The 70,307-nt window shown below is 37.5% G+C and overlaps 9 protein-coding genes across 9 annotated transcripts; 4 read left to right on the plus strand and 5 right to left on the minus strand.

Annotated features, from left to right (window-relative positions):
* Window positions 1–3,817: 3,817 nt before the first annotated feature.
* Window positions 3,818–9,237, minus strand: LOC131010134 (uncharacterized). The gene is made up of 8 exons (XM_057937545.1): window positions 8,755–9,237; window positions 7,600–7,770; window positions 7,281–7,515; window positions 6,819–7,041; window positions 6,608–6,744; window positions 4,871–5,160; window positions 4,519–4,665; window positions 3,818–4,298 (listed from the first exon to the last, which is right to left on the minus strand). The coding sequence occupies exons 1-8, from the start codon at window positions 9,139–9,141 to the stop codon at window positions 4,008–4,010; spliced, it is 1,881 nt and encodes a 626-aa protein (XP_057793528.1). The 5' UTR covers window positions 9,142–9,237; the 3' UTR covers window positions 3,818–4,007.
* Window positions 9,238–9,687: 450 nt separating this feature from the next.
* On the plus strand, window positions 9,688–12,816 carry LOC131010136 (dihydrolipoyllysine-residue acetyltransferase component 5 of pyruvate dehydrogenase complex, chloroplastic-like). Its single transcript, XM_057937547.1, has 6 exons — window positions 9,688–10,823; window positions 11,531–11,722; window positions 11,831–11,918; window positions 12,028–12,098; window positions 12,204–12,287; window positions 12,400–12,816. Exons 1-6 carry the CDS (start codon window positions 9,951–9,953, stop codon window positions 12,502–12,504), a joined length of 1,413 nt encoding a protein of 470 aa, XP_057793530.1. The 5' UTR covers window positions 9,688–9,950; the 3' UTR covers window positions 12,505–12,816.
* Window positions 12,817–13,634: 818 nt separating this feature from the next.
* Window positions 13,635–16,031, minus strand: LOC131010135 (F-box protein CPR1-like). Its single transcript, XM_057937546.1, has 2 exons — window positions 15,623–16,031; window positions 13,635–15,142 (listed from the first exon to the last, which is right to left on the minus strand). The coding sequence occupies exons 1-2, from the start codon at window positions 15,641–15,643 to the stop codon at window positions 13,883–13,885; spliced, it is 1,281 nt and encodes a 426-aa protein (XP_057793529.1). The 5' UTR covers window positions 15,644–16,031; the 3' UTR covers window positions 13,635–13,882.
* An 8,650-nt stretch (window positions 16,032–24,681) lies between these two features.
* On the minus strand, window positions 24,682–25,252 carry LOC131009712 (uncharacterized). Its single transcript, XM_057937123.1, has 2 exons — window positions 25,178–25,252; window positions 24,682–25,119 (listed from the first exon to the last, which is right to left on the minus strand). The coding sequence occupies exons 1-2, from the start codon at window positions 25,250–25,252 to the stop codon at window positions 24,682–24,684; spliced, it is 513 nt and encodes a 170-aa protein (XP_057793106.1).
* Window positions 25,253–31,254: 6,002 nt separating this feature from the next.
* Window positions 31,255–33,435, minus strand: LOC131010137 (F-box protein At3g07870-like). The gene is made up of 2 exons (XM_057937548.1): window positions 33,206–33,435; window positions 31,255–32,751 (listed from the first exon to the last, which is right to left on the minus strand). The coding sequence occupies exon 2, from the start codon at window positions 32,691–32,693 to the stop codon at window positions 31,554–31,556; it is 1,140 nt and encodes a 379-aa protein (XP_057793531.1). The 5' UTR covers window positions 32,694–32,751; window positions 33,206–33,435; the 3' UTR covers window positions 31,255–31,553.
* Window positions 33,436–39,734: 6,299 nt separating this feature from the next.
* Window positions 39,735–40,610, plus strand: LOC131009713 (pectinesterase/pectinesterase inhibitor PPE8B-like). Its single transcript, XM_057937124.1, has one exon. The coding sequence runs from the start codon at window positions 39,735–39,737 to the stop codon at window positions 40,608–40,610; it is 876 nt and encodes a 291-aa protein (XP_057793107.1).
* Window positions 40,611–41,218: 608 nt separating this feature from the next.
* On the plus strand, window positions 41,219–41,981 carry LOC131010138 (probable pectinesterase/pectinesterase inhibitor 46). Its single transcript, XM_057937549.1, has one exon. It carries the CDS (start codon window positions 41,275–41,277, stop codon window positions 41,932–41,934), a length of 660 nt encoding a protein of 219 aa, XP_057793532.1. The 5' UTR covers window positions 41,219–41,274; the 3' UTR covers window positions 41,935–41,981.
* Window positions 41,982–47,953: 5,972 nt separating this feature from the next.
* LOC131009714 (uncharacterized) lies at window positions 47,954–48,400 on the plus strand. Its single transcript, XM_057937125.1, has one exon. The coding sequence runs from the start codon at window positions 47,954–47,956 to the stop codon at window positions 48,398–48,400; it is 447 nt and encodes a 148-aa protein (XP_057793108.1).
* Window positions 48,401–51,414: 3,014 nt separating this feature from the next.
* On the minus strand, window positions 51,415–57,072 carry LOC131010139 (uncharacterized). Its single transcript, XM_057937550.1, has 7 exons — window positions 56,641–57,072; window positions 54,996–55,799; window positions 54,040–54,392; window positions 53,203–53,414; window positions 52,295–52,551; window positions 52,027–52,205; window positions 51,415–51,932 (listed from the first exon to the last, which is right to left on the minus strand). Exons 1-7 carry the CDS (start codon window positions 56,852–56,854, stop codon window positions 51,849–51,851), a joined length of 2,103 nt encoding a protein of 700 aa, XP_057793533.1. The 5' UTR covers window positions 56,855–57,072; the 3' UTR covers window positions 51,415–51,848.
* Window positions 57,073–70,307: the final 13,235 nt, after the last annotated feature.

The following is a 70,307-nucleotide window of genomic DNA, read 5'->3' on the forward strand; positions in this document are numbered from 1 at the left end:
GCAGTGGTCCTGTCTGGGCCTATGCTTGAACCTAAAACGTGCTTTTAGTGGGTTGGGTTGGGTTGGTGGGCTTTTAAATTTGCTTTGAATTAGTCATTTTCTTGTGCTGTGACCATTTTTTAAGGTAAAAACTAAAATTGTGTCTTTTTTTTTTCAACTTCATTTTTTGAGTATATCATTAATTTACAATTTGACAATTAATTTATCAAAATCGATTTTCAACTCGTGAAGCTAGTAATTCAAGCACACAGCACAATCGATATGGGATGAAGTCCAATTACTTTTTTTCTAAGGGTTTGTTATTTTGTTTGTGGAAGTTTATCATTAGAAAAAAAGGAAAAAGAAAAGTTATAATTTTTTTATCACTTTTGAGTGGTGCTCACTCTTTTTATCTCATTTTCTCTTTGAATGAAAAAATTTGTAAAAATATTACGAAGAGAGAGAGAAAAGGAAGAGAGATGAGTTATATTTTGAGGGTAAAATTTAAATATGATAAAAATATAAAATATGAGAAAATATTATCACATGGAGTATATAATTTGAAATAATATTATCATGAATTAGACTGAAAAGGTAGGAAATGTGGCCGCCAGGGAAAATTTTACTTCCTGCCGGAGGAAAAAATTTCAACTAAGAGAACGTGTGAAAAGAATAAAAAAATGGGAAAAATATATGTATTCCACCTTTTTCCATTAAAAAGAACGCGCGCGCTTTAAGTATACACACACACACTACATAATCACCATGAGCCTCATTGGTGACGAATTGCATTGGAGGAGCCCTTTCCCCAAGAACATCGTTAAACAACGTCGATTGGTTGAGAACATTAATATCTTTGTTTGAGTCGGGGACTCCAAAATAAGCGTGTAAAATTCACAGATCTTGGGATGCAACTGCCTTTAGGATAGTCATCGGCTCATCGTGATAACCTCAAGTGTAAGCTCCTTGCCACGCCGTCAGACAATTTTTCCAAGATCAAAATGCACACAATCAAGGCTTTCTAGCATTTCGGGAAAAACGTGCTTCGTCTCGTCCATAGCTAACAACCTTCGTCGGTTGGCGCTACTCGGCTTCCTCAGATATTCGGTGCTGAATATGCAAACGATGCATCAATAAAAATTCTTCAAATACTGCAGCGCCGTAGATTCGGCAACACGTAGGTACTCGTTGTATTGGTCGGCGGCGCCGTCATTTGGAATTGCTAAATTGCAACCGTACATTTCTATATAAGGGTGTGAAGATAGCTCTCCCAGTTGCTTCTTCGCGCTGTTGGAAGTTAGCATTCGACTCCAGCACATTGATGATGCGCAAGAACAAGGATCTCCTTATCCGAAAATATCTTCGCCTCATACCGGCTCCGGGGCAAAGCAATCTTTATAAAGTTGTTCAGTAGTAGCCGCACGATCACGATGAATGTATATTTTCTTATTCGTTAATTTTTATTCTTTTTTTATGCGTCACCAAATATCTCACCACCGTCTCAATGTGCTCTAAATTTGAAGAAAATAAATTTTCGGTATCAATCTCTGAAGCATCGTGAGAAGAAGAGTTGGAAAAATAACACATATTTTTAAGAAATATGGAGTAGAAGAAGAGAATATAATGTTCCTAAAAAATATACTCCCTCCGTCCACGAAAAATAGTTCATTTTTGCCATTTTGGGACGTCTACAAAAATTAGTCTCTTTCCACTTTTGGCAACTTTCTATCACATGGTGGGCCCTTATCTTCACTCACAATACATTTAATTATCATTATTAATACTACCTTTTTAGTGGGATCCTTTCTCCACTCGCAATAAACTCAATCATTTTCATTAAAACTCGTGCCGTCCTCTTCTAGGACTATTTTTTGTGGACGGAGGAAGTATATATATAATGAATTTGATATTAAAAATGAATGAAATGAGTTGAAATTTATAGAGAGATTTTTGGATATATATACATATTTTTTAAAAGGCTGTTCAACGCCTATTTTGAATTTAAATATAAAATCGAAAAATGCAATGGTTGGATTTAAAAAAAAATATTTTTTTATAAAGGTGCGTGCGTTTGCACGCGCCATACATTTCTTCTTCAAGTTGGGTTCGAAATCACGAGCCGCCCTTCGAGTCGAGAGGACACGGCAGCGGACGGGGCTCGAGCACGCCTAATGAGCCCTGCTGCAGATGCTCTTAGGTACCACTCTCTCTGATTCATAACAAGTGTCGTACTTTTATTTTTGAGTTGTCCTAAAACAAGTGTCCTCTTTCTAAAATAAGAAAGTGGGCTACACCATTTTTTACCTTTTTACCTTTTAATCATCTCCACTTATTTCCTCTAGAGTTAATGTGCTCAATTAGTCCTTCTTGTATAAGAAAAGGAAAAAGTATCCACCCAAATAAAATATGAAAAAATTAGCCTTTTTTTTTAATGTAAATGTACAATTATATCCTTAATACTGTTACACACTTTTTCGTAAAAGTGTGTAACAACGTAAAAGTGTATAATTGCAAAAAAGTGTGTAACAGTGTAAAATACACTATTACACACTTTTTTGAAGCGAAAAAAATGTGTAATAGTGTATTTTACACTGTTACACACTAAAAATGTATTTTTGTCATAAATGCTATTATCTCTATATTTTTATTTGTATGGCTGGAATTTCCTATGACTAAAAGATTTTGGCTACATTAAGGTGTTGCCTCTTAATTCTATTTTTCTCATAAAATAAAAGTAGGTTTCATCATTTTTTATTTCTTTTACTCTTTAATCATATCCACCTAAATTCTCGAAATAAATTAGGACACTTGTTATGGGACGGAGGGAATAATATTTAATTTTTTTTAATAAAAACAAATACAATACTTTATCTATGGTGGCACTTTTTCTAAAAAGAAACACATACACTATTTTATCTATAATGTTATGGTCTTTAATTGCAATTGAAAAAATAAAAGATACACATACCAAACTCAAAATACTGACTACCTTTGAATTTTGCGGAACTAAAGGTTCGAGTACACATACAAACGATAAAAACTTTGTGTGAGCTCTTCCTTAAAATAAGGATAATTAAAACTTTTTAAATTTTACTTTTATGAAACAATTAAATTTTATTTCGCGCAGAGGAGATCTGCTCAATACAAATACACAATCGAAGGGGCGAATCTCATAAATATATATTTTTTCATGAAACAATGAATTTTCTTAAAAAAGTGTTGTGTGATGTATACTCCCTCCGTTTTTTTATAAGTGTCCCATTTAACTCAGTTTTTTGTTTCTCAATAAGTGTCCCATTTCAAAATTTGAGAATATATTTATGACATTTTCCCAATTTTATCCTTATTTAATACTTGTATGAATATAATAATTAGTTGTATATATGTATTTATTATGATAATTACTAAGGTTACAAATATAAAATATCTTATTTTATTGGTATGTGTATTTTGACGGCTGGGGACACTTAATAAAAAAATGGAGGGAGTATTTCCTATACAGTATTCCCTTATTTTGTTTTGTGTTAATCATGTCTACCGCATAAATATAATGGTGCATGTATCTATTCCCTTGTTTTTTTTTTCAAATATTTCCTTACTTTTCAGTTTTCACAATAGTTTATAGGGTCACGTTTTCAGTTGTTTGGTTCGGTTTTAATCTAAAATATAGTAACCGATTTTTTTTTTTTAAATATAACTGAATCAAAATGAAATGTTTTCAGGCTTTCGGTTCGGTTTGGTTCTATTTAATTTTTTATTTTCAGAAAAGAGAATTCCTCACCCCTAGTAGTTACACAGTATACTAGTGCAATGGGATCTATTAATCATAATACTGCACTGCACGAAACAATGATCTCATTACGCTCTTAAAAAAATAATAGTAATAAATATAAAGTCACAGCCAATATTGATCCCTGCACACTTGCATAGCCAAAATCCCAGTATGTAAAAAACAGGCAGAAAAACAAGCAAATTAACCAACATTGACCAAAAGAAGATGCTGAATCTAAAACAAGCTTACAATATGATCATTGTTTCTTCTTGGTCTTCACATTCACCGGAACGCCTCTGTACATGTCAACTTTCGCCTTGAGGTCGTCCCTCCGGGGACGGGCAACCGTGTTGTTGGGGTCGAAGAGCAGGACTTCCTCAAATGCCTTGAGTGCGGATTTCAGGTCGTTGGTCTTCTCGTAGGCATCGCCAAGGTTATTCCAGGCCGTGACATATCCCGGTTGGAGCTTGACAGCGTTCTGAAACTGAGCGATGCCCTTGTCCGTTTTCCCGTCACGGATGTAGGTCACACCAAGGGCATTGTAGACCTGGAAAAACACGAGACGGATTGAAAAAGGTCAGCACGGTGTCGAGCTACTGACAAAAGATGATAGTGCAAAAGGAGATTGAGGGTGTGTGTCTAAAGTGGTTGATGTTTGAGGCCAAAGGTTTCAGGTTCGAGTACACCGCCACACGATCTTTAAAGTTATTTGTTCAACAATGAAAGAAAGAAAAGAAAAGAAAGGGATATTGAGGTAAGCCGTGTACTTGAGCAAGATCTTGGTCATCCCCGTCCCATTTCTCGATTGCTTGAAGGAGGTATTTGGTGGCGGCTGGATAAAACTTTCTTCTCAACATCACAGCTCCGAGCTCGAATAACTCCGTTGCACTAGCATCACCACTTCTAACTTGCTCCTGCGTACTGTAAAAGGTGAGAGAGTAGCAAGAATTCGGGTGAAGGAAACAAAAACCAAGCTTCTCAAATCTTTGCCTAATACCTCATAACCTCACTTATCAAGCATACTACAGTTTAAAACGAAGTCTAAATCGCAGATTTTCATGTGTATGGGATACGTAGACTATTCGAAGAATGACAACATGACTATACAAAAAAGCTTACTTGTAGTTCTTTTGCAGAAAGATCAAGCTCTCTTCGTACTAGGACTTGACGAATCACAAAGAAGGTCCCAGCCCCGAGTAAAGCTAGAAGTAAAAGCAAGTAGGAAAGCTGGATTCCCAATTCAAACAGCTCCCCGACCTCATATACTGCATTTGCTCTTACTTCCTCACTTGCTCGTGCCACTTGAGCAAGTGCCAACCATGAAACTGACGAACAGAAAACAGTGGGAACGAGAAAGGAAGGTCCTACTTCTCTACCCTCTTCTCCAATCCGTATTTTCTGTGAAACTTCTGAAAACAGAATAGTGAAATCAGATACAAATCGTTAGGTGCATAACAGTATATACTCAATGATGGCATATGTACACATCTCAATATCAGAAATCCAAAGGTCTGCATAACAGGTGGAAGAACTCTGAAAACTAAAAGAAATGAGCTTATTATCGCACTGCAATTAAAGATACCAAAGAAGGTTCTTCGTCATATATATACAACTACGACTGCAATGGAGTAACGACTTTGATAGGTTCCTCTACAATTTCAATTACCTAGTACTTGTTATATCATGTCTTAACCAAATAGGCTGCAATCTGCTTGTGATTTACTAGGTATCACTCTTCTAAAACATCTCAATGTTTTTAGCAAAACACAAAGTATCTACGATATCAAAATTAAGGAATGATTCTGGTTGCATAAAAAACATATACAATATACACATATCATGCCAAGAGGCATATTTAGTAGTATGATATATACAAAACAAACCCAGTAACAAAAACACAGTAAAACAGAAGGTGATTGCAACGAGAAATAAGGTCACTAGTAACATGAAATAGTCACCACCTTCAACTTTTCTTAAGCTCAATGGTGAAGAACTTCCGGATTCCTTTCCAAGAACCTATGTTCACAAATAACTAATTATTAGTTCATGAGCCATGAGCACATTGACAAGTGCAATCACATAATTGGTTATTTGTGAACATAGGTTCTTGGAAAGGAAGCCAGGAGTTATTCACCATTGAGCTTAAGAAAAGTCGAAGGTGGTGACTATTTCGTGTTACTAGTAACCTCTCTCATTGCAATCACCTTCTGTTTTACTCTGCCTAGAAATTAGCAACTTTATGATGTTTTTACGATGTTCGTTTTGTATAAATCATACTAAATGCCTCTTGGCATGATATGTAAATATTGTATATGTTTTCTATGCACCCGAAATCGTTACTTAATTTTGACATCGTAGATATTTTGTGTTTTGTTTTTTGCTAAAACCTTGATATGCTTTAGAACAGTGATACCTAGTAAATCACAAGCAGATTGCAATCTATTTGGTTACGACACGATATAACACTGTTTGCAAGCCTATGAAGCAATAGAAAGAAAACTTAGCTAAGAGGAAGTTCAATTAATCGATTAGAAGATTATATTAGAATTCAGATATCAGGTCTCACCATCCATATATATCAAACAATATCAGAAGTAGTGTCGGATTATTAGGAGTCAGTTTTGCTCGCAAAAGTACGAGGTCACTTGTAGGGCAGTAGGTTGTTGCAAGTCGTATTCTCAAGGAAGGCTAATCAGCGCACAGTAGTTCATGTGTCGCACACGTGAAAGCAATAAAACCTAAACATTCTAAACCACAGAGCAGAAAGGATATTATATAAAGTGCATGAAAATAGAAATAAGTTCCATTTAATGTATGAAATGGTAAGGCAGAATTTCAGCTAAGCTAGCTTCTTACCGTGGGACTGAGATTTATACTGCCATTTGCTATTGCGAGTTTTACTCAGGAACTCCATAAAGCTGGATAAGACTATCGAGTCATTTTGGGCATCTCTAGTGACCAGCCACTGCTCCTCAATCTGGATATTCACATCCCTGTATATTTTTTTAATAATGAGCATGAAAATCTGCAAACAAAATGATTATCGAAAAAGAGTATGAATTACTACCTCTTTAAAGAAAGAACTTCATAATTCTTTCGCAGAAAATCAGCATATTTTGTTAGTGCTTCCTGTGCATATTGTCTTCCTACTGATCTCACACTGGCAGCACTAAGTAAATTCTCCAAAGACCTGTGTTTTTTCAAGAGCTTTAAAGCAGTTTTACGGCCAAAACCAGGAACGTGATGCTGGATGCCGGGAACACCATCTATTTCATCGCCCAAAATGCACCCTGCCCACAAATAATTAATAACAAAAATTACAGTTTGCTTCTTCTGTTTTCTAATTATCGCAGTGCTACTGATTCTTCTCAAAAGTTTGCATAGTCGTCTTCAAAAGGTCTGTAAGTAGTTAACACAACAAGTTCGTGAGCAGGCAGTTAAGACTGATACAACTCTGAGACGCGATAACATACAACCAGAGACGAAAAACTTGTTTTATAGGTTAGTGCCTTGTGCAATGAAGACTTACTTAAGCTCAAATCGGATTGTGGGTCGCAGTTGTATTGAGCAACATAGTGTTTCAAGGTGTAAAAGGACCATCTATCCAATTCTTGGATGGGCATAACCATCTGAACGTCTTCTGAAATGAGCTGCTTGAAATCCTTGTCAGGAGAAGCTATCACAGCTTGATATCCCTTGTGCAGCACTTGATGCACAAGTGTTGTGACAACATCATCTGCCTCGTGCCCTTTAATCTTCACAACCTACAAGTTTCATATAAGAGAGAGTATTCAATATGATACCAAATTCTTTGTTCCTACTACGTTATAAAAAGCATGATTGCTCACCGGGACATTGCACTTCTGAAGAACATCCATAACTAGTTTTTTCGATCTTCCAACAGAAGCCCAAGTTGACATTTCAGCAGCTGGGAATTGCTGCAACATCTTCTTCCTGTTTGCTTTGTACGACGGTAGTAGCTGCCTACGGTGCTCATTGCCACCTTCACCATCGAGGACCTATACACGAAGTAAATAATCTCTTTTCGGTTATGAATATGATAGTAGCAACAACCACTTCACCGTGCTCGTACATATGTGGAGTAACACACCAAATATTGTATAGTTTTATACAGCAATGGGTACTACATTCGGCATAACCACACGAATCCAACTCATATGCTCAACGAGAAACAGAAGCCTATTGAACTTCACAAGAGCAAATAGATGATAACCAAAGAGAAAGCTAAATCAATTCAACATCCTTCAAACTCCATCGAACTAAAAGAACTAAACTGCCACCACCATTAATGATATGTTATTGCTAATCATAAAAGCAGCATTTCCACCTCATATATCCTTCCATCCATCACATATAAACAAGCGAACGACAGAATATAAAAGAATACACACATCAACAAATGCATAATGCATACATATACCAAAGCAGATAATCAAGTTGCAGCCTTTTTACCAGTTCACATACAAAGAAGCATTTGCTCTCTCTCTCTCTACGCATCAACAAATGCATGACGCATACATATACCAAAGCAGATAATCAAGTTGCAGCTTTTTTACCATTTTGTATACAAGGAAGCATTTACTCTCTCTCTCTCTCTACACATCAACAAATGCATAATGCATACATACACTAAAGCAGATAATCAAGTTGCAGCCCTTTTACCAGTTCACATACACAAGAAGCATTTGCTTTCTCTCTCTCCACATCAACAAATGCATAATGCATACATATACCAAAGCAGATAAACAACATACAGCCTTTTTATCAGTTCACACACAAAGAAGCAGTTACTCTCTCTCTCTCTCTCTACACATCAACAAATGCATGATGCATACATATACCAAAGCAGTTAATCAAGTTGCAGCCTGTTTACCAGATTACATACAGGTGATGATTCTCTCTCTCTTCTCTCTTTCTCTCTCTCTCTCTCTCTCTCTCTCTCTCTCCACACACACACACACACACAAAGAAAAGATACTTACAGCTACGACAGGGTCATTGAGGCTGACTTGGGAGAAGAAAAGGGAAATCCAATGAGCAAAAGAGTCCAAACTAGGAGTGCTCCCTCTATAACACAACGGATTCACATCCAAGAAAAACACCCTCCTCTTTCTTTCCATCTTATGGTAGCCACTACTACCACCATCTAAACTCAAAGCACCATTCTTGCGCAGTTGGGGCAAATGGGCTTCATCGTGAACAGCCGATTGCTCGCCATTCGTGGATGATAACTTCCAAGATTCGGCCTTTTTCGTTCTAGAATTCGGAACAGGAATTAAGAACGGCAGATGATAAATTCTGGAGGGGTTTAGAATGTCGCAAGAAGAAATTAATTGGGAAGTTTTACGGATTTGCAGATGACAATCCATAGAACATGAGATGGGCTGCTCCGAGAAATTCCGGTGTTGTTCAAGATTTTTGCTGCGCGCGTTATCTCTTCGGTTTTCATCTGGGCCCCGCTACATTAATAGCGCTTTTATCAACCGTAACACGTTTCTATACAAGATTAATTGTGATAATTGCAATGAGGCCCTCAATTTTCTGGTTGTTCTCTTTTACGTCCCTTGGATGAGTGATCATGCAGTCTCCCCAACTTCTGAAAAAGATTGTATAATTACCCACTTATTATGACTATAATTCTTAAGGGGTACTATTCATGAGTTCTTGATACAAATAATACTATTATTAAATTTCAACTTTACTATTTTTGTTTATACTTATTTAAATTCGATAGTGAAATACCAAAGGAAATATGGTGAAAACAGGTTAACAACAAAATTAACAAACCTCCATTTGTGTAGATTAAAAGAAAAAAATTTAACATTCTTATTGAACTAGTAATTAATTTGTGATCCAAAAGCTATAGTTGGGTAACCTATAATCTAAATAACACTCAATATTGTACAATTTGTATTAGTTCGATATTAATATAAATGAACGAAAATAAAAAAAATATATAAAAAAAAATTGAATACAGTTCACACTCCAGTTCTCATCAGTATTTCTTGACAATGCCGGTAAAGTTGGTTGAGCCTAGGAAGCTCCGCCTCCTTCCTTCGATGCGTTCAAGGAAACCACTCTCTTTTTTTTAACAACAAATACTCTAACACCCATTTCATCAAACATTTTCTCTGCCTCCTCCCCCTCTCTCTCTCCCCAATTCTCTCGCGCTAAAACCATGTCTCATTCCCACCTCCTCCACACTTCTTTCGTCCCCACCGCTCCTCCCTCCCTCCGCCGCCGTCTCGGCGGCGCAGCCTATCTCCCCCGAAAGCCCCATCTGATTCAATCCAAGATCCGGGAAATCTTCATGCCGGCACTCAGTTCCACGATGACGGAGGGGAAAATCGTTTCCTGGGTCAAATCGGAGGGGGATAAGCTGGCCAAGGGCGAATCAGTCGTGGTGGTCGAGTCCGACAAGGCAGATATGGATGTGGAGTCGTTTTACGATGGGTACTTGGCCGCCATTATCGTCGACGAGGGTCTTTCAGCTGCGGTTGGATCCACCATCGCTTTACTCGCCGAGACTGAGGAAGAAATCGCCCTCGCCCAATCGAAGAAATCATCTTCTCCCACTTCCGCTCCCGTATCCGCCGCAAGCAATGACGCCCCGAAGGTGGTCGACGAAATGCCGAGCCCAGTTCCTTCTGCTGCGCCTGCTGTGGCTAGTGCCAGCAGCAATGCGGGCGCAGTGGGGTCGGCTGTGCACCCGGCGTCTGAAGGGGGGAAGAGAGTGGTGGCTTCGCCTTACGCGAAGAAGCTGGCGAAGGATTTGGGGGTGGATTTGAAGGGAATTGTTGGGAGCGGGCCAAATGGGAGGGTGGTGGCTAAGGATGTGGAGGCTGCTTTGGCTGCTGTGAATCTGGGCGCTGCCACCACCACGGCTGCAGCGGCGGCTGCTAAGCCGAGTAGCGTGGAGTTGGGCTCCGTGGTGCCATTCACGACGATGCAGAGTGCTGTGAGTAGGAACATGGTTGAGAGCTTGGCCGTGCCAACATTCAGAGTGGGGTATACTTTCACAACAGATGCTCTTGATGCTTTATACAAGAAGGTAATTTTGCTTCATTTGATTGCTTCGTTTTGTCGTTTTCTTGGCGAAATACTCGTGGGGGCGTTTGTTTTCATGATTGATAAGATACATGATTGAGTATTTTTATGCTCGTTACTATGATCTTTCCAATTTCACGCTTTCAATAGGATATTAATCAAGCAAAATTAGCTCAAATGATAGAAATTATCAAGGGCCTTGGATATTCTAGAGTTCCAATCCATCTTAGTATACAACGGATTAGCCTATACTATTTGTATATATCTAGGCTTATCCTAAAAAACAAACACCCCCTTAAAGTTCCATTTTGGTGGAGGTTTGTCTAGTTTTGTTCTTTGAAATTTCTATGTCAAAGCATAACTCAATATATAACTTGGATAAGAGGAAGAGGTTTTTAGAAGATTGGTACTTGAGAAAATGTTTGGCAAAATGCTTTGAAGTTTGTAGAAGTTAGTATATAGACTGCCTTATTAGTTATATAGATTATCTAAGACATGATCTTGTCTGCAGTTTTATTGAAGAAACAAGTTTTAGGGAAAACGATACATGAGGGGATAGTTTTTAGTTCTTTGCAACCTAGACAAGATTGGTTTGGGAATTGATCGAATTGGTGGTGTCTCAATAGGTTTTGCTTCTAAGGAATGCTTGTTTTTTTGGTTTTATGGATCAGATTGTTTAGCTCATTGAAATCTTTGCTGATACCTTTTCAGATCAAGTCTAAAGGAGTGACTATGACAGCATTGCTGGCCAAGGCTACGGCGCTTGCTCTGGTCCAACATCCCGTTGTGAATTCCAGCTGCAGAGACGGCAAGAGTTTTACATATAACAGTCATATCAATGTTGCAGTAGCAGTAGCCATAGATGGTGGTTTGATCACACCAGTACTTCAAGATGCTGACAAGGTTGAATAATGCCCTTGTCTATCAAGTTTTTGGGAGAGTGGGTTTGCGTTGGTTGCCCTTCTTTCACTTTGCTCATCCTATTTGTCGTCCCCTTTATTTTTGTCTTAGATTGATATCTATTCATTGTCGAGAAAGTGGAAGGAGTTGGTTGATAAGGCACGAGCGAAGCAGCTCCAGCCTCAAGAATATAATTCGGGTAACTTGTTAACCTCATTGCTCGTGCCTGCTTAGATGACACGGCTTGCTCCAAAATCCGCTCGTTGCAGTTGATTCATGCTTACCATGGTTGTTTCATTGCTTCACAGGCACTTTCACACTGTCTAACCTTGGAATGTTTGGCGTGGATCGCTTTGATGCCATATTGCCACCGGGAACTGTAAGCATTTCACGTATATAAATTAAGAAGGAATTCTTGTGTTGCGTGTAGTGTGTTATATCTTATGAAATATCAAACCATATATGGGATTTCCATTTTCTACAGGGTGCGATCATGGCTGTGGGAGCTTCTGAACCGACTCTTGTTGGTACAAAGGATGGCCGGATTGGACTGAAAACTCAGATGCAGGTGAGATCATACACTCGTGATAGATGATTATACAGAAACTTTATATCCATTTCCATTAACTTATAAGAACTTCTCAACACTCCTTTAATATGCTGGCTTGCTATATTTCTAGGTAAATGTAACAGCAGACCATCGTGTGATATATGGTGCTGACCTGGCGGCCTTCTTGCAAACCCTGGCCAAGATAATCGAGGATCCTAAAGATCTAACGCTTTAGATTTGCCGTACCATGGGAGATTGAAGATTTTGTTCTCGTATCACCTTGTCTAGTTAAGCTCCGAGGATGTAAGACGAATCAAGATGCTCAACGCACGGGTTTGAGGGCCTGTTAATACAGAACGAAGGTGCCGTATGCACGAGGTAGGGGCATATGCTTTTATTTGTTATGTCAAGTTGTAAACTGTTGCATAGACTTAGTTTATTCAGAGGTCTTTTACTCTTTTTATTGCTTCTACTGTGACCGTCGATTGTTCTGCTCTCGAGGCTATGAGTTCTAAGTTGAGTTGACTGATAGCCAATTCTGTTGTTAGTTTTCGTCTCCATTTATTGCATTCTTCGAGAGAGAGGGAGAGAGGTGTGTTGCCTTATGTCTGAAGACCTTTTACTAAGGAGGGATTTTGGTGCTCAACTTTATCACTTGACCAATAATCGACCACTAAGCTGAAACCAGCTTTAGCCTTAATGAACTAGCAGGCAGCACCATTGTGGTCAAATTATAGTTATAACTTTAATAAATTATGGTTAAATCCATACAACTGAAAGAATTAGAAATTATAAAATATTGTGGTGTCTCTTTCTTTCGGATAATGCTAAGAGTTTGAGACCATCCATAGTTGCAAACGACTTGTAAAACCCTTCCCTTTCTTGATGTATAGATTTGATGCAAAAGGTGAATTTTTCCTATTTGATTTTGTGATTTATTTGTGATATTAATTGTATCAGACTTGATTTTTTCCGAATTTGTGTAGAAATTTCAAAATTTCCATTCAAGACCTGTTTCAAGAAAATTTTGTATCTCATCCTCTGTTACTTAGTAATTTATTGTGTCCCACTATTTGTTTTATTATTTTATAACAAAAATAAAAAATAACATTATATTATATAATGAACCCTAATTAATATTTATCACTTAAAATTGAAATTTTAAAAAATTATTATACCCCAACTTTATATAATTGTTGAATTCATTTATATAATAATATTTTTTTGTTTTAGAAACAAAGATTATAAAGTAGTGAAATTAATAATGAGACATAATATTCCTCAAAAAAAATAATGAGACATAATAGACTGAGAAAAAGACATCTCTTGCCCTCCTTTTTCTGGTTTCCTGCAAGTAGAAATCTTGGACAAAACAAAAAATTCCTAATAATGTAGGATCTTGCTAATATGGGAAAATGCCAACAAGGTTTTTGGATCATAATCAAAGTCTTGTTAGTGATAAACTGAAGAATTCTAGTAAATATATAAATCAACAGCCTTGACCTCAGAGGGGAGAATCATAAAGGAAAGCAAGTTAAATATCGATCTAAGATGTCTTAAGGAGCTAATAAAGTCGGCCAAACAGCCCCCATACTTGGATTTGCAGTCTGGAATCAAAAGGAGCTGACGTTGTCGACGGCGAGAGTTTTGAGGGGAAGAAAGCTCGGGGCGTAACTGACTGTGCGGATGCAGAAACAGCTCTGCAATCCAAACAGATCAACGTGGCGAAACGTTTTAGTCTTGCTGGAGAAGTATAATGTCAAGGGCTTGCTGTATTCCAGCGCCATCAAGATGTCACCATTTTGGAAAGCTTTGATGGGGCACATAAGTCCCTCATTATAATCAAGATCCTTTTTGCGGATGACGAATTCCTTTGTCCAAGACTTGTCATCTCCATAATCCCTCATCAACCATATAACAATCTCATCGTAAGCCGTATTATCGCACATACATAGGCAATCCCTCAAAGTGGACACGTTCAAGCATTCCTCACGATCATCACGACGACAAGGCGGAGGAGAAAAGGTGCTGAAAATTTCAGTTTCGAGATCAAAGCATGAAATCCACACAGAGGAGCCGTACATATCCCTTACCAACCAGTGGATATTCCCACTGAGAAACGCCCCCTTGGCATTTCCTTCATACTTGAACGGGCCAACACAAGCGATCCCACTCCACAATCCACTTCCAACATTGTATACTTGGAACTTCGGCTCAACAAGCTCTGCCAACACCAATCTTTTATTCAGAATCCATTCATGGAAAACCCGAACCAGCTTATACTGACAGGTCGTTCTGCTCACCCCGAATCCAAAAGTGTCCATATGAACTTTAGACTTCGAGGAGGAGAACTCCAGGGGACATGGAAGCTTGATGTACTCGCGAGTGATTGGATTGCATATAAAGAGATCACGAGGCCACCTAATAAATTCCTGCCTGAAGATACCAGATTTGAAAATCTCACGAGACATCATGCCTCGAGTGCACAAGAAGAGCAAGCCATCAACAGAGCTATACGGGGGCTTATCAATGGGGAGGTTGAAGTTCAATGTCATATTCCAACGAGGCACACGGCGCTTAGGGTTATTAAGCTCATCGACATATTCAAAGACTTTGTATGGCTTTGGGTACTCTCCCTCTAAAAAGACAGCGAGGCCTGGGACTGATTTAGAAATATGGGATTTCACAAACTCGGGAGTCCTGAGCAAATCAAGCCATGGCTTACAAACAGCCGTGCAGCTCATCGTGGTGCGAATGGGGAGTCTTGATGAGAGGATATTGATTATGATTTCTGATGGTAGAAATGTCAAGAAATCTTCGCCCATTTTGGGATTTTGGGCAGCATCTTTCTGTTTTTTTGATTTTTTACATCTCTGATCAAAGAATACAGATAGGTAGTGTTATTACAAAGAGATACCCAATTTCACAAAATTAGCTATTTTTATCAGATTTGAAAGCGTAATAACTCGACAACATCAAACTGATTTTAGGCCTAATGAATAAATCTTGGCCCATTTTGGGATTTTGAGCAGTTTCTCTCTGTTTTCTTAATTTTTGACCTCTCTTATCAAAGAATATATACAGCTACAGTTAATCCAAAGAGATTCCCCAATCTCAGCGTAAAAACTCAACTTCATCAAAAATGATTTTAGACCTAAACCCTAATACATCCGGAAAATCATCGACATAAAATAATTAGGCGAATTTGGTGTGGCTAATAACAAATTGAGCAAGAACTTAAATGCAGAATATCTACTTTTGATACAAACATATCTTTTTACAACAACGGAGATCTAATGAATCAAGAGAAGAGATACGATAAACACACAAAAAATTGGAGTAACAATACAAACCTCATGTTTCATCTTCTTCATCTTGTAGAGAATGCGGTGAAGCAGAATGCGGATATGGTGGTTGTTGTTGAGAAATGTATATGCAGCTGGAGTTGGAAGACGAGGGAAAATAACTAGGCTCAAAAATTGAAATTGGGTTCATAAAAAGGTGGAGAAATGTATATCCATATTTAGAAAGAGAGACATGATGAGCTGCCCAACTACTGTAAGCAAGAACACCCATACACATCAGCCTTTTTTTTTTTTTTTTTTTTAATTTTTTGTTTTTCTAGGCGACCTTGCCCTGAAAACCTATTTGAAGTATGAAGATTATGCTCTTTATAGCTAAATAAGCTCGAGGAAAGTTTCCTTGATTTGGTTATTTTTCTGGTTTTGGCTTTCATGTGTTTCATATTTGAAGGGTTTTTGCTTCCTTCATTCACTGTTTATTTTCTAGGTGAACTATATATATATATAGTGAAAGTTTAGTTGTGCTAATTATTTTCTAAGTTTATGTTATCAACTAATATGAAAGTTAACTCAACTTATGTTAATAAAAAACTACAATAACATGGAATGCTAAAATAGAAAACCAAAATAATAATAAAATTGCCAAAATCCAACAGAATTACATAAATTAAGTAAAATCAAGAAAATAGCATAAAATAACTAGACAAAAAATATTGAAAATAATTAATAAAAAATCATATTCTCAAATTTTCATTTTTATAGAGCAGATTGACAGAGAACAAGCAATGTAGCCTCCTGGCCTTCTTCTTCCTCTTCTTCTTCGCTTCTTTTTTTTCTTTTTCTTTCTCTTTTTTTTTTTTTTTTGAGGAGGGTCTCCTGGCCTATTTTAGTGATGAAGTTATAGTATATAGGCTGAAATTCACACGTAGCACATTTGATAAAAGAAATAAATTTTTTTTATCAAAGTTCATAAAAGTATAAGTTTAATAGCACATTTCTTGTAAATTGTCAAATATATCCCTAATGATCCCCACATAACTTTTAACTTATATTTAAAAATTTATTATTAATTAATTCCCAAAGAAAACCGTCTCTTTCAACCCAAATAATCCCAATACAAAAAATCCTACACGATATTTAGTTCCCAAAAAATCGGTAGCTTTAAATGCCAAAAGTGGTCAACCGAGAATCTTCCATCAATTTCAAACTATTCCTTTTTGTATTTTTCTTGTCTCTCACTTATACACGATTGCTTCACTCCACTGTACACGAGAAAACCCTAGTTCAAACACGCCTCCTTCTCAAATTATCGTGTGCCTCTCTTTGCTTTCTCAAATCAAAACTCTGCACGCTCTCCCCCCAATTTTTTCGTGTTCTACGCAACTAAGAAGAGATTCGTGCACGCCTCTCTCCTCCTCAACGAACCGTGCATTCCATACAAAAATAAGGACTTTATTTTTGTGACTTGTAATTATCAAATTCACAATTAGCGATAGTGATACTGAATCGGAGTACACGAGAGAGGTATAATAGCCAATTCACTGGAGTAAATCAAAGAAGAAGGAACAATACCCGGGGCCGAATCCGGTAAGTAATCGTACCCTATATTTGTTAAACGTTGAATTTGAGTGTCGTGTAATGTTTATGAGTGCACAATAGTTGATTATTGGGTGTTTATGTGTTGGAATATGTATCGAATTATCATATCTGCAATCTGAAAAATGTTTGGAACTAACCGTGCACGATTAGACACGGTTTCATTTTTCTTGTACACAGTTAGATTTTATTGATGTGTTTTATATTAATATGCTCTCATGATATATTTTGAAGTTTGGAATTAATTTTGTGCACGATTTAATCATGCATGGTTTGTTCTTCAGTGCACAGTTGGTTCTTCCGTGCACAGTTGCGTACGATTTCGATTAGGTTTTGCAAGGTTGTGTTATTACACTTTGTTTTATGTTTTTATGTACTGAAAAGTATTCTGGTGTGCACGATTCAACCGTGCACGGTTGGGTCCTTAGTGCACGATCGGTTCTTCTGTGCACGGTTATGAACTGAAAAGTGTTCTGGTGTGCACGGTTGGTTGTTATGTGCACGGTTTGCTTTTCGGGCACTGTTTGATTATTTTTGCTTGATTTTGGTTGATTCTAATTATTTTTAATTAATTGCAACCTCCTCGCTATGCTTGGTTACGTCCACATATCCAGAGTTATGCCGGACGTATCAATCACTATATCCGGATAGCTTTATTGAAGGATGTGTAGAAGTGTTTGGAGCGTTATCGTCGTTTTGAGGAATTCAAATGTAGTCCGTTTGGCCACTTACATGATTTGAAGAGGGAAGAGAGCGCCAATGCCGCACTGTACCAGCTTCTTGCACGAAAGTTGTACGACCCGCAGTTTGGTGTATGGAAAAGTGGTTCCACGTTTGTGGACACGACATGCGAATTGGGACCCTCGAGTTCTGTTTGGTGATGGGATTACACTTCGGGCCTTCCCTGCAGGGTTTTGATCCGAATGAGGATCATGATATTTCGAGGACGAGCCTTTTTCACAGAGTACTTCGAGGCAAGAAGACTTCTATCAGTGATATACGTAACATAAATAACAAGAAAAACTATACAGAATCAAAAAATTGACAACCGTGTATTCATAAACATAACCGTGCATGAATTCGTACACGATTGTTGAAATTCATCGATTTTTACATTTGTACTTAGTATTTTTAGTCCGTAACATTAAAATACTACTACAGACTAATTTACACATAATATAAACACATAAAATCCAACCATGTATAACTGTGTACACAAGAACAGGAACTGTGTACCCTCGAAATGAAAAAAGAATAAGCATATTTCACATACCTTTCGTATTATAAGGCCTTGAGATGAATTTATTCTGAATTTTGAGCAACCGTGTAGTGGTCGTGCACTATGTTAGAGGATTTTCTTGTTTTCGTTTTTGAATTTACAATGAATGAACTCAATAGTTCGGTGTATACGCTTATTCCCACAACCTATTAACTACACAACAACCTCTTACATGAAATAAATGTGTATTTATTGAACTAAATGTTTTTTGTAGTTTGCTTGTTCTTTTCGATTTTTAGTCTCAATTTTTAGAGGATGCAACAGCCGGCCATTAATGTTTGAAGTTAATTGAAGTATTGCCCATATTGCATATTACATAAGTTAATTGAAGTATCAGTCATTTTCAGCCATAAATTTCATATTTGTTGTAAGTGGGTTTTAAACCTCATATAAAATAATGTATCTATATTTACGTGAGTTTGTGTTATCTGTCAACTTTTAGTTGTTTTTTTAAATAAAAAATAAATTAGATATCAACATCATTCAATTTATTGACTTGTCATAAGAGTATGGAAGTCCTTTCACTCAAAATGTGCTACTAAACTTATATTTTTATGGAGAGTAATATTAAATTCATGCACTTTATCAAATGTGCTACTACTATATATTACCACGAGTATATATAGTATAACAAACTGCTGGAGATGGGTCTTATACCTAGATTTGACACAGAAAAGGTGAACTTTTTCAATTTGATTTTATGATTATGTGTGATATTAATCGCAACAGATTTTATTTTATTTATGAATCTATAAATAATACTCCCTCCGTCCCATAAATAATGGTCTGTTTCCCTTTTTGGGTTGTCTCACAAATAATGGTCTGTTTTCTTTTTAGGTTATAATTAACACTTAATTAAAAGTTTTAATTATGCCAACAAAACCCTAAATCCCTAATTATTTCACCCCTCCATTCCAATTCCACCGCCTCTCATCTCTCATCTCACTCTACCGCCTCCATCTTTCCAATTCCACCGTCTCCCATCTCGCCGGTTCCATCCACCGCTGCCGCCCTTCATCAGTTCGCTCGCCTCAACCCTCCGCCGAAGGCGCGACGAAAGCCAGAGACGACTACTCGCTGGACTTGTAGCAGTAGCAGCAACAAAGGCGAAGGCGGCAACGCCTCTTTCTCTCTACCTGCCTCCACCCTCACCTTCTCCACCTGAGCCGCCTTCTCCTCCATTAGCCTTCCCTTCGCTGGTCGCCGGAATTCTCTCCTCCGCCGCCTTATTCCACCAACAACACTCAACCTCTTCTTCAACCGCCAAACCCTAGATCCCTCAAACCCAGAAACTGTAGCGTCGCCACCTTCACCGTTCAGAAACTCTAGCGCTGCTCCACCACCTCCGCCATCCTCAACCCTCGCTTGTCTCCACTGTCTTCTCTTGCGTTGCCTTCACTGAAAATCTCCTCCGCCAGCTAAGCCAACACTGCACTTTGCGTCGAGATCCACGCCGCCAACGTCCTCTTACACTGCCTCGACCAGATCCAGGCCATCATCTAGTAGGCGATGCTCGACCATCCCCTTCTTCGTGTTAGTTTAAAAGACTTTTTTTTTTCCTTCAGATTTTGGATGTAATTTTCGTGTAACATCTTGGAGTTGGAAATGTAACATCTTTTGTTGTTAATTTTGATTTGTGTTTTCGGACCTATGGATGTTTCTCTGCATTTTGGTTCTGTGAGTACTTGGAGTTCGGATCTGTGAATGGATCCATTGTTGTTTGAAATGTCTGTAGATGGATTTGGGGGTGGAGAGTGAAGGGAAGGCGCCGGCCTCGCCGGTGATGAAAGTGCCGGCAGCAGCAACAACAACTAATTTTGGAGGAAGAAATGATCTTTTATTAACATTATTTAAAACTAATTAACCATTAATTAAATATGTGGGGCATACAACTTATCTACTAATATAACTCTCATTAATCCCCGTGCCCAAAAGAAACAGGTCATTATTTCTGGGATGGAGGGAGTTAAAAGATGATTTTTATCTCCAAATTTTTTCTCTTCTCTCAATTTTTCTCACCAAATTTTCTCTCTTTTTAATTTTAATTCTTTTCAAAAAGTCCTTAACTTCGATTCCTGAAGAAAAAAAATACTATTCAATATGAATGTTGAATTAAAGACTATGAGAAGAACTTCAATTCGATGTAAAAATCATAAAAAATGAATTTAAAATGAATAAGTTATGATTTTTTAAAGTGTCAAAATTAATTTTTGTTTGCTCTCATTTATCTCTAATGTTAAACCTTGTACTCTTTGTTCACTTCGTTTTCGTTTATTGGTGAAAAAAATAAGTAGATATCATTTTTGTTTCCTTTCAAAAAAAATTGCATGATTGTTTAATTATAATTATTATTAAATTATAATAATTTTTAATGAAATTTAGAAGAAAAAAATTATACTCACTCCCTCCCTCAAACATCATCATTTCTTTCTATTTTGGTTCGTTCTGAAACATCTTTCTAACCTATTTTTGGAAACAATTTCACTAACTATTACCCTTTTAATCTTTGCTTTTTGTGGAACTCATTTTTTACTCATCAAATACATAACTAACTTTTATTAAATCTGTCCCACCCTCTCTAAGGAAGATGTTTGAGGGACGGATGTAGTATTAATTTTAATATGAATTTGTAAATAAAAAGTTAGTTACAGTATATCTTAAAATTAGAATTTAAAATATTATATAGATTTATTTAATTATGTGTATGCATTATTTATATAAACATATTACTGTTATATTTTTCTTTTTATTATATTTATATTTTTAAGGGAAAATTGCATGTAAATACACAAACTTTGCTCAAAATTCATATTTGACGTGAAGTTGGAATTTTACAATCAAATACATCAACTTTGTAAGTTGTTCAATTTTGACACCGATTTTATTTTCGATGACCAGAAAAAATGACGAGAAGTTAGGATTTCATTTCATTTTGTTTTGTTATTTGTCCGACAAACTAAAAGGCGTGTGCCAGCGAGCCAGGTAGGAGCTACGTCATTTTAAAATTTGGGAAAAATAAAATCAACGTCAAAATTGAACAATTTACAAAGTTGGTGTATTTAATTGTAAAATCCTAACTTCACGTCAAATATGGATTTTGAGCAAAGTTTGTGTATTTACATGCAATTTTCCCTATTTTTAATTAGTTTTAGGTTATTTAAATATGAACTTTTAATAATAATATAGCTTGGACTTTTAAAAGCCCAAATCTGTCATATAATTAAATTATGGCTATTAACTTTGTTATATTGATGGTTTAGTATTATCTGCTCAAAATGAGATTGACTTAATTATTTTCTTTACAATCAATAAATTTAATATTGTTGTTGTTGTCGCAAACTATTTGGAAATTGCAATTTTAATGCGACTTTTGAAGTGTGACGAATTAAATCACCACATTTTTAATTTTTTCAATTTCGCACTCCCAATTTTTTTTATTCGCTGGAGTATTGAATTGGAGCTCACGTGGATTAGTAAAGGGGATGCCGTTTTTGTTAGGCCTAAAGGACGTCGTTTCATACAATTTTCAATTAAAAATTTCTCCAAATTATAAAGAGACTGTATAATGCATGTCTATACTTGTACCCTAATTTTCAATAATCAACAATTTTATTGTAACATGCATGAATATTACATGGAAAACCAATTGATGTAAGCTCCAACTCAACAATTCAGTAATTAGAAATAATTTGGAGGGGAGGAGGGGTGGGGTGGGGTGATTTAATTCGCTGCACTTCAAAAGTCACGTTAAAATTGCAATTTTGAAATAGCTCATGATTTTATTTGCCAAAACTCCAACCTAATATTATACTCATTAAGAATTAAGTTGATAGTATTGTTATTATACACTATTTCACATCAAATATTAATATTTAAATTAACATAGTAATTTTTTTGGTATTTAATTAATCTAATTCATAAATAATAATATTTTAACATAATTTAAGATTTTAAATTAAATAAATATATTGTGTCTCGTGCAATGCACGGAAAGACGTACTAATTTATGCAAAAAATTAAAGGATGTTTGACTTGTATTGCCATAAGCAAAAGAGGCATATAAATTAATTTATCGATAGATAAGGAGTGTTTTGATTGAGCTCGTAAACTCTTAATTTAAAAATTAGTGTCTAACCCGTCGAAATTCGATGGGAATTATTTTATGTCGTTATTTATAACTATTTTATATTATTTTTATTATTATAAAGTATGAAATAGTTTATATAAATTATTTTTTAATTAATTTGATTGATCAAATTAAATTAGTAGTATAATATTTGAAATAATATTAATCTCAATCACTTTTGTTAATAAATGTTAGAGAGAATATATCTTTTTATACCAAAGCATAAAACATAGAAATTTTTTACACCCATCCATAAGAGTATAAGTTTTTCATACCAAAATCAATAAAAGGATTAAAACACTCCTAAATAAAAAGAGTATAAGTTACGACTTACACATGATGGCAAGACACGGCCGTGTAGTTACCGTGTGCAACCATCGTGTGCACATACATATACCACTAATTGTGCACACGAAGGCTAAGACACGATCATGTAGCCACCGTGTACAGCCATCGTGTGCACAAACAAAATTTTGCACACAATGGCTGTACACGGTGGCTACACGACCGTGTCTTATGCACATGATGGCTATACATGGTGGCTACACGATCGTGTGCAAGCCGTAACTTATACTTTTTTTATTTTTTTAACTTATTAATATATAGTAAGGGTAATATAATAATTTAACATATTTTGGTATAACAAAACGTATAATCTTATGAATGGGTGTAAAAAACTTCTACTTTTTAATATGAGGTATTTAAAAAGATTTCTCCCTAAATGTTAATTGTAGGTTGTGATAATAAAAATACTTTTTTGTATAAATTTTCATTTGATGAAATTTATAAAAAGTTGATGTGGGATTGAAAATTTTAGAAGAAAAAGAATATGTAATTTGAAGTATGATATGATGTATGATTGATGAGCCGCATTTGCTGCTAATTGTATATAGATGATATTTATTAAGTTTGTATAAATTCTTAAAATTGACGGATAAGAAATAATTTAATTAAGACAGCATATGTCACTTGAATATCATCTCATTCTCATATGGACAGAATAAGACCAGATAATCATCTGGAGCTCTAAAGACTACATACGATTTTTGGACGTTAGAATTTTGAAAACCATATCGTTTGGAGTTTGAAATACCACATCTGAATTTTGAGCATCATTTTGTCTAGAGTTTGAAGATTATAACTTACTTATAGTATCATTTTGTCTAGAATTTGCAAAACTATAATAAAGTTATGAGAATCATCTCGTTTGGAGCTTAACATGCAATCTCTGACTTCTGAGCACCATTTATTGTGGAACTTGAAAAACGATAACTGAGTTTTGAGCATCATCTTCTCTGAAACTTGAAACACCATAACTGAGTTTTGAGCATCATCTTGTCTAAAATTTGAAAGACCATAACTGATTTGTGAGCAACATCTTGTCTGGAGTTTGAAATATTATAATTGAGTCCTCGTAATCTCGCCCCTTACTCATGAGCATCATCTCGAAAACTTGAAAGACCAAAATTGAGTTATGAGCATCATTTCGTCTCAAACTTTAAACAACATCATCAAATTTGAAGTCGTGTTCAATCATCTACAATGATCAGCTCTCTAGTAAATGAAATTCTAACAACTTAAATAATAATAATAATTACTCCCTCCGTCCCACGAATCTTGACAAGTTTCCGTTTTAGGTAATAATTATTACATTCTCTCTCATACTTTATCACTTTTATTACTCTCTCCCTCCTATTTTATCACTTTTATTACCTTTTCTCTCCTACTTTATCACTTTTATATTTTATTAACTACACACTTAAAACACTAATCTATAATTCCTTAATTCTGCTCATGTATAGCTAGGCGAGGGGCTGATTTCAGAAAGATGCAAGTTGACAACTCGATCAGGAGCAGAGCAGCAAGCAGATGGAGCAACACACTTGCAGCACATGGTTCTATATATATTTGATAAATCTGCACGTAAAATTTTCACCAAAGATATACGGCAAGACGAAAAACATTCGAGTGAAAAATTACAATAATTCTAGCAGTTAACAGCCTCCACTAATAAATTGACCAAAAGAAGTTTGGTGTTAGACTTCAAATATGTAGAGTCTCAGATAAGAAAAGCAAACAGCTAGTCAGAAGGCGATGCTCATATTTGTCTCAGAATGAGCGCACATTCTCCGTAGCGAAATTCTTGAGAGGTAGAAAGCTTGGGGCATAAACAGCGGGCTCCATACGAGACCTGTCAAACGATCCAGTAAGATCAATATGTCGAATAGTTGTAGTCTTGCACTTGCTCGAGTAGCAATGCAGTCGGCGGCTGCCTTGTTCGGAGAATATTTTGATGGGCACAAGATCTTTACCATGTGCCAGTTTTGTCCTGATAGCAAATTCCTTTGTCCAAGATTTATCATCTCCGTATTTGCTCATCAACCATATATCAACACACCCACGAGAAGTATCGCACAAGCATAAGCAATCCCCCAACGCACAGAGGGTTCTACGACGATCAGTAGGATGATCAGGAACGAAAAACGTGCTGAAAGATTCGGTTTCAAGATCAAAGCATGCAATCTCTCGAGGTACACCTAGCTTTTCCTTAGAAACCAACAAGTGAAGATTTCCATTCAAGAAAACACTTACTTTTCCACATAACCAATATGCGTGTGCGGATACAGCTACAATAGTTCTCCACAATCCTGTTCCGAGAGTGTATACCCCACACTTCCATGGAGCATATGCCTTAGTTGAGGAATTGACTGCATAATCCTCGAACCACCTAACCACCTTGTATTGACCAGTTAGTTTGCTCACTCCAAGTCCAAAGCTCTCGTACTCAGAGAATGTAGTCTAGAGAGTATATCTTTGATGATTTCTTCCGGCAGATTTGTGAAGAAATCTTGATTTAATTTTCCGATTCTCAATTGCTTCGTTTCCATGTTGCTTCCTCCCATAAACTCCCAGCTCAAAGAAAAACAGGTAGAAATTTATCCTTTTTAAAATCAGACACAATTGGGGAAGAAATGAAATTCTTTTGGGGGCGCTATCAATGTTCGGTGCTGCTGTTCAATATGGCTAATGAGCGCACACTTTTTTTGGACCTTATTAAACCACAAATACTCTTCACAACTTGACATCGAAATCAAGCAGTAAATAATTGAAAGGATAAGTTTTCGAATATAGTAATCAACCCATGGCTTACAAACATACTTGCAGATCATAGCTGCTTGAGTGGGGAGTCCGTGAAGATAGATCTTTAATACTACTACTTTCTACGTTCCATTATGAGTGGCACAAAACTTTTGGACACGCAAATTAAAAAAATAAGTGTAAATTGGTTAAAAGTGATAGGTCCTAGACTTTTTTAAAGATTAAATTTTGTCATTTATAGAAACAAACTACTTATAGTGGGACAACCAAAATAAAATACACGAGGGTATGATTTCCGATGGTAGATTTTTGAAGAAATCTTGGACCATCTTAGAATTATGACAGTTTTCCTATCTCCTTGATTATTAAAAATGAAGAAGAAAAAAAGCTCATGGAAATGATTAACCTTATAGAGAATGCGGTGGAGACGGCGGATCTAGAGCATGTCGCCTCTACAGCAGCGGAGATGGTAGTTGTCGTTTGTGTGCTCAGGAGCACCAAAGCTCAAAATGGGCTAAAGAATGATGGGTGAAATGAGAACGTTAGATAATGAATAAATAAATCTCATTATAGATTAAATTGTTTTGAAGAAATTCATAAAAAGTCACAATTTGCGCCACACCCAAAAGCCTAAAATTGCTTACGAACTTTCGGGAAAACATCAAAGAAAACACACTTGCAAGCAACAAAATCTTAATATTACAACATCAAACTGTAGGATTCCAAACCCTAATAAATAATAATATCCCCATGTGTGAGTGGCGAGTTAAAAGTTGAAATTTAGGCCTAAAACCCTAACGCACTCCACAAAAATTATTTTAGCAAGTTCAGGATCTGAAGCAAAAATACATGGATGTTGTATTCTTACAACAACTCCAACAGACAAGTAAAGACTACAAGCACCAATTTACAAAGAAATTCTGAAAAACAAAGACATGACTAAAAAACAAGCAGAAACAGAGATACAAAATCGACAAAAAAAAGGAAAGAAAAGAAAGAATGCTAGCTCGTTGTAATGATTCACCTTCTAAGGAATACGGTGGAGACATCGGCCGATCGGCGGAGATGGAAGTAGCCGTTTTGTGTCTTTGGAGCAGCAGAGCTCAAACTGGGTGGACAAATGCGAAGGTGAAATGAAAATTTTCAGATACAGGAATACATAAATCTCATCATGAAACTCAAAAGAAGTCAGGATTCGCGCCACTTTACTACCCAAATCCCATAGGTTCCTAAAATAGCTAAAAGAATTCAAAATACCAAGTTTTTGGTGAATTGACCAATTTAACCATAATCTATATTTATACTAATATAAAAATTGTATTAGGTATGATATTAATTTATTTTTATAGTCTTATTAGACCATCTTCGTCGGTTCTATTAGTGTTTTGTTCTTAGGTGGAGCTTGTGTTAGGCATTAAGTTTAGGGTGCATGAGTTTAGAAATCTGTTTTCTATGAGGCACTATTGTTGCTCACTGAGGTGTGGCTTTTTTTTTTCTTTGCTTAACGCTCTTAGTGTTGTTCTTTGTGATTGTTTTGTCTCTGTGGCTTAGTGACTTTGTGGCTTTCTTTTATGATGATCTTTGTATCGCTTGTTATCTTCGTGATCCTGTGTGCTTTGTGATTTGTGCTAGCTCTATTTGTGGTTATTTTTCGTGGTCTTTTGTGTTCGACTATCCTTATGTTAGTTTGCTTCGTGCTTGGTGTTGTTTTTCTCTTGGGTGTGTTTTGCAAGAGTTAACATGGTTAGTTTACCATTTGATCTTTGTGGTCTTATGTTTCCCTATTTTATCTTTGTGATCTTACAAGGGGCATCGACGATGATGATTATTTGTTGAGTTTCCTCTTTGATGCACACAACACCACGATTGGGCCAAATGTGAAGATGTTGTTTGTTGGCCCAATAGCTCAATAGGCCCAACCCCTACCTTGTATTTTGGAAGCCCCCATTCTTCCCTCTGTACTCGGTTTGTGCCGTTGCACTTCTTTCCTTCTCTGCAATCTTCCTTTTACAGCTTTTCTTTGGGGCTTTTTAAGGTACCGCTGCAACTGTAGGTGCGCAAGTTAATGAATTATTGGCGTGTTGCTGCGTTGTTGTTGTTCCGCCATTGGTGCTGCGTTGCTTCCTCAAGTGGAGATCATATGCCAACGACGTCGAGGATCTATACCCAACAAGTTTATAAGCTTTGGCCAATTGTGGGAAAGAAGGCAAACCACTAGGTGAGCTTTGTATCACTTCATTATCATCCTAAGTGGGAGTAGGGCTTTGTGAACTTGAAGCCTTGAATGGCGGGCCTCAGTTGAGAAAGATGCAACCTCACAAACTCGGAGCTCTCGGCCAGATCGCGCCATGACATGCAAACACACTTGGTTTGCAGCTCACAATCGGATGGGGAGTTTTGAGATGATGTTGATGATCATTTCTTGGGGCAGATTATTGAAGCGATCTCGATCCTGATTGGTCTGTATATTTTGGAGAATTTGCAAGACATAATTTGAGGGAATAATTGAGATCCTGATTGGTCCGCATATTTTGGAGAATTCGCAAGAAATAATTTAAGGAAATAATTGAGGAGAGTTTGGGGAGAGAAGAGAAGAACGAGATGAGGGTGAAGAGAAGAAGATGCTTTGTGATGAAATTTTGTGATAACAATTGCCTAGTTCTACAACTATATATAATTGATTAATCCTAGAACTAGTGGACAATATTAATCAAGATAATTTGTTAGGTTTCCTTGTACGAATTGGTGTTAACAAAAATTTCCTAGTTTTACCACAAATGTATAATTGATTAATCCTATTATAACTATAATCCTATTATAACTAGGAGACGATATTAATCTTGATATATATATTTATATTGGTTAAATAAATATCTCTAGACTCAATCTTCCAATTATTATATTCAGTTATTTCCATGTACGAATTAATTAAACTTCTTTTAGATAGATACAAAAGATCTAAGAGGTGGTCTCCTGTATAACCGGGTGTACCGTACGCCCGAGTTGTATTCGACTCGGATCATGATCCAATTGGACTATTTTGATCCATTTTTTCTTGAAATGATACTAACACTAACACTAACACTAACACTAACACGATATTCGAATGACACTAACACTATTTTATTTTACAAATGACATTATTTCGAAAATAACACTAACACTATTTTATTTTATAAATGACAATAACACTATATTGAAATGGCACTAACACTACGTGTAAAATGACACTAACACTATATCGAAATGACACTCACACTTGACATTCTGGTAGAATAGTCCAGTTGGATCAGCACCGGTCATAATCCAGATCAGATACAACCCGGGTGTACAGGAGATTTTGTGAAGATCTAAACGTACTGTTTCCTTGTTGAGATAGAGTTATCATAATCCAATAAAATTTAGGATTTATTATCTGTAAATTATTGAACTTTTATTAAATTCTGATTTTGGAAACAAATTTTAAAAATAGCATTGTAAATTACTCAATTTTCATTAAATTCTGATTTCCCATACAATTTTTAAAAGGTAGCATGATAATAACTAAATATTCATTAGTTCGAATTTTACATACAAACTTTAAAAAGTAGCATAAGTACTTAACTATTAATGTAATCTGATTTTTCTACCGATTAAAATTTCAACCAAATTTACTATTAATATGACTAGTCGAATAATCTAATTTTGTATACTTTTCAACAGTGGTTGTGACATGCTATCACATATGTCGCTTAATTTCCCCTCTAATCATGTCACGTCAATGATTTAATTAGCTATACGAGTAGTAAATTTGACCGAAATTCTAATTGGTAATAAAATCAGATTAAATCAATAGTTCGATAATTATAACCTATATTTTAAAATTTGTATGCGAAATTAAAATTTAATGAAAACTCAATAATACTAGGCTTCCTTTTAAAGTTCAATAATTACCACACTACTTTTAAAATTTATATACAAAAGATCAAAATTTAATGAAAATTCAGTACTTTATAAGAAATGAATTAGAGCATTGGCAACGCTCTACTCGATGGCTTACTCGAGTAGAGCGTTGCCATCGTGTAGCTGCGTTGCAGAAGGAGCTGTTCTTGCGCATCGTCGAGGCTGTTCAAGGTGAAGATATTTTCTTCCATATGAGCACTGATGCACTCGGTCGAGATTCTCTTTCTCCTTTACAGAAATGCACGTCGGCTATCCGCCAATTAGCCACCGGGGTTAGTGTGGATGTTTTCGATGAGTATCTTAAAGTGGCGGACTCAACCGGGCGTGTATGCCTCAAGAAGTTCTGCAAGACGGTCATACGGGCTTTTGGAGCCTATTACCTGCGCCGTCCAACGCCAACTGACGTGCAACGCCTACTTCATATGCACGAGGCGCGACATGGTTTTCCCGGGATGCTCGGGAGCTTAGACTGCATGCATTGGGCGTGGAAGAACTGCCCAAAGGCGTGGCACGGCGCCTACACACGCGGGGATCAGGGAGAGCCCACCTTGATATTGGAGGCCGTTGCATCTTTCGATTTGTGGATTTGGCACGCCTTCTTCGGCGTCGCTGGTTCAAACAACGACATCAATGTGCTGAATCAGTCGCTTCTCTTCTCCGACGTGTTAGGAGGAACTACGGCGCCGGTGGTCTTTCATGCCAACCAGCGCGAATACCGGATGGGCTACTATTTGTGTGACGGCATATATCCGAAGTGGCGTTACTTCGTCAAGAGTCCATCAATTGCAACCAATCCGAAGGAGGCAAGGTTCAAGAAGATGCAAGAATCGGCACGGAAGGATGTCGAACGCGCCTTCGGAGTCCTTCAAGCTCGGTGGGGAATCATTCGAAGTCCGGCGCGCAATTGGTACGTAGAGCACCTGAAGGACATCATGTTGTGTTGCATCATTCTCCACAACATGATTGTGGAGCACGAAGGTGAAGCGACTGTCAACTGGAGAGATGATGACGGGGCGTCTAGCAGTGCTTCGACGGAGAGTGCTGGACAAACACCGGTGTCCTTCGAGGAATATGTGCGAAGGGATACAATTCTCCGAGATAGACATCTACATGCTCAGCTCCGAAATGATTTGGTGGAGTACCTTTGGGCACGTTTCGGACCTCTAGGGCCAGAGTAGTTAATTTTTAGGAATTATTTTTATTTTATTTAAGTTTTATGTAATATTTAGGATTTTATAATTAATGCAATTTAAATTTGAAATAAATTGTGTTATTTAAATTTGAGCAATTAAATTTAAATGAAAAACATAAAAATCAAAACTAATGTTATCAAGTAGGCTATCAAGTAACCCCAATGCAGCACTACGTACTCAATAACACAACCCACTATCAGGTAGGCTATCAAATAAGCCCATTGCGGATGCTCTTAACCCTAAAACTTAAAACTATATATATTTTCACAATAACATTCTTATTTTTAGATTCCTTGTTTGATATTAGTTCGTTTCGTTGAATTAGTCAAAGAGTCGATCTATCTTACTAGTTCTTGTGGAATATTAATAAACTATTACAAGAATTATCATATGGTATGCAATTTTTCTTCATCCAAGGGGAAAAAGCTTAGTGAAATAAGAAAACGAGTTACGAAAAATTATTTATTCTGCGATGCCAAACGGTACAATACATTACAGCACACAACATACTACTCGTTTTCTCCAAACTCACAGTCAAGCTCAGTAATAAAAGACAAAACGAAAAGAAAAAAGAAAGAAAGAAGCTGAGTGAAATTCAAATCTGTACCCTAAAACGATTAATAACACTAACAGATTTGATTGCATAAAAATACTCTGACAAATCCTACATAGCATTGTCCCGAAACTAAGTACCATACCGAGTACACCCAACCGAACAACATATCATGAGACTAAAACGATTGAACATCAGAACGAGCATACCTTCTCCGTCCCAAACATTTTGACCGAAAGAAAGCTTGGGGTATAAATGACTGTGTTGGTAAGACTATAGCAACATACCTTAAAAGGATCAATTTCTTGAATAGTTCCACCCTCGCTCGAGTAGCAAAATAGTCCAGGGCCGTCTTGCTCTGCGACCAAGATGTCGCCATCTTTGAACACTTTGATAGGGAAATGGAATCCACAAAATTTGCCCCAAAAACTTCTATGAAGTTGTTTTCTAATGACAAATTCCTTTGTCCAAGATTTCTCGTCTCCATATTCCTTCATCATCCAGATAACAATCACACCATTAAAATTATCGCACAAACACAGGCGATCCCCCAGAACAGAGAGGCAACAGCGAAAGAAATTATTTTCCTTTGGACGATCAGGAGGAGAAGCAAAGCTGCTAAAAAGCTCGGTTTCTAGATCAAAGCAAGAAATCTGTTGACAGCCCTTGGAATCGGCTACCAACCAGTGAAGATTTCCGTTTATAAATGCACCTGTACGTGCTTCGTACATAAGTGGGCCAGGGTCACCAGCTTTAAGGCTTCTCCACAATCCCGTCCCAAGAGTGTAAACCTCGCATTCAGGAGGAACAAATTCTCTGCAAACATGAAAGATCCGAACCAGCTTATACTGGCCCGTCGTTTTGCTCATCCCAAACCCAAAACTGTGATGGAGAAACAGACAATCTGGAGGATGAGGAAGGCTGATGTAGTCATGGGTCACAGGGTTGCAGATGAAAAGATCACGCGGATTACTCATGTCTTGTGTACACATAAAGAGCAAACCGTTAACTGAGCTATATATGTATGCATAGGAAGGGAAGTTGAACTTGAAGTTGACGTTGAAGACTCTGTTACGATGACGTTCAGAGTTTACCAAACCAGGCATGTCTACAAATTCAAGAATCTTGTGTGGCTTTCGGCAACCCCTGCCTAGAAAGAGGGCGAGGCCGGGGACTGATCTAGAAAGATGTGACTCGGCAAACTCAGAAGACTTGACAAGATCGTTCCACGACTTACAAACACATTTGCAGCTCAAAATGGTTATGATGGGGAGTCTTGAGAGGATGTCGATTATGATTTCTTGTGGCAGATATCTAAAGAAATCTCGCTCCATCTTGGGATATCAATTGATAATATTGTTCAGTTCTTTTACTAATTGATTCTTCAACTCCCTGATCAAAGAAAAACAGGTATTAACTTTTTGCATAATAATCTATCACAAATAAATTTACTCAACTGGAAAAACAAAAATTGCATCTTTCAATTTACTCAATCTTCAATTAAATCTTAAACCCTAAATCTTCAACTAAATCGTAATTGAAGATTAATAAATCTAGGAATTACTAAACCCTAATTCGGGATTGGTGAACCCTAATTGAGGTGCACACGAGTTTTTGCTTTATTTGATTATGTTGAGCTTAGGGCACAGATTTTTCAAACAAAGCTAGGTTTCAACGACAATTACTCTTTTTCTCCACAACTATAACATAGATAAGCAAATAGAAACTAGAAACCAGGAAATGTTATAAATAGAAATGCAGAAAAACATGTATCTGAGCTGCCCAATATCGAGATAACACAAACAAAAAAAGGCAAAATGAATAGAACAAGACAAGTCGATCTCACCTGACTCACTCTTCCATCTCTTACTCGATAAAAGCGAGAGGTGGCGGATGGGTTAAATTAGACGGAGGAGCACGGCGGCGGCAGCGGCGCGGCCTATGAGTATCGTCGCAAAGAGCAAGCAATAGTGTAGAAGTTCACACCGTCATCTTTGCTCTGTTTTATTTTTTAATTGAATATATTTGCCCTGTTTTCCAGTAGACCATTATCTGTCTGCTGGGGTGAGACATTAATGTTAGGGTGTGTTTGATATAAAATTGAGATAAAGGGTGATAAATAATACTTAGATAAATAATATCAGGGGGAGGAGATATTAAATTTTTTAGTGGAACAGTGATATAAGAGCGGGCCTCTCCCTTAATGCGGACTTTCTTGTTAATCAATATTGTTATCAAACGCTTAGATAAGACGTGATTATTTATCTATTTTGCTTTATCTAGGGCTATCAAACATGCCCTTAGTATGTTACATTTGTCAAAACTTTATTTCCATATATTTTTTTTATCTCAATTGTATAATCGATCATTTTTTAATTTTATAATGTGTGAAGGAAAACATTTACTCTTACTTTTAGAATTAATTGGTTGTAAATTCGCGATCTATATGATAACAGTAAAATTAAAATTTGTGAATTATTTGTGAGTAAAAACATATACTTAGATTTCGTGTATTTTAAATTGGTTATGTTATTTTTTTATTATAAATTTATCAATAAAAAAGAAAGGGTAACAAAACTTTTTACTTTTAAATCCTTCCTTTTTATTTCATCATTTTCTATAAAAGAAATTTTAACTTCTTCTCGTTCATTTTTTTCCATCATTTTTAGTACGATAATATTATTGTCAAAATAAAGAATGATAAGAGGCGATTTTTTTTTTTTTTAGAAAATAAAGAAAAAAAAAAGAAATTTAAATATATAAACTTTTTGTTATCCCTCCTTTTTTCATGATAATTTTACAATAAAAAATAACTCAAAAACAAAAATCATTTCTAAAATTTGTTCATATTTGATTAAATTACATTATCTTCTTTCCTATATTCATATGTAAAATTTGAACAATAACTCCTAAAATAAATCTTCATGTCGACATCCCCAATTTGAAATTAGTATGTTCGAGATATATGGAGCATGTATTAATTTTAAGTCAAGAATGAACGCAAGCTATTATTAGTGATGTCAATGGGGCTAGGCTAATCCATCAAATTTTAGACTAGTCCTGTTAAATTGCAGGTTATTCTAATTGAATTTTTTTTTTGCTTGGGTTTCGAGCTAATTCATCGAATTCAAAAAATTTTATAAAAAATCATGCACACATACATAATTGATATTTCAACATTAATTTACATAATAACTACTTCATTCGTCCACGAAAAGATTTTCAAGAGAAATGGCACGGGTTTTAAGAAAACGTGTACTCCCTCCATTTCGCTTCAAATGTCTCAAAAAAGGGCACGGAGATTAAGAAATGCGTGAAGTGGTGGTACCCACTTATTTAATGGATTTAGTAATCCTTATTAATAAAAGCAAGTAGGAAAGAGAAAGAACAATCAAGGGGAGCCAACTTTATTTTTGCCGAAATTTTTGGTGCCAAAAATCAAGAATCAAAATGAAGCCCAAAGGGAAAGATCTAACCAGGGTGAAGTACTAAGTAAGTAGGATTCAGAGCATGCTCTCCAACGCCGGTGAATTTTCCCACGGTGGTCTTTCCTCTTCGGTCTCCTCTGCCATCTCACTCATCCCTCATATCTCGTCCGCCATCTTAGACATGGATTCCGTAAGATCTGCCATCTTGTTAGGTCGGGAGGGTCTCGATTAGGTGTTTGGGGGGAGGGGGAATACACCTATAGGCTATTTTTCGAAATCAGATGGATCTCAAGATAGAGATCAAAACGAAACTTTAAACTCAAAAACACACACCTGTTTATTGAAAAGAGATTTAATCAAAACAGGGTTGACGACTGATACTGAAAGACTCTTCAGTAAGGAATTATCAGTTAAGTCACAAGAACTTAACTGATGCACGTAAGGCTTCAGTCGGGTTTGATATAAACAGAGATGTTATAAATCTCCCTAACTATCAGAAGATAGATCAGTCAGACTGATAACATACGCAGCGGAAATACTTTTGTTTCGCAATAGCCTTTGTTGAGCACATTGTTAGTCTTAAGTTTCTCTTTGCAATTAATCAGTATTCAGTTTATCAAAGTAAGAACACAAGTAGGAAAGTAAAACTGAAAGCTGTAAATAACACAGAGATTTTTACGTGGTTCGGAAAACACTTCCTACATGCACGGTCGGTTGATCAGACCAACAACTTCACTCTGCAAGTGGTTACGGGTGCACTGCAAACCGATGCTTGTGCTTACGGGTGCACAGCAAACCGAATCCGTGTGCTTACTGGATGCACACAACCGAATCAACTGAAGATCCAATCTTCAGTACCAACACACCTTGTTGGATTTCTCACTCCTAGCACGAACTGGCACTAGGATCTCACGGAGTCAGAGTACCTTCCTGAACTCCTTTTCAACTCAAACACTCGATTCTATCGGTCGAAGGGAGGTTTGAAATCTTGCCGACTAAACTTCAAAGAACAAGTTCTTTGGAGCTAGTTTTGACCTAGGCTCTGGTTAAACAGAGGTTTGCCTAAGGTCTAAGAGAATATATGTAATCAGTAGTGACTGATTTTTGGCTTTGAAATTTTCTTCTTCGATTCAAGCTTTGGGAATTTGAGCTTTGGGCTGAGACGCAATTTTGGCAGAGCTTCAACTTGTGTTGTTGAATCGGTGAAGATTTGAAGTGATATCCTGGAGCGTTATTTATTGGAGAGGTCTTGAATAGATCCGTCGGCGGAGAAGGTCTTCAAGATTTCTTCCGTTGGAGAGAATTTTGAATTTGGGCTGAGGCTTCAATCTTCGAGGTTCCTTGTTTGGTGAGAACGGCTATGTTGAAGAGCAGGAGATGCGACGTCTCTGATAAAGTAGTCACCAAATAGGAATGACCTCTGCAGAGAAAGGATGATCCTGAGATCTCTGCATTTAATGCGGCTGTACTTTTGGAGTACGTGACTTCCTTTGAATGTTGGAGATTCAGTCTGAGGAAGAATGTCTAACTGATACTTGACTTTAGTATCAGTCCGCTGATTCCACGTGGCACGCATTAAGTAATCAGTTCAAGACTGATTCTTTAACTGATACTTCAGTTGGCAACTTCAGTCTTTAGTCTTCAGTTCTCCGTTCTTCAGTCTTCAGTCTTCAGTCTTCAGAACAGCAACTAAACTAGAAAAGAACTCTAACACTTGAGTTCGAACAGTTCTGGTCTATCACAATTAAAGCCTATAGATTTTGGTATCATCAAAACAAGGATTAAGATATTCCATTAAGTTCCCAACACATCTCATGCATGGATTTCGTTAGATCCGTCTCACCACCATCGTCGGACAAAGTGGAGCCACTTTCATGGATTTTCGGTGTCTCCAGCATTGTTTTCATGCGTTTTATGCATTCATGCATATGTGCGCAGACAATTTTAGCCTAGATGATGGTTTTATCGATGATCTCAAACTTTGTTTGAGAAAGGTTGTCTGGATTCTCTGCTTTCATTGGAGATGTGCATCACAAATCTCAAATAGAAGGAGGGATTATTCATCGCCTTGAAAAAGGGCTCTGATTTCATCATGATGACTCGAATGAGGGTTGGAGGTGGGGGGTGAAGAGTTGCAGAGAGAATCGGTGAAGAGAGACAAAGTTCGAGATGGAATATGAGGCGGCTGCAAAACAAACCCTAAATGAGGGTTTGTTTTATTTTACTGTTAATGGGCCGATGTGGCTGTTTAATTAGGGCTTAATTTATTTTTATTTTTGGGTTGGGTCATTTGAAATGGGACAACCAAAATAGAAATTGAGACATTTGAAGTGGGGCGGATGAAGTATTGTTTATTTAGTGAGTATAGAAAGGGGCACATATTAAGAAAAGTGAAAAAAAATTAATTAAGTTAGTGGGTGGAGAAAGGGCCCACAATTTATTACTAAAAATAAATTAGGACATCTTTTTGTGGACGGACCAAAATAAAAAATTATGACATCTTTTTCGTGGACGGAGGGGGTAATATGCAATTTTTAGTGCGCATGTGTTGGCCAAGCACTAAAGTGATTAATATCCAAGGTCTTGGGTTCAAGTTTACTGTGGCGCGATTTTTAATTTTTTTTATTCAACTGTTAATTTATTTAAAAAAAATGCCCATCTTAGAGGAATGGAGATGCATACATTTTTCTTAAATCATTATCATTTTCTAATTTTTACATCTAAATATTTATGTTAAGTATTAAATTATAAAATGATTATCATTTTCTAATTTTTACATCTAAATATTTATGTTAAGTATTAGATTAAAAATAAAGATAAGTGAAATGATGAGTATAACTTTTGAATATTAAATTAAAATATACTATTTAACGAATTATATATTTAGAATTTTTTTTATTATATTAACTTTTAGAAGTAAAGTAATGAAATTGAAAAATTAAATAACACGAAAGTTTTTACGTAATGAGGCAAATACATTATTTTAGATCAACTTTATAGGACTCAAGACTTTCGAACCAATCCTATTAAATTGTCGAATTATTCAAACTATTCGAACTGATTTCAATCATAATTCTATTAGATTATCTATGTATTTAATTCACAAGTTTAAGGCTCAATTGACATTCCTAACCATTATGCTATTCAATTGTTACTTTACAATCTCATCTAAGCAAAACAAAAGGTCGGAATAACTCCACCTTTACCTTGGGTGAAACTGAAAAAAAAAAGGAAGAAAAAAAAGAAAGTAAAATATGTCATTTCCATTAGGTCGTATCCTTGTAAATAATTCTTCATATTCTTTCAATGAAACATTGTATACAGAAAATCGATGTGTATTTTATCATTTTTTTTTGGTAACTTGACTAAGGAGGAGCAGTGGGATTTAAATCTTAGACCTTACTGTCACAAACAAAAGTTCGCATCGCTTAGTATGCTGATCTAATCCAAAGAAAGTAGTGTAAATTAATAAACTAAAAAATCACACGGCATGGACCAAATCACGATTCATTCAATCACATATATTCTATTAAAAATATATTAAGAAACTATTAATTTGATCAAATTTAAACTGAAAAAATAATTTATTTAATCAAAATTATTTATTTGGTCAAATTACATTAAACAATACTACTCTCAATAACCCTGTCAGTTGAAAGAGAATTAATTTGTGGTTGAGACTTGGAGAATATAACCTTCAATAAATTTTCATTTGATAACTTTAATGAAGAATCTATGTGGAATTGAAGATTTCTTTGAAGAGGATGACAACAAAAGTAAATGAATAATTTAAATAAATAAAAATTATATATATATATATATATATGAATAATTTAAATAAATAAAAATTGTATACATATATAGGGTGTGGTTCTATATATAAATCACACCCTATATATATATATACAATTTTTATTTATTTAAATTATTCTCATTGGATTTCAACCCTAACAACTATATATATGGTCACTAATAAATAATAATTAAAAATAAAATAAATTTAACGACCGATATTATACAATCGTGTATTAAAAAAAATAACGGCCATAGATTAGATCGTAAAAATGAGTTTAAAAAAAAATTTAAATAACCGATTTTTCGGTCGTTAATTCAAAACTTGAAGAAAAATAAAAACAAGTTCAACGGCCGAGTTGCATTCGAAAAACTGTCGTTAACACCGTCTATTTTTAACGACCATTTTTTTCTATCATTAGTTTAGTTGTAATCCGCCCTCTAGTATTGTGATTTGTGAATCTATAAAATTTGTGTGTAAACATAAACTTTCGTATATTTCAAAATTTCCTCCCCAAAAAGCAAAAATCATATATATATATATATATATATATATTTTTTCTATATTTGATGAAATTGAATTAGTTTATGTATTAATTAATTCTATGTTGATAATGAATGTAAGCTATTATGCTAATTGTCACTTTACAATCTAAGAATCTAAGCAAAACAAAAAGGTTGAATAGTTCTCTGGCCTCTGGGGCATGGAAAAAAAGTTTATCCATATTTTCCCTACATTTTAGATGGGAAAAATGTTATTACACCGATAACTATAATAATCTAATCTAAAGAAAGTGGTGTAAATTAATAATCTAACAAATCACATTGTATGAATAATGAAGCAAATCACGATTCATTCATTAATCTCATATATCCTGTTAAAGAAATCTATGAGCTGGTAATCTGAATTCGTAACTCGAAGACTGACCACTTAATTCGACGTCACACGAGATCCTGCTTTATTCTACATCTCCTTCAATCTGCACAGAATTATTCATCTAATTATCAGCAAAATCAGGTAAGTTGACGTAATAAGCAATGCGAAAACAGATACAATTAATCCCTCGAGAATTCACTAGCCAAGAAGCATGTATTTAAGCAGAAGATGTTTGTCTCCTTTTGAAGAAACAAAAATATATTCTTGTATCCATGTCCATGGCGTCGCTATACAGCCGCGTAGGTCTCATAATCTGCATAGCTATGATCAGCATAGCTCATGCAGATGATGAAATCGCTTCAAATAATTCAACTGTTATTCACCCTCAAGAAACCCTCAACAACTCGACCATATTAACAATGCAACAAATTTCAAAAGTAGCCTCAGATTTCGCCGAAAACGGAGTAATAGAGAAGCTCATCAACAACAGTAGTAACAATAATAATGCATTGGCCTTGTCCGCATTGAGAAGTTGCAGGGAGCTTCTCTCCCTCGCAATGGACAACCTCAACAAGTCGCTCTCGACTCCCGTGGACACAGTCGAGGGCCGGGGCAGCGTCAAATCCCGGCTATGCGCTACCGGCGTCACTCTCCACACCTGCGTGGACGAATTCAACGGCGGGCTCAGAGATCTCGTCTTCCAGAAGCTCAAGGAGGCCATTTATCGTAACGCAGAGGTGAACAAAGTCATGGCAGTAATACACAGTGAAACTGATCATCTCTTAGGGCAAGATTCCGCCGACGGATATCCACGCTGGCTTTCCGACAGCGACAGGGAACTGCTCCTGCGGGGTGCGAAGAGCAGCGCCGATGCTGTGGTGGCGAAAGATGGATCGGGGAAGTACAGCAGAATCTGGGACGCGATCCAGGCAGCGCCGAGATGGAGTAAGAAGAGGTTTGTGATTTATGTGAAGAGCGGAATGTATCATGAAAATGTCAAGGTTGGAGCTGATAAGTGGAATGTGATGATGATTGGGGATGGGATGGATAAGACCATCGTCTACAGCAATTTGAGCAATGGTGGTGGACAGTCCACTTGGGAAAGCGCCACCTTTGGTAACTTGTTTCTCATTCTTTTTGCATGCTTGTTTTGAACGTGATTTTTTTAAATAAAATTGCACCATAAAACTAGTACAAACTCGATCCATATTTATGGATCAACAGATAAGCCAAACTTCCTGATTCTAATTAGGGGATGGTGAGCAAAATATCCAAAAATCAATAATCGAAACGAAATAATGAACTAGATTGGGTTTGGATTTGTTTCTATTCGATCGCTTCGATTTGATATTTTCAAAATTGAACAAAATTTGGTCCGATTATTTTATATGTTCAATGTAAGAATTCAATCACGATTCTCATGATATATAATTTTTTTTATTTAAACTAGTATTAATTTTATGTAAGTAATTTAATTCTAATTCTACTCCTAACACATTGAATATTTATCATTTCAGGCTGTTGAAAAACGAAATGAAAAATTACATCTTTTAGATAAAATAAAATTATAAATAATAATTAAGTAGGAAAACAATCCGATTTCGATTTTTTCGATTTTTCAAAATTGCGGGCTCATTTGAACTCTGATTCAAACATTTAGGTAATTCAGTTCGAGCATCTCGGACAATTCAATTCGATTTTGATATTTTATTTTAATCACAAATTGTATTCATATTGGAATATCGTGCAAGTCTAACACAAATTAATAAATAATGTTTGTGAGTAGCTGTCCAAGGAGAGGGATTCATAGGGCGCGACATGAGGTTCTCGAACACGGCGGGGCCCATCAACCAACAAGCCGTGGCGCTGCTCTCGACCGCCGACCGATCGGTATTCTACCGGTGCCGCATGGACGGCTACCAAGACACCGTCTACGCCCAATCCAACCGCCAGTTCTACCGCGAGTGCCACATCTACGGCACCGTCGACTTCATCTTCGGGGGCGCCGCCGCCGTCATACAGAAGAGCTTCATCTTCCCCAGGAAGCCCCTCCACGGCCAGGATAACGTCATCACGGCGCACTACAAGAAGGACCCCAAGTGCGACACGGCCATCGTCGTGCACTCCTCCACCATCCAAGCGTCGGGCGACCTCACCGGCGTCCCCACCTTCCTGGGCCGCCCCTGGACGCCCTACGCTACCTCCGTCTTCATGCACAACATTATCGACAAAGTGGTGGATCCCAGAGGCTGGAGGCCCTGGGATACGTCACGGGGCGCTCCGCCGCCGCCAGACACGATTTTCTTCGCGGAATACGACAACAGAGGCGCCGGCGCCAGCACGGCGAATCGGGTGAAGTGGAAAGGTGTGAGAACTAACCTCAGTCCTGCGGAGGCCGGCAGGTTTACCGTGCGCTCCTTGATTCAAGGAGACCAGTGGCTTCCGGAGACACAAGTCAGCTACGACCCGGACCTTTGATTTGCAATTTTTTAGTTAAATTATAGGGGTTTTGTCCACTAATTATGTCGCGGCCTTCTCATCTTTTAACGTTTTTTTCATATATAACTAGCGTAAAATCCATCGAAATTCAACGAAAATAATTTTGTACCGTTATTTATAATTTTTTTATAGAATAATTTTTATTATCATAATATATAAAATAAATTTTATATAAAATTATTTTTTAATTAATTTAACCAAATTAAATTAATGGTACAATGAGTGAAATGATATTAATCTCAATAACTTTCGTAAATATATATGTTATTTTTTAGATATGATAACATAAATACTTTTTTCACATTTTCTATTTTCGGCTGTCCAAGAGTATATCACCTCCATTTTGGGACATGACTCCACTTTCTCTTTTTAATCACAACCACGCATTTTTATATAACCCCACAATTAGTTCAACCACTTATTTTCACTCAACACATTATCTACCAACATTTTCATAAAATTTGTGTCATATTACATATGTGGTACACTTTTACGGAACGAATGGAGTATATGTTTTCATTTGATAAAGTTTTATAAAAGGTTAATGTGATATTGAAGATTTTACAGAAGGAAAAAGAAAATATATATATAAATTGATGTATAATATAATACTTGATTGATGTGCCGCAATTATTTTTAATCGTATATAGACAGGATTAATACATATAATACATTGTATTATCTATGTGGAGTACAAAATTGAAACTGTAATAAATATGTTTTTATAGAGCAAAGAGAGAAACGATTGATATAGTAATTAATTATTGAAAATAATTAATATTTGAAATTAAGAGGATAAAAATTGAAATTTAAAAAGTTAAGAATAAAATTTTATGAAATTGCGGCATAGGATAGAGAATCATCGTGATATTATATATTTATAGATGTCTTAGGTCGGTTTTTCATTGAGATTGTGATACAATCACAAAAGAGGAAGATCAAATAATTGGCCGGTGATTGTTTTATATATTATTATTCTAAGGGTGATTCTATTCACAGCCCCCATTTTACTCCTTATAGCCCCCATATAAAATAATAATAATAAATAATTATAAATTTACTATTGTACCTATAAATCATAGCCCCAAATTAAATCCCTATTTTTGCATAGCCTCCAACCAGATTTACGTTTCAATACAAATTAAATCATAGCCGTCAAGCGCCACCGCAAGGTGTTGAGGGACAACATACAGGGTATCACCAAGTCGGCCATCCACCGCCTGGCGCGGCGTGGTGGCGTTAAGCGTATCTGCGGCCTCATCGACGAGGAGACACGCGGCGTGCTCAAGATCTTCTTCGAGAACGTCATCCGCGATGCCCTCACTTATACCGAGCACGCCCGCCGGAAAACCGTGACGGCGATGGACGTTGTCTAGGCGCTCAAGAGGCAAGGCCGCACTCTCTACGGGTTCGGTGGTTGAGCTGTTAGGATTGGGGTTTGCGTCCGATGTAAATTTACGGTTTATTTTGGTGTTTTTGAATTTGGTTTGATAAAATAATTTCAATGTAATATTTTTTTTTTTTGATCAGTAAAGTAAAAATTTTATTAAAAGAAAAGGGATCAAGGCATCAGGAATGCCAATCAAAACAACAAAACAAGTTTGAAGTCTTTGGAACACCAAGAAGTAAAAGTAATTCCTAACTCCACGATTTTGTAGGCCTCGTTCCAACTCCAAAGTCTCCCCTTAATCTGTAAAACAAGTCTATCAATATCCCAAGCCTTGTCCCGGAAACGACTATCATTCCTGCTTTCCCAGAGCAACCACACTGTTCCCACCCACAAAGCTTTAAGCAGTCTTCTTTCTCTCTTCTTTTTTCCAGCCGCAATGAAAGAAATGAAGTGTTGAAAAATACCTCTCGGATTTGCCGTTTTGATGTCAAGCCATTGAAAGATCTGGTCCCACACCGCCGCTGCTTTAGGACAATAGAGGAACAGGTGTTCCGTCGTTTCCTCACTAGAAACACAGGCATTGCACCATCTCTCCTCCACGCTGATCTGGACATTTCTTCTACTCAGATTATCACATGTTGCCAATCTGTTTCTAAGACATCTCCATGCCGTCACCTTGGCTTTATTTGGTGTTGGGGCCTTCCAAACCTTTGCCATCTCCAAAGGTAAAACTTGTTGCTCCTCTCTTGTTTTTGCCACAATTTCATATGCCGACTTGATTGTGAAGCATCCATCTGGTGTCGCCTTCCAGTTCCATCCGTCTATTACATCTACACAAGGAACAAAATCAGCTATAACCAACTGGAGATCCTCCGCAAACCCTTTCTCCCTCTCCCTTAACTCCCTCCTCCACTCCACCCTCCACACCCACGACCCTCCTTCCCAAAATCCACTTTCACCAACCAGCCTTTTCTTGTTCAGGCTCAAATTATACAGTCTCGGAAACACAAACTTAAGGGGTTTGTCAACCGCCCACACATCCTCCCAAAAGCTGGTATCAAGCCCATCCCCAATTCTTCGCCTCAAATTATTGATGAACCACCGATCTCTCCTTCCTCCTACCTTATCCACAATTTTCTGCCACCACCCTTTCTGTCCACCTCTTCCCGCCACCGAACATTCACCCCCTTCCCCCCACACTAGCCCCCCATAAATCGATTTGATCACCCTTACCCACAGAGCTTTCCCCTCCCCTAAAAATCTCCAGAGCCACTTACTTAACAGGACCTGATTAAACCAATCGATATTCCGAAACCCCAGACCTCCTGAATCCTTGTTTAGGCACAAGGCATTCCACTTGAACCAAGTGATACCCCCCATCTGTGTGCCTCCTCCCCACAAAAATTTGGTGAACAGTGAATTAAGTTCCTTAATCACCGCTTTAGGTATGAAAGCGAGGGATAATTGATATACCGGGATGGATTGCAACACCGACTTGACTAGAGTAATTCGCCCTGCCAATGAAAGGTGTCTCTTCTTCCAGCTTGCCACTTTGTTTGAAACTTTTTCAATCAAAAACTTCCAATCTCCAACACCATTGCTGCGCCCCCCCACTTTAGTACCCAAGTAGTTGCACGGAAAGGAACCGATCTTGCACATGAGGAGCGATGCCCATCTCCTCTCAACTGCCTCATCCACTCCCACTGTCAGAAGACAACTTTTGTCGAAATTTACAGCTAAACCCGAGGCGAACTGAAAGAGAATCAGGAGTTTTTTTACGCTCTCCATATTCTTGTCATCTGCCTCCAACAAGAAGATAGTATCGTCCGCGTACTGTAGATGTGAAATGGGCACTTTATCCTTGCCAATCTTCGCCGGGACCAGGAACTGCCTCTCCGTTGCTCTTTCAATGAACTCGTTAAGGCCTTCCGCCACGATAAGGAACAGGAAAGGTGACAATGGGTCACCCTGTCTCAAACCTCTCTCCATTTTGAATTCTCCCGTCGATGACCCGTTCACCAATACACTTGCCATTCCAGATTCCAGACACCCTTTAATCCACTTCCTCCAAACTCCGTCAAAGTTAAGTCGATCTAGAAGCAAGGATATGTTCGTCTGCTTGTGCACAAGGGAACAAACTCAAGTATTTCCTAATCTTTTGTGTTGATTTAAGTGTGCAATTGGCGTGAATGCCTTTTTAGCTCATTGATTATTTTTCATTATTAGGGAATGCACAATCGTATTGTTTCATTGGTCTTGAGGTATGATTTAGTTGTGTTTCTGAAAACTGCAATATTGCTGATATTTCTGTGATGGCTTATTGTTTTATAGTAATCTTTGCTAATTGTTATTTAGATTGTTGTCTGCTGTTTTGCTTTAAGTGGATTGCTGCAATGGCTGCCTCGACCAAAATAATAAAACTTGAATTTAATTTGGCTATGGAAAAAATCAAGAAAAGTTTCTGCAGTGGATTGTGTTTGCGTATGGTTGAAGACTATACAAAAGTAGGGATTTAATTTGGGCATATGATTTAGGGGCTATACAAAAATAGAGATTTAATTTGGGGTTATAATTTATTGGGTAAAATAGTAAATTTATAATTATTTATTTATTATTATTTTGTATGGGGGGCTATAGTGAGTAAAATGGGGGCTGTGAATTACCCTTATTCTAATTAAGTGGATTTGGGCCTAATGTTATTGATTAAGACAATGGGCTTATTTTTAGGAATCGTAAACCTTTGCTCTGTGACTAGTTTTGTTTATAAACCTAAGGTTCATCTTCTTTATGATATGTCATAAATATAAACTCAGTGGAAACCCTTATTGGTAATTGTGGGATGAAACTTTTCATGAACTTATCACTGTACATTATTCGAGCAGCTTCGTTTCAGATTTCGCTTGGATTCAATTTTGATCGATTGCTTAAATTTTGCCAGCTTCTTTTAATTGATGCTTCAAACTTCTAGTCTTTTTTTGGGGGCATGTAACTAGACATCAATATTTTTTTGACAGCCGGATAATAAGGGGAATGCCACGTCATCCGGTGTCTAGGGAAGAATAAAATTTGATGACGTGGGATGCCCCGTGGCACCCGAGTAGGTGACCAAAAAGTAGAGTGACTTGAAAATGTCACTTGGAATTTCCTATCTTATTTTATTATGTCTTGCTCATGTTCATAATTATTAGTACTATCTTTCTTCAATTTTATCTTTATTTTATTTTAATTTAATTTTATAATTATTACTAATTAACATTCATTATATCTAATTAGTATCAATAAATGTTTTTTTAGCATAGAGTTGATTATTTCATAGTAAGTGTATATAATTTCTTAGCTTCAATTGATAATAAATATTAGTCACAGTTTATTTATTAGTATAATAATTGATGATCTCATAGCAATTATGCTATATCATTATTGAAAAAACATAATTCCCCTTCTAATCCATCACCAAATTGCATATATATAGCTAGTTCTCCAATTCAACTTCGTACATTTGAAGAAACAGAGTGGGTATATATATATGCAACAGAACCACTAAGCATATAGGCTGACGTAAACTATACTAATGTATTATTTATAATTTCAAACTACGTGTTAGATTTAAGTTATTATTAAATTTTAGAGTTAATTGTCGATTAATGCAAAATCATGTTAAGATTACAAAAAGAGCAAAATTTCATCTTTAAAAATCATGTTACATTTTGAAAGAAGGGATTATTGCCAGAACATACTTAAAGTTTGTCAATTTTCTTATTTATATCATGATTTTTTGGTATGAATTGTCCCACAGACAATATGAATAGTCCACTGATTATGAAGTTTACGAACGTTGCATACCAATAATATGGCAGAATAGGGAAATTTCGCGCAATCTAAATAGTCTCACGATTTGCAATTTTTCATTGCGATATTAGATTTGATTGGGGTGAAACTGTTCACGGTGGATGATTCAGAATCAATTTCCAATTCATGTATTTTTTGATCAAAATAAAAAATCATGATATAAATAAAAAAATTGGTAAACTTTGAGTATTTTCTTACAATAACTCCTCACGCTGCGTTTACTTTGATGTATAAATTTATCTATGGAAAATGATGAATAACACAAATTTATGCCTTTAAATGTCTCATTCTTTTTCCAACATTTGACACAAAAAGAAATGCTCACCATTTTTTTTTCCTTATTTTCACTTCAATGATGGATAATATTATACTTCCATTTTGGTGTGATAATATTATCCATCCTTGAAGTGAAAATAAGGAAGAAAAAATGGTGAACATTTCTTTTTGTGTCAAATATTGGAAAAGAAAGGAGATATTTAAAGGCATAAATTTATGTCATCCATCATTTTTCATGGATAAATTCATCCATCAAAGTAAACGGAGTCTTATAAAAATATCGAACCAAATCGAATTTATCCTAAATTTTAGGTCGAAAAATCCAATAATGCCCTCTCTATCCTTGACACAAATTAACAAGTTAGTTGGACAAGTTTAGAAAGCCGTTGAACTAAAACTTTCACACATAATCTAACCACCATACCTTCCACCCCAACCACCGCCACACCACCTCTTTATTACAAACACCCAAGAAACAAACTCATGGCCACCACACAGGAGGCCGACTTCAGCTTCCCCGCCGCCGCCGACTCGTCTCCCGACTCGCCGCCACTGTGGCGGCGGTCCGCCACCGCCCCCCGGCGCGAGGTGGAAGAAGAGGGATTCACCTTGCCGTCCTTTCAAGCATTCAGATTTTCAAGAAGCGTTAAGGAGAGAAAGTGCAACGAAGAAGACGGAGAAGAGAAGATGGATATGTTGTGGGAGGATTTGAACGAGGATCGATTTGCCAAAACCGCACAAAATTCGGACGTCTCTTCGCCTAGGAGAGAAGTGCAGATGAGCTGCGTGAGAGGTTTGCGGTTGTCCAGAGCAAATGGGCACATCATTTCTCATGGGAAGAAGACAAGCATTCTTGTGTTCATCAAAGCTTTGAAGAAGGTGTTTCTCATGCATAATTCACAACGTGCAATCAAGAAGAAGCCCTCTTAGTAATTTAATTCATCCCTCTGGACTTGATTTGATTGCTTAGATACTCGATTTTTTCCTTTCTTTTGTGTTTGTTATTGGAAGAGGGAAAGAACAAAAAGGATGATAAAAATATTTTCTTTTTCCTTCTTTTCCTTTTCTCTTTTTACAATTTTATTGTATTTTATCTTGTGTATAGAGTTGTCAACTGGGCTGGGCCAGCCCGGCCCGGCCCAGGCCCGGTTGAGCCCGTAAGGAGTTAGGCCCAGCCCAGCCCAAGCCCACATTTGAAATGGGCCGGTCCTGGGCCGGGCTTTTTATAAAATATCGAACCCAGCCCGATTCAGGACCACATGTCTAGTGGGCTTGGGCCTCAAATGGGCCGGGCCTCACATGGGCTTATGTTGGGTCGAGTATGATGGGCTTATACTGGGTTGTACTTCGAATGAGCTTCAGTTGGGTACGAATGAATTTTCAATTTTAGATTGTTTTAAATTTGTAATCATTATCTTTAAATTATTTTGAGCTTATTTATATATTTGACAAATGGTCCTTGTCAAAATACAAAACTAATTATAATCTGGATCATATAAATAATGTGCACGTTCATATATGGACAACCACTAAATTTAAATAAATTTAATATTTTAATAAGTTTGAATAGAAGATTGAATTGGAGACGTATTTGAATAGGAAATTAAATAGGTTTAATATTTTAGTATTGCTAAATTGTGCAGGGAATTGAATATTGAATAAGAGGAATAAATATATAAATAATATTTAACCTAAATTATTGGGCTTGGACCGGTCCTGGGCTGGGCCTGGTCCTGGTCCTGGGCCGGGCTTGGGCTGGGCTTCTACCGATCCTGGTCCTGGGCCGGGCTTGGGTTTGATAAATAGCCCAAATGGAGCCCATTTCAAAGGGCTGGCCCGGCCCAACTAACCCATTCGATCAAGTGGGCTGGTCCTGGGCCGGCCCATACCGGGCTTGGGCCGGTTCGGGCTGGGCCGGCCCGGCCCAATTGACAACTCTACTTGTGTATAATATTATTATTATTAATATTTAAAAGAAGAAAGATAAATAGTCAGATATATTTCAAATTATCTAACCAATTAATACCCAAATTAACTCCGGAAAATTATGCAAATTAATTTATCCCAAATTAAAAATGAATTCGGTACTTAAAATGTGAGTAGGAACGTCATGAGAAACGGTGATAGTTTAAAAGGCAGCAGGCCATGCAAATTGTATATGGGAGACAAGGTATGTAATTCCATAGGCTAAGTGCATGACGCTCTGAATATTCTATTTTTATATTTTATGTCAATGTGTTGATAAAGGGACATATCAAATATTGAATGAACGTTAGTTGAACACTTCACTTCATGAGATAGTTCTATTTGCCTGTGAGCGAGTGATTGATTGCAAGATAAAGATGCCACCTTTTACCAGTAGCTGTCACCTATCAATTAAATATGTTCAATTAAAAGCTGTGATGCACTACACAAGGAGTCGTTCATCTTTGCAAATCATTATTAATTGGAGGATATTAATGAGAGTGGTTGGTTAGTGACAATATGAAGCCTTCTTTTTTTCATCAAAATGATAAAAGACATTAATTATATTTGTCCTTTTAAACATAACAAACACACCATGAGAAAAAAATCCAAATAAAATTTGTTGGAATCATTATGCACAATTGGTGGTGGCAATATCTCACATGCAATGCAATACGATGGGAAAAATGTATTTTTCTGAGGATGTTTTTGCCTCCGTATGTTATTTATTACATTCCAGTTCCATTTATAATGGATCAAAATCCACTTTATACCTTAAAATAAGCGGAGTCCATTTACTTTATTTATACTTTACTTTATCATTATATCCCTATTATATATTTCATTATAAGTATAAATTTGTAAATTTTATACTCTATATATCCCATTAGTAATGTCTCAATTACTATAATAGGACATCCACTAGCTAGTAATGTCTCATACCCTATTTAGTAAAAAATTACCCATTTAATTTGTTATTAACAGTGGGTTGAACCCACTGACTATCATTGATGCACCCCTAATATGTGCCACCCTGATTATCACGTTCTACGATCGGACGTCCATCGCGATGGGCGGTCGCAGGCGGTTGGATCCGCCACTGCCTGCGACATACTTCGGCAACTGTCTCGCATTTGTGAAGGTGAAGTCAACGCACAAACTGTCTGAAGGGGAAGGAAGGCTTCCTCATCACGCCTCAGGGTTGCAGAGGAGTGGCCGGCGTAGTTCCAAAATCTGATCGAGAAGCGCTTCTTCGGTATGCAAGAAACTGGACATGCAAGATACTACTAGTAGTAATTTGAAATGCAAAATAAATTGGACATGAAAGAAACTACTAGTAATCTGAAATCCAAATGATCAAAACGGCTAGTCTAATGCTACAAAATAAGATGTTTCAGTATGTGTTTTCATTATCACAAATACTCCTGTACAACTGGTTTCCACAATGACACTACTTCATTTGGGAACTAACACTAATTTGTATGTTGAAGTAGTGTCATTCAGAAACCAGCTGCATGGTGCAACCGGTAGCATGAGAGAGTGCCTCTTTGATTATTGATTATATTTTAAGAACTTTTTAATATATTGGGACGGATAGTCCACACTCCACATAATAATTCATTTATAAACTAAAAATTTAGTAAGACTTAGCATAAAAAGTATGTTTTCGTCAACCTATGGTTGATGGTATTTTTCTTCAAATCTCAAATTAATAGGTCATAAATTAATAAAACTCCTAAAGAAGAGGTGGTCATTGCACTCCTTCATATTCTAACAGTATAAAAATAAACGTACATATGAAGCAAAACTAAAATCTCAAAGTGTAACGACAACAACCGTACGTATTCAAATGACAGAAACACAACTAAGTGGGTAAGACGTTTCTCCTCCAACCATTTGGTTGGGAAGCGAATCACCACAAAGGAAAAATGTAAAACCATTATTGATCTTCCTTTGAGGGGAAAAAAATACAATATACATTCTGCAAGCAAAAGATAATCTTCGAATAACCACCAAAATTTTATCAAGTTAATGATGAGAAGAATACATGGTGTAGAAACTGTAAAAAGTGCTATCATAATGAATATGGTTACAAAAGATATTGGTCGGGTGCTAAATTTTTGGGCATTATACAATCAATATATCTCATCAATGGACTCGAACTGAGGCTCTAGAACATGATGTCTATGTTTTATGTAGTTTTATCTTTCAAGCAAGTTTGAAGAGGCAGCAAAAACTAACCTTTGCCTTGCTCGTATCGTATTGTGTCAGTGGAAGCAATGCGCCTTCACCATTCAACGTAGCAAAAGTTGCAAATATACACCGCACGAGATCGTATCCACCACTCCACATTGACACATAGATCAAAAGAATGAACCTGTTACCCTGTGATGCCTAGAGGCACGATGGTCAACTACCCTGTCTCGTGCTGGGGGGTGTTCCTCTTCTCCTCGGATCTGTGATGGTACAGTTTAGCAATCTTTCGCCTCTCGCAGTCCTGAAATGCAGATAACGTGAGTTCAACAATAAAAAACACCATGAATTGAGATGCTTGTAAGGATATCTCATTCAGGGTTGAACTACAATGATACCTTGAACATGTTGAGATAAAAGGGTTTCTCTCGATTAGTCCTTCTCAGTTTATGATATGTATAGGCGAAACTCAGTTGGTCACGAGGAGTAAACCGTTCAACCTCGTTAAACCAAAGGCAGGAAAACAAGTTTGACATTGGTGTGTGAGCCCTAACAATGAAAGAACCTTCAGGTACATCTGCGATATGATCAATGTGTCATATATGGGAAAGAACATAACAACCGGAAGGAAAGAATTTTGTGAAGATGAAACTGTCAAAATCATACTGCTTGGCAGAAGCTTGCCAGGATCTGATGCATTGAATCTTCTCATCCCATCTGCTTGATAGAATGCAAACTGTTCATCTATAACGCTATGGTTATACTTGTTGAGCTTCTTATTTTGGGCCACCTCTTCCCACAAACAATGGCGATCATAGTGATTCGAAATAGCATATTCGTGACCTTTTCTCCACAAGAAATATTCCAAAATAAGCATGGGATCAAGTTGAAGACGAAGTTTGCTGTCCAGCCAAATTGAGTACCTAAAATGATATGTAGATGGAGATGTTGATAAAAAGGTGCTGAGAAATACGTTGTAAGTCATTCATATATAAGAGGCATGGCGAAAGAAAGGCAAACTGACAAAGTGCTCTCTGTTGAACTCAATAACACCAGATACTGGTATATGACTAGCATACAGTTCGTACAATAGTGTATAATACTATTATGAGATGAGTCCCAGCTGAAGTCCTACAAAATCATTTTCCTAAGTTCCGTGCATTTCTGAAGGGGCCAACTTTTAGGACTATATCAGAATCTTTCAGAGAAAAAAAAATGAGGAATGGAACTATATGACAATAAATTTCACTGGGGATTCAGATCATCAATGAGAAAATAGTGTTTTAAAGAGTGCTCTGTTAATTCCATTCACACAAGCGACAGTGTATATCCAAAATACACGTTTCACATTATTCACCATTTATGTGCTGAGCTAAAATTTCCAGTATAAAAACTCCAAAGCTCATCCAGGCCCCAGACACAATTGTATTGATGCGACAAATTGAAAATAAGACACTACAGTACAGTCAAAGAAATGTTCTAAAATATTAGCAAAAAAACTACAAATATAATGCAAGAAAAATAAGAATAAAGATGCAATCCATCTTGAAGGTGTTCTAGCTTATTCTTTGTACCTGGCTGAAGAAAAAAGTCGGTGTGGCAAAAATTTTGGTATCTTCCCTACTCTTCTCATATCTGTGTAAGGAAGATTCTTTACCACCACAATCTTCCACAACCCAACAAAGCCCATTGTATCAGGCATTTGACCTTCCGATGAAAGAGTTTGTAAAGTCACTTCATCAACAAACATGACGAAGCATACATTTTTCCTTGACATACGAGAGACCTGATTTGTAAAAGAAGTTAGTGCATCTTTTCGTAGAATAGTTATGAGATCTTTTTAAGTAGTAACCTAATCAATCCAGTTTCAGTTCCAACATTAGTCACTACCACTTCTCAAGATAGATGACATGTGAGTTCAAACTGAAATCAGTAATCCCCTCATGACCTCAAACCCCAGCATATAGCTCTCTACCTTTCAAGAAAGTCATTGAGTTTGAGTCAGACAGTTATGTAAGGTATACAAAAGTGAATATTGTCAGCTTCAATGAGACAAGAACCAGATACAGAAGAATTCCAAACAGATGAATAAGGCTCACTTATTTCGTGTTGATCTTGATTAGCCTCAAGTGTAAGGGAGAATTGTCTTTCAATTATTGTGACAAGAGTTACAAGACCTTGAGTTTAAAAAAAAAACTTAGTTATATTATTATATAGATTAATATTAAATTTAATCCAACCCCATTTTCACATTGTTCTTTTATTTTATTATAAATTGCAGTACCAGTTACAACTTACAATCTCCTATACTTCTAATAAACCTAAGTATCCACTTGATTTTATTAGGTATGCATGACAGGAATGAGGTTAACTACAGCTAAAAGGCAGAAAAAGGGTCCATAGAATCTTACGGCTTTGCCAATTGGTGATCTCAAGCGATCAGAATTACCAAAAATGCAAGACATGACAGCAATGTGGCAACTGCTAATGTATTTTGCATCATCTTCAGCTAAGTCAAAACCTGTACTTGAGGACCCTTTAGGACCTTTCACAAAGCCACAGTTAATCTTCTGATCACGGGCAATAAAAGATGCTTCCCTTTCTTGGAGACTCTGATGTCCAGCAAATCTAGGTTGCCAATTTTCATCGTCAGTGGGCTTCTCTTCCATTTCTGTATATTGCAAGGAAAATCTTGCAAATTTTCGACTTTCTATAGGCTCCACAATTAATGCAGATGCATTCAGAAATTTCATCTCACAAGAACCTAAAATTGCATAGTATCAGCATTCAATCCAGAATTGCAGACAAGGAACAGACACATGGTGAAATAGGAAAAATGAATTAAATTTATTCTCAGATATATTACCATGAGTCATGACTTCCATTTGTTTTAAAAGGTTTTTTTTTTCTCCCTTTTAGTTTTTCAAAATTAAAAAGGAAAATTGAGCATTTTGCAAATGGGCCATTCTTAGGCACAACTGAGCAAATACTATGTGAAAGGTTTTAAAACGAGTATTACTATAAAAGATGCAAGATACCTTATTTACTTTACAACATAATAATTTTATATAGTCACCCCCCTGTGTTGTATCAGCATATAGATAACACAAGCTCCTTTGAGCTGAAACGATCAACTAAACTCCACAATGCAACTCAAAGAATTGAATAACAACCAGACTTGCCATATAGCTAGCAACCTTGATTAAAAAAGTATTAATTGATATCAGTAGGAAATATAGATGTTCATTGTCATTTGTCAAACTAAGTAGCAGAATAGTTCATTGTCTCATTCTTGTAATGGAAAGCTTGTCAATCACTGGAGTACTAGGACTTTCAAGAAAAAGTAATTAATAATTAGATAAATTACCGGAAAATTTTCGACGCTTCGACTTCTTTTTTGAACCCGAGCGCTTTTCAGGAACAAGCCTCTTAACAGGCTGACCTTCCGCAGAACTGGCCCTCTCAGAAATCAGGTTAACTTTAACTTGCTGGGAGTCTGAAAGAGACTCCTTCCCATCTAAATCAGCAGAAGCTTCATCAACCTCCTCATCGGTATGCTGCTTACTTTTTCTAGTGTCATGCACAAGAGAGGCCTCCCTATTGCTGCTATGGAGTATAGTGGCACTAGAGTGGTCCATGTAATCATTACCAGTATCATCACTTTCTTCCATTTGATCGTCCTGTAAGTCAATACCATCATCATATTCATCCACCTCATCTAGTGCTCTATGTTCCCTCCCATCAGTATCCTGTGAGTGCTGGTTTCTATGATCATCTGAATCTGTGGACTTCTCATTGCTCTTTAAAGAAGCCTCATATTCAGCCTCGTACATTTTCAATTCATTGCGCCCAGCCTCATTGTATAAACCATTCTTATGGTGATCCGAGCTAGCATGGGACCGGTCATCAGAAGATACTTTGTCTCTCTTTTTAACTGTAATGTGAACCTTATCCACAGAGCCATCCTGGGCTCGCTCCTGTTCCTCCTCAGTATAGTCTTCATCTCTTCTTCTATCATCCCTGTCCCAGTACCGTGAATCCCGACCATGAGTAACAGATCCATGGCCAAACTTAAGCTCCCTGGGTCTTTGTATTCGTGTCACATCCATGAGAAAATCTGTATCATTGCTCATGTCTTCATCTTCAGTCTGGTGTCTATTGCTTTCCATTCCTAACACAGAAAGAATGAGTGAGTTGCAAATCTAAAGCTCTTGGCTAGCAAGTTGAGCTAGATAGCAGCATTTGTGACCTCAAGTTGAACCAAATTCAGATTTAATTAGTTTAACATGTGATTTCAGGGTGCATCCATTTATACAGCTAGATGTAGTTGGATGAAACTATTCAAGTACCAGGAAGTCCAAAAAGATCTGATTAACAAACATATCAGCACATACAGTTGGGAATTTGTAATTTGGTGGATATTTAAATTTTGATTGAATGTTGAAACAAATGTTCAATTTCAAATCCACCCTTATTCACCACATAAACGAGGCCTGAGTCAACATCTACATCCCTAGGATATTTATGATTGAGGGCATGGATTTGGCAAGATTAATTCGACTTATATCTTAAACTCTGTTGAATCTCATAGCACCTTTGAATGGGAGGTTCTGCAGATCTGACAAAAAAATGGAGGTTTCACGAATCCTCTAATGTTGATCAAAGTTGACATATTTAGACTTCAATAACACAAATATGGGAATCCACTTCAAAATCACTTGCAACTCTCCCTGCTAGGTTTCTTTAATCCAAAGAAACTAAATTTACTTCCATGCACAAATTTCACCACTAAAAAAACATTATCTCAGTTCGAAAACCACATTACTATCAGCAATCAAACACTCAACACAAATACTCATCACTAAAATCCGAGCCCCGATTCACTATCCCTAAACAATTAGTCAATCGCCAAAACTTTCAACTAGATTAGCTCACAAAAAAATGAGAGATTAAACGAACTCCAAAACCAAATCCATAAACCCTCAACACAATGAAGTCGATTACTCACAGACCTTTACTCTGCAGTACGAAGTAGAAAAAAGCGGAGATCGCCAGAATGAGAGCGAGTATCAGAACGCAGAATCCGATAGAGATCTTATACGGCGGCGGTGCCTTCGATCGCCGGTGGTGGAACTGCCTGGAGCCGCCGCGGACACTGAGCGGTAAGTGATCCGTGACGACGCCGTTTCGCGAGCCATTGCCGCCGGATTGCCTGAACTGAGCCATCCGCGCATTATTGAACGTAGATACACAATGCGCGTACGTGTACCCAGCTCCGGCAAGGGCACGATTGGAAATAAGCGGGTTTTTGAAGGGTATAACAGTGATTTTGACCAGCTCGTGCGGACAATCGGAGGAATTTGAGGAAGCTCACCGGAGAGTGATTGATTTCTGACAGGGGCAGCGGTGGGAGTGGGAATAAAGGAAAGAGGGAGAGTGGGATTTTTATAAGTTTGATTTTATCTAATGAGTTTATTTACTATTTTTGGATTTTTCAAATATTTCTGTCTATTATCAGAATTCAGAAATGCCCCTAGATTAACAATTTTATTTTTGTTTATTTTGTTTTGTGAAAATGTCATGTTATACACTCAAGCGTTTGATTTGGTGGATGAGATAAATAAGATTCTCATATAATTTTCTTGATCTGATATCGATTAGGGGCGTTTGATTTGGTAGATGAAATAAATAAGATTCCCATATAATTTTCTTGATTTGATATCGATTTGATGCTAGAACCCACCTCAGATCGTCACAAACCCTTCACTACTTTTGGTTCGACGTGCGAAAATCTGATTAGAAGACAGATCCATATTTCGAACGTCGAAGCAGATTGTGTTTTTTGCCGATCACAACAGGAAGATTCAAACCATCTTTTTTTCGGCTGCCAACGAACCTCCGAAATCTGGTATGATTTATGGTGGACGTCGTATCCCACCAAAATAATTCCTGCAGAATTATCAAAATATATTAGTATCGTGATAAGCAGGGTCGATCCCACAGAGAGCAGATAAAATCATTCAATCCCCTAAATCTATTAAATTTTGGTGATGCCACCACGCCTTAACTTTGAGAAAATATTAATTAACTAAGAATGCAGAATTAAATCAAATAAAATACGCTTGAAGTAAATATATGAAAAGGGTAATTCGGCTCAAATAAATCCACTCTAATTCAAATCTGATCCTCGACGCAATAATTAATCAATCCCTATCAACCAACCAGTTATAGGATACCGTGAAACGCAACGGACGTACCCCAATTCCTACTTACTGTGTCGATAAACAGCTGGAGACGCCAGACCTGCTTATTTCCCTTATTAAAATATAACCTAGCTGGAGACGCCAGACCTAGATTTAATATTCTAATAGCATTAAGATGAAGGAACCCAGTTTAGACCAATTATCCTAGATACGCTAGTAATAATTAATCCACCAATTTATTCCTACTACGAACATGGTAGCTTTATCACTAGTCAGCCCTATTCCAACAATTACGGATTGGCAGGAACTAATTGACTGTAATCCAATTAAACCTAAGTTGGCCAGACTTAAATAAAAATTAGAATTATCTTTAAACCCTAGGAATTAATCGGAATCAACAGGAATCAATTTTAAACCAATTAGGTCTCACAGATCATTAAATTAGAGTTTCATTATTCTCGCCGAATTAAAAGATTTAGCTACTCATAATTAAAACTAATACTCCCTCCGTCCCGGCCAAGGCGCTACATTTGCTTTTCGGCACGGGATTTAAGGAATTGTAGATTAATGTTTTAAGTGTGTAATAATAAAGTGATAAAGTAGGAGAGAGAAAGTAATAAAGTGATAAAGTAAGAAAGAGAAGGTAATAAAGTGATAAAGTAGGAGAGAGAATGTAATAAAGAAATACTTAATTAGTGTTAATTAAGTGTTTAAAATTTCTTATTTTTGCCAAATATAGAAATGTAGCATCTTCGTTGGGACGGCCCAAAAAAGAATATGTAGCATCTTGGGCGGGACGGAGGGAGTAATAAATAAATAATCAAAAGTAAACATAAACCAAATAACAAATAATCGAAAGAAATAAATAAAACACGCAAACCAATTGTCGGAATTAATGGAATTCGACTTCTTCAAATAATACTCCAAAAATATGCTTCAATGTCACCTTCTACTTTGCACAAAAATCGAAAGTTGTAATCCAACTAAACTAAAAACAAAAGCAATTAAAAGTCAACAAACTAAACTATTAGTTCACCAAAAAAGTCGAAAACAGTATGCAAGAGAAGGGAGTATGCGGCTACCCTAAAATCAACTATATATATAAGGAAAAATCCCTTAATTAGCCGCCTCCCTAAACTACCTAATGGGCTTCGGCCCCTACAAAAAATAAAGCATAGAAAATAATTAAAATCAAGAGTTTTGGACTTAATTAAATTCTAGACAATTAATTCCAAGCCCAATCTCTAACTATCTTCAAACTTCACGCTAAATCTCCATCGAAAGCTCGTCTTTCTCCAATTTCTTCCAATTAGCAGCTCCATCTCCAATTCTTCTCATTCCTGCGCCAAAACATAGCAGAACATGTAATATCACATGAAACCACGACAAAACGCACACTAAACTAGGTAGCTAAAATACACACATCAAATCCCCTCACACTTAGATCATACTTGTCCTCAAGTATGAAATAAGAGAAGAATTAATGGTGAAATTCAACCCCTAGAAGCAACTCCTTTCCTTGACACGAAGACTCTAGAAACGAAAGAACGGAAAACAGACACAACGACACACGCAAAGAACAGGAAAGTAAAAAGAAACGAGACAAGACACGACAAACCAAACGACTAGCCAAGCAACATCAAAGCATCAGGAACGAAACAGTCTATCAAATCAAATCATGCAATTCACCATCACTTCCCAACTCTCGAACTAAGAACATGAACCTCCAAAGTGTGTTTTCATTATCAATCTAGTCCAAATTAGGCAACAATGAGTGCAACTCTCACGCTCATTCAATCTCTCCATAAGATAAGGTAATTCTCACACAAGAAGAAACTCCAATTAGTCATGATATTTCGCAGTCACATTATGGCTCAAAAAGGTCTTTCTTCTTTGGTTGTAATGGGGCTAAGGACTATCAATGATGTAGGCAAGATCCTAGGGGTCCTAAGCTCAAACATTGAAGATCAAATATCGTGCATGCTCGAATCAAATCACACCCAAAGAATTCTAAACATATGAGGAGCAACCTTCAACTCTACTATGGGCAATAACCATCAAACAACTCAATGCATGTATACTAATTCAACCTTGGTGCAACCTTTATTTCCTCTCTTTTTTTTTTCTTTTTTCTTTTCTTTTTTTTGTTTTCTGTTTCTTTTTTTTTTCTCTTTTTTTTTTCTTGCACCACTTCATTAAAACAACACAATCATGCAAAGAGTACATCAAAAACAATCTGCCCAACTGTCAAAATCGTCCTCTGTTCGGCCAAACAGACCATCTGTCCTAGATTCAGAATGTAAATTCGGCTCGGTTCTGTTTGGGCAAACAAGTATCCTTATGCACATTCCTCAAAAATTCACTTAAGATGTAATTCAATTCTAACATGCACAATGGGACCAAAGAGAAGATTCACAAAAAACAGGCCTTGGCTATATATATATAGTGACTAATATGAACAATCACGGCAAGGCTCAAACATGGCTCACTAGGGGTTAGTGTACGGGTAGGAATTCAAAAGCAGGCCAATTGGCTACCCTAGTGCCTCTTATCATTTACCACATATGACACACTTGATATCACGACTTCATGGATCATCAAATCTCTCAAAACAAAAATTAGTAGAGAGTGCTCTACTCTATTAAGCTTAATACCTCACTTATGTGTAGTTTAGATTCACTCATCAACCTTATTTTGTCATTCCAGACATCATGTAATCAAAACACACATTGTCAATCACAAGCTCTCAATTCTTAAGTCGGGAAAGATCAAGTTATCACACATTTTCAATCTGACAGCATGCTCCAACACTGAACTTATCAATTACTTTGGCTAGAAGACTTCACACGACTCAACATAAACTGACTTAACAAGCAAAGACTCAACAACGCCCCCCCTCACACTTAAATTTTGCTTGCCCTCAAGCAAAACAAAATAAAGCATAAGTAAAGGGCAACGAAAAACACAGAACAACACTCAAAACATAAAAACAAACACAAGAACAAACAAAACGAAAAGGAAAAAGGAAAGGAATCACCGCGTGCGCTGCCGCCGCAGCTCCTGTCTGATCGTGGCGCTCAGGTTGGCTATGCTCTCCTGCAATGCTGCGACGTGCCCGTCCATCTGCGCCAGCTGCTGTGTAACCTGATTTTTTTTTTTTTTAAGAAACTTTAACAAAAATTAAATCTAAAGAAAGGGGATTAAAACTGAACGAAACGAAAATAAAGAAAAAGAAAAACAAAACGGGAGAAACAAAGGGAAAGAAAATCGGGTTGCCTCCCGATAAGCGCCATTATTTAACGTCGTCGGCTCGACTGTTGATGCAATCAGAATCTCGTCTGAGGTGACAATGGAATTTCTTCCACTGTTGTCATATGAGATGCATCGCAATATGGCTCCAACTTGTGATAGTTGACTACAACCGTCTTTGCCGTAGCCAAACTCTTAATCTCCACTGGTCCGTCTGGCCAAACAGACTGTATCTCAAAAGGACCTATCCATTGCCTTCCAAGCATGAATCGAACCTTTTCACCGACTTCAAATGTTCTCCAGAATCGATGCTTGTGATAAGCTATCGCTATTAGATCTGCATACCCCATGTTGGTATTATAGGCTTCCAAACGGAGCTCCTCCTCACACTTATTTTTTAAGTCGGGTGGTTCCACATTAAAATGCAGAGTTCTATAACGTGGCTTCCGTCTGGGCAAACGAACCGTATGTCCAGAACCTGTGAATTTCGGGTCATCATGAAGAATTTTGTCCTGTTTGGGCAAACAGAACGTATTTCCAGAATCTGCCAATTTCGAGTGAGCATGAAGAGACTTGGTAGATTCTTTGACTTTTTCATTGTTCATCCCACGAGCATCCAGACCAGTTGCTCTTTTGATCAAGGTCGGTTCCAACTTGTCCTGCACAGATTTAGTCTCAAGATGTTCTTGGACAGAAGGGTCAGTAATGTTAGTGGCACAAACAGTTTTAACAACAAGAGGATTTTTCATGGTATCATCAATATTGAAAGTGAACTTCTCTCCATGATAATCCAAACAAATAGTACCACTATAAACATCAATGAGTGCCCTAGTGGTCCTTAAGAAAGGACGGCCTAACAGAACACCAGCTGACTTTATCGATTGCATACCACTCATCTTCACCACATAAAAGTCAGCAGGATAAACAAAATCATGCACCTTTACAAGAACATTCTCTAGAAGACCCTCAGGATGAACATATGACCCATCAGCTAACTGAATGACCACTCTAGTGTCTACCAATTCTACACCCGACAATCTATTATAAACAGTGAGAGGCATAACATTGATAGACGCTCCTAAGTCACACATAGCATGCTCGATCCTAGTATCACCAATGTAAATGGGAAGAGAAAACATACCAGGATCTTTGCACTTGGCTGGTAACTCCTTCTTGAGTGCAGCTGAAACGTTCTCGCCCATCACAATCTTTCCAGTTGCCTTGGACTTTCCAGCTATGAAGTCCTTCACAAATTTCCCAAAGGGAGGAATTTTCAGTGCTTGCAAGAATGGAAGATTCACTTCAAGTTTGCCGAAGATCTTCACAAAATCGATGAGTTCCTCTTCCGGCTTCTTCCTCGCCAATCTTCCTGGAAAAGGGAATGATGTTGCAACCTTGGGATCATGTAAGCTCAACGGTTTAGAGACCTTGGTCTGCTCCTCTTCGTTGGATTTAATTGCTGCTCTCTTTCCTTTCTGCTCAACTGTCGGCTCACTGTTCTGTTTGGCCAAACCGGACTGTTCTGCATTTTGGATTGCAGAATCCACCTTGGCTCCAGAATTTTCGAATTTTTCCAAGCTGAATTCGACTCCAGAATCCTTGCTCGGACACCCCTTTGAATTCTGGGTTGTGGGCTCACTCAACTCCTTTCCACTCCTCAAAGTAATCATGCTAACGTTCTCCATTGGATTCAATTGGACTTGTGATGGTAATTTACCTTGATAGCCCTTGAGTTGGTTCACGGATGTCGCAAGCTGAGACATCTGACGGGCTAGCCCCTCAATCTGCACCTTTTGCTCGGCTTGGGATTGTTGAAGCTGTTGCACATTATTTTGCAGAAATTGCTGGTTGCCGATCAAATCCGCCATCATCTCCTCAAGCGACTTGCCTTGCTTCTCGGGAGGATGTTGCTGAGCTTGTGGAGCTTGATACCCCGTCCTTTGATGTGGAGGACGGTAGTTTTGCTGTTGTGGCTGCTGCATCGCTGGCGGCTGCTTCGGCTCGGGATCTCTCCATCGGAAATTGGGATGGTTTCTCCATGGAGCATTATGATTGTTCGCGTACTGGTCCCGTTTGGGCAAATGGGGCAATGGCGCGTCACAGCTGTAAAAATTATGGGAAGAATTCGCTTGAGCTTGATATTCTTCCTCACCCCCTGTGCACTGCAAGCTCGTATGGCCAAAGTTTCCACACGCTCCACATGGTTTTTTCGTCGGTTGTCCAGCGCTCGCCACTTTCTCCACCACAGTGCTTAGCATTCTCTCTATCCTTCCCAATCTCTCTTCGAACTTATCATCCAAATTTGAGGAGCTTGCTTGCGCAGCTTTCTTGAGCATTTGAATGCGTGGCTCATCATACTCCCTCGTTGCATCCACCAAGTGCTGAATCAATCGTTTGGCTTCACTCACAGTATTCTGGGAAAACCCTCCTCCACTCGATGAATTCACAAGGTTTTTAGTATCCACGGTCATCCCCTGATAGAAGTACTGCAGCAAATCCCCATCCGAAAACTTATGGTTGGGGCAACTGTCCACCAATTTCCTGAATCGAGTCCAGTAGGTGCTCAATGACTCGTCGTACTCCTGCTTCACTCCACTAATTTCTTTCTTCAGCGCATTCGTCTTGGTGGGCGGAAAAAAATGTTCCAAGAATAGCTTTTTCATCTCTGCCCACGTAGTGATAGAATTGGGAGGAAGACTCGCGAACCAAGAGTTCGCCTCTGCTGTCATGGTGAAGGGGAATGCCGCCAATCTAAAGTGCTCCTCCGTAATCCCCGTGGGGCGTTTCTGGACTTTGCAAATCTTGATGAATTCGCTCAAAAAATTGTACGGATCTTCTCCCTTCTTGCCATAGTATTTCGGGAGAACATTAAGCAGTCCAAGCTTGATCTCAATACCGGTAGCAGCTGCCGGCATCTGAATGGGAGTGGGTGGGTCATCGGCCTCGTGGCTGGAGAGATCACACAATCTAGGATCGTCAGCCATGTCGCTCTCTGTACTTGCAACCGAAATTGAGTCGGTTTCTTCTTCACAGTCTGATTCTGTCTCTGAGTCGTGGTCTGTTTGGGCAAACAGAACCTCTGTAGCAGCAACAGTACTGGGTTTCTCCTCGACGAACTGTTCTGGTCGAACGGGAAGGTCAGACTGCGAATCCAGCAGATCCAGTAGCTTCCTTGCCTTTGCCTCCTTCCTTAGCTTCTTCGCGGTCTTCTCAATTTCACTATCGAAGAGGAGGTTCGGCTGGGACGATCTGCTCATAAACAAAGGGAAAAAAAATAGACAAAGGGAAAAGAATTAATTAACACCGCTCCCCGGCAACGGCGCCAATTTGGTGGACGTCGTATCCCACCAAAATAATTCCTGCAGAATTATCAAAATATATTAGTATCGTGATAAGCAGGGTCGATCCCACAGAGAGTAGATAAAATCATTCAATCCCCTAAATCTATTAAATTTTGGTGATGCCACCACGCCTTAACTTTGAGAAAATATTAATTAACTAAGAATGCAGAATTAAATCAAATAAAATACGCTTGAAGTAAATATATGAAAAGGGTAATTCGGCTCAAATAAATCCACTCTAATTCAAATCTGATCCTCGACGCAATAATTAATCAATCCCTATCAACCAACCAGTTATAGGATACCGTGAAACGCAACGGACGTACCCCAATTCCTACTTACTGTGTCGATAAACAGCTGGAGACGCCAGACCTGCTTATTTCCCTTATTAAAATATAACCTAGCTGGAGACGCCAGACCTAGATTTAATATTCTAATAGCATTAAGATGAAGGAACCCAGTTTAGACCAATTATCCTAGATACGCTAGTAATAATTAATCCACCAATTTATTCCTACTACGAACATGGTAGCTTTATCACTAGTCAGCCCTATTCCAACAATTACGGATTGGCAGGAACTAATTGACTGTAATCCAATTAAACCTAAGTTGGCCAGACTTAAATAAAAATTAGAATTATCTTTAAACCCTAGGAATTAATCGGAATCAACAGGAATCAATTTTAAACCAATTAGGTCTCACAGATCATTAAATTAGAGTTTCATTATTCTCGCCGAATTAAAAGATTTAGCTACTCATAATTAAAACTAATAATAAATAAATAATCAAAAGTAAACATAAACCAAATAACAAATAATCGAAAGAAATAAATAAAACACGCAAACCAATTGTCGGAATTAATGGAATTCGACTTCTTCAAATAATACTCCAAAAATATGCTTCAATGTCACCTTCTACTTTGCACAAAAATCGAAAGTTGTAATCCAACTAAACTAAAAACAAAAGCAATTAAAAGTCAACAAACTAAACTATTAGTTCACCAAAAAAGTCGAAAACAGTATGCAAGAGAAGGGAGTATGCGGCTACCCTAAAATCAACTATATATATAAGGAAAAATCCCTTAATTAGCCGCCTCCCTAAACTACCTAATGGGCTTCGGCCCCTACAAAAAATAAAGCATAGAAAATAATTAAAATCAAGAGTTTTTGACTTAATTAAATTCTAGACAATTAATTCCAAGCTCAATCTCTAACTATCTTCAAACTTCACGCTAAATCTCCATCGAAAGCTCGTCTTTCTCCAATTTCTTCCAATTAGCAGCTCCATCTCCAATTCTTCTCATTCCTGCGCCAAAACATAGCAGAACATGTAATATCACATGAAACCACGACAAAACGCACACTAAACTAGGTAGCTAAAATACACACATCAATTTACTATCTTGGCTTGGAGTTCAGACGGCTTTACAACCACGTGCAAAAGAACACTTCACCATTTTCTCTAATCTTGGCAATAAGAAAGATGCTAGCAGCCTTAGGAGCTTGTGGATATGCTCGGTCTGGTGCATCTGGAATTTGAGAAATGAGTGCAAATTCAGCAACTCCTCTTGGAGCAAAGACAATTTGGTTAGAGAAATCAAAACAAGAACATGGACATGGAGCTCGGCTTTCGGATCGGAACCTGCAGCGAGAGACTTTAAAGCTTGGATGCTCTCCTTTCGTTAGTTTCTAGATTGTGTGTTTCTGATTTGTTTTGGTTCTTTCCCGGAGAATGCTTCTTCTTTCTTTCTTTTTTTTTCTTTTTTTCTTTTTTCTTTTCTTCTTTTTCCTTGTTCCCTGAACCTGGTTTTGGTACTCCTGATACCCTTTTATCTTAATCTTACTTTTCCTGATAAAAAAAAAAGAAAAAAAAAATCGTCACAAACCCTTAATCTCGAAGCACCATTATTCACGACTCAATTACTTCAACCAGCGTTCGATGATGAAATTGAAAAATTTGACGAACAACCCAGACCTTGTACGATAAATTCCTAAGTCAAATTTTTGTTTTGATGTCGAAATCTTAACATCAAATTCGTGTTACACAAACCCTCACTTACAACTCTTTTTTTTTTTTTTTTGATCAGGCAAAAGAAGATAAATATATTGAGGTACCAGCAGTACCCAACGCAAGAACAGGGTACAAAAAAAGAAAAAAGGGGGAAGGAAAAAACGGGTCTGAGGACCCAAAAACAGAAAGCCTCAAAAGCAACAACTATCCATCCAAGTTCACCGCAACAAACCACCGCCTGAAATCCGGAGGGGAGGAAGACACCTTGAAAGCTGTCCTCCACCCCCAAAGCCTGTTCTTGATCTCCGCTGTCATTCTCTCTTTACTCCACGTACCTTGATTGAATTTACATTCGTTTCTCCCTTTCCAAAGGCACCAAATTGTACATATCCAAACTCCGAGGAGAAAAAGAGCATCCTTCTTGTTTCCAAGGTTAACAAAAGCCAACAGATGATCTTTCGCCTTATGATGTCTAGCTGATTGTTTCCCCACCCAACGTAAAATATGGTTCCAAATTTCATCGGTTTCCTGGCATTCGAAGAAAAGATGGTCGATGGTTTCATCTGCCCCTTTGCAGAAGAGACAAAGCTTCTCCGAATCCTGGATAATCACTTGTCGCTTGCGAAGAATGTCACAAGTAGGAACTCTCCCTTTCAACACTTTCCAAGCTGTTGTGATCGCCTTGTATGTAGCAGGAGCTTTCCAAATGAGACTCCACTCTTCGATTTGTCTACTAGCCGACAAGGGACAGGCAGCACAACTCACCATTTTGTAGGCAGAATTAACCGAGAAGAGCCCATTTGAAGAAGCTTTCCATCTCCAGCCATCCTTCACTCCTGCAACCAGATGACAATTTTGAATTTTCGAAAGCAAATCTTCAAGCTGATCAAGTTCTCTTCCCATTAGCTCACGAGTCCACAACAAATTCCATTTCCATTCACCCTCGATCCATTCCCCCATTTCTTTAACCAATCCTCTCTGATTGTTGCTAAGTCGATAAAGACGCGGGTAATCTTCCATCAACCTCTTCTCCCCAATCCAACTTTGCTGCTAGAACAGGAGATTATCTCATTCCCCGATTTGCGGTCCGATGTTTTCCCTGAACCACTTCCCGTCTTCCCCCCAACTCAAACTCAAAACATTTTTCCACCATCCTGCTCTCATTTCCCTCCTCCCCTCTGCTCGGAATCCCTCCCCATCCCAACAAACCCCCCCTGACTTGCCCTGATAACTCGCGCCCACAACAAATTCCTCTCCGAAAGATACCTCCAAATCTATTTTGACATAAGTGCTTGATTGAACCATTCCAAATTTTTAATACCCAGGCCACCAAAACGTTGGTCAATACAAACATCCTTCCAGCTCACCCAATGAATTTTCCTAGCCTCGTTCTCTCCCCCTCCCCAAAGAAACCTGCTCAAAGAAGAACGTAATTCAGATAACACTTTTTTAGGTACCTTAGAGAAGGACAGTTGGTAGATTGGAATGGAGAAGAGCACCGAACGGAGTAAAGTTAATCTTCCCGCGAAAGAGAACTTCCTATGATTCCACCCACTAATTTTCTTTTTAACCTTGTCAGTGAGATATTTCCACTCGAAAGAGCGGGAAAAGCTCGTACCAATTTTGATGCCAAGGTATTTAGTAGGGAGCTCTCCAACCTTGCACTCCAGTATATCAGCCGCTTCAGCGCATTTCGCGCCATCAATACCGACACCCAAAATGCTGCTTTTATCGAAGTTAACCGACAGGCCCGAGAGAATTTCAAAGAGCTTGAGAATGCACTTGAAGGCCCAAACATTTTCAAACTTGTCGGTCGCCACAAACATAGTGTCATCCGCATACTGTAGATGAGATATCCCGATCTCATCTCTCCCAATTTTAACCGGGTCCAGTAAGCCTTTGTGAACAGCTCTTTCAGTAAGCACATTCAGCCCTTCTGCAACGATGAGAAAGAGGAACGGAGATAGAGGATCTCCTTGTCTGAGACCTCTTTCCATCTGAAAATCGCCCGACGGACTACCGTTAACCAAAACACTAGTGGTAGCCGACCCAAGGCACCCTGCGATCCATTTTCTCCACTGATGGCTGAAGTTCATTTTCTCTAGCAACGTATCCAGGAAAAGCCAATCAACTGAATCGTAGGCTTTTGCAAAATCAACTTTAAGCATAAAGTTACCTTTCTTCTTCTTTTTGGCTGCTTCAATGATCTCGTTAAGAATAACAACGCCATCAAGGATGAATCTCCCTTCCACAAAGGCACTCTGGCATTCTGAAATAATGTGCTTCATCACCTGTTTCATTCTGGATGCGAGGACTTTAGCAACGACCTTGTAAAGACAATTGATCAGAGAGATAGGTCTATAATCTTTAAGCTCCGAAGCATCATCCTTCTTTGGAATCAGCACAACGAAAGAAGAATTGCTGCCTCTTGACAATTTGCCATGAATATAGAAGTCCTGCATAACCTTGAGAAGGTCATCTTTGATTATTTCCCAACATCTCTTCATAAAAAAGAAATTGAAGCCATCCGGACCGGGACTTTTACCGCTATCACAACACCAAACCGCTGATTTAATCTCTTCTTCCGTAAAAGGTTTGTCAAGCCACTCTCTAGCTTCATTTGAGATTTTTTTCTGGATAAAATCCTCCGGCAGAATTGGGACCGTCCTGTGCCTCTTACGGAATTGGTTTTGGAAATGAGATTTAACTACTCTTTTCACAAAGTTGGGGTTATCAGACCATGACCCGTCCACCAAAAGACCAGATAGCTCGTTCTTTCTTCTTCTTCCAGCAATGGCTTTATGATAAAAAGCGCTGTTCAGATCCCCTTCTTTCAGCCATCGAAATCTCGACTTTTGGGCTAGAACACTATCCTTGTAGCCCATTTGGATGAGGAGGTTGGCCTCAGCTTCACTTCTCTTCACCGCTTCTTCCTCATCTAATCCGAGGGTGTTATCAATCGAATCCCAGTTCTGGATTTCATCCCTCAAATTGGATATATTCTTCTCCACCAAACCAAAAGATGATTTATTCCAGCTCTTGAGGTCTTCTTTCAAACGCTTCAGTTTCTCTTTAAAGACGAAACAACTCCATCCAGAGATTCCACTCCTATGCCACGAGTCTCTGACAACCGATTCAAAATCAGGGTGTCCAGCCCAAGCGTTTAGAAATCGGAACGGCTTGGGGCCCCAGTCCACCACCTTTGTTTCCAACAGAATTGGACAATGATCTGAAATTGTCCTTTGGAGCCCTCTAGCTTTCGATTGAGGCCAATTTAACAGCCACTTCTCGTTCACAAGGAATCTATCATGCTTTGTTTTGCAATGGCCCTGGGGTTGATACCAAGTAAACCTTCTACCCTGCATCCTGATTTCAACCAGCTTACTATCTTTGATAAACATATCAAAATTCTGAGCATCTGATGCAGTGAACTGTGTACCCCTTCCCACTCTTTCCGAAGTGAATCTAATTGAGTTGAAATCTCCAGCCACACAAATACACGATTCCACGTTCTGCTCAACAACGAGGCTAATTTTATCCCACAATTCCTCTCTATCCCTCGGATTTTGAGGAGCATACACATTAATCAGACAATAATCATCGTTACCTGAGACCCATCTGCCATTGACGATAAGAGCTCCTGGCAAATCCCACTGGCTGGAGCTGACGAACCTCACCGAGTTCCACAAGGTAAGAATTCCCCCCGACCTACCTTCCGCTTGTCGTTGGGAAAAATCGAAATCTTCAGCCCCCCAAATTAATCTCAGATCCACACTGTTCAAAACCTCAATTTTTGCCTCTTGAACAAAATAAAAATCAAGCTCCATTTTCTGAATAATGTCCCTCATCTCTCTCTTTTTGATCTTACTACCCAGC

This window comes from Salvia miltiorrhiza, chromosome 2 (genome assembly GCF_028751815.1).
Source record: "Salvia miltiorrhiza cultivar Shanhuang (shh) chromosome 2, IMPLAD_Smil_shh, whole genome shotgun sequence".
NCBI classification, from domain to species: Eukaryota; Viridiplantae; Streptophyta; class Magnoliopsida; order Lamiales; family Lamiaceae; genus Salvia; species Salvia miltiorrhiza.

Excerpts from the sequence above, each read along its gene's own strand:
- LOC131010134 (XM_057937545.1), bottom strand. The coding sequence starts at position 9,141 with ATGGATTGTCATCTGCAAATCCGTAAAACTTCCCAATTAATTTCTTCT. Across the intron at positions 7,771-8,754 it reads TCAATGACCCTGTCGTAGCT|GTCCTCGATGGTGAAGGTGG; the intron begins GTAAGTATCTTT and ends CTTCGTGTATAG. Across the intron at positions 4,299-4,518 it reads ATGACCAAGATCTTGCTCAA|GTCTACAATGCCCTTGGTGT; the intron begins GTACACGGCTTA and ends GTGTTTTTCCAG.
- LOC131010136 (XM_057937547.1), top strand. The coding sequence starts at position 9,951 with ATGTCTCATTCCCACCTCCTCCACACTTCTTTCGTCCCCACCGCTCCT. Across the intron at positions 10,824-11,530 it reads TTGATGCTTTATACAAGAAG|ATCAAGTCTAAAGGAGTGAC; the intron begins GTAATTTTGCTT and ends ATACCTTTTCAG. Across the intron at positions 12,288-12,399 it reads GACTGAAAACTCAGATGCAG|GTAAATGTAACAGCAGACCA; the intron begins GTGAGATCATAC and ends CTATATTTCTAG.
- LOC131010135 (XM_057937546.1), bottom strand. The coding sequence starts at position 15,643 with ATGAAGAAGATGAAACATGAG. Across the intron at positions 15,143-15,622 it reads TGAAGAAGATGAAACATGAG|AGATGTAAAAAATCAAAAAA; the intron begins GTTTGTATTGTT and ends TTCTTTGATCAG.
- LOC131009712 (XM_057937123.1), bottom strand. The coding sequence starts at position 25,252 with ATGGAAGTGTGGGGTATACACTCTCGGAACAGGATTGTGGAGAACTAT. Across the intron at positions 25,120-25,177 it reads GTATCCGCACACGCATATTG|GAAAAGCTAGGTGTACCTCG; the intron begins GTTATGTGGAAA and ends TTGGTTTCTAAG.
- LOC131010137 (XM_057937548.1), bottom strand. The coding sequence starts at position 32,693 with ATGGAGCGAGATTTCTTTAGATATCTGCCACAAGAAATCATAATCGAC.
- LOC131009713 (XM_057937124.1), top strand. The coding sequence starts at position 39,735 with ATGGCGTCGCTATACAGCCGCGTAGGTCTCATAATCTGCATAGCTATG.
- LOC131010138 (XM_057937549.1), top strand. The coding sequence starts at position 41,275 with ATGAGGTTCTCGAACACGGCGGGGCCCATCAACCAACAAGCCGTGGCG.
- LOC131009714 (XM_057937125.1), top strand. The coding sequence starts at position 47,954 with ATGGCCACCACACAGGAGGCCGACTTCAGCTTCCCCGCCGCCGCCGAC.
- LOC131010139 (XM_057937550.1), bottom strand. The coding sequence starts at position 56,854 with ATGGCTCAGTTCAGGCAATCCGGCGGCAATGGCTCGCGAAACGGCGTC. Across the intron at positions 54,393-54,995 it reads GAAGCGTCGAAAATTTTCCG|GTTCTTGTGAGATGAAATTT; the intron begins GTAATTTATCTA and ends ATGCAATTTTAG. Across the intron at positions 52,206-52,294 it reads TGGCAAGCTTCTGCCAAGCA|ATGTACCTGAAGGTTCTTTC; the intron begins GTATGATTTTGA and ends ATCATATCGCAG.